Source organism: Delphinapterus leucas, chromosome 13, assembly GCF_059928025.1.
Source record: "Delphinapterus leucas isolate spDelLeu-1000000601 "Yukka" chromosome 13, BTC_Dleu_Yukka2, whole genome shotgun sequence".
Taxonomy (NCBI): Eukaryota; Metazoa; Chordata; class Mammalia; order Artiodactyla; family Monodontidae; genus Delphinapterus; species Delphinapterus leucas.
In genome coordinates, this window is record NC_143141.1 from 2,387,242 (window position 1) to 2,459,078 (window position 71,837).

The 71,837-nt window shown below is 47.7% G+C and overlaps 1 protein-coding gene across 1 annotated transcript; it reads left to right on the forward strand.

The window, feature by feature from the left end:
* Window positions 1–12,195: 12,195 nt before the first annotated feature.
* On the forward strand, window positions 12,196–40,719 carry ST6GAL2 (ST6 beta-galactoside alpha-2,6-sialyltransferase 2). Its single transcript, XM_022599145.3, has 5 exons — window positions 12,196–13,231; window positions 21,077–21,174; window positions 22,556–22,657; window positions 25,016–25,190; window positions 35,404–40,719. Exons 1-5 carry the CDS (start codon window positions 12,364–12,366, stop codon window positions 35,655–35,657), a joined length of 1,497 nt encoding a protein of 498 aa, XP_022454853.1. The 5' UTR covers window positions 12,196–12,363; the 3' UTR covers window positions 35,658–40,719.
* The last annotated feature ends 31,118 nt before the right edge of the window (window positions 40,720–71,837 follow it).

Consider the following 71,837-nt stretch of genomic DNA (forward strand, 5'->3'; position numbering starts at 1 on the left):
CTTGGGCATGGGAAGTCTTCTGTTTGTCCCTGTGAAGGGAGGAAGGTCAGGGGCAAAAGGGAAAGTGGAAACCATCAGTTAGGATGCACGGTGTCCTGCCAGACTTACTTATGTACTTGGTGTCTCTCTTTCCCAAATCACTTTAGGCTCAGTGAGGGGGGGTTTATTCTTTGATTTGCTCAGCATCGTATACCTGGAATCCAGCACGTAGCAGGTGTCCAGATATCTGTGGAATTTACGAATGAAGGAAGTAATGGAAGATCAGCGCTTTGCTCGTGGGCACACACGCACCAGATACAAAAACAATTGTCTGGCTCTTGACATGGGCACAGTGACCCGGTGACTGGCCGTGACCCGGGGTGGGTGACAATTAGGGGATGTTGTAACGAGTGGCCAGTCCTCAGAGTTAGAAACTTCAGAAATGATTTCATAACCTGGAAACTTTTTACTGGTCTTGAAAATGAAAACTGGAGAAGCAAGCTAGAGAGAAAACATCTGAACCATGTCTAGGCTGTCCTGATGTCCACTGAGTCCACCCTAGCCCCTCACACCTTTGAACAGGGGGCTCTGCGGATGGAGAACTTGGCTTTGAAGCTCACAGGGCGGAGTTGAAAGCTCCACACTGAGAACTGTCTTTGAAGTCTCATGTTTTATATTAAATCTTCGGGTTGGTTTTCTATTTGACTCCGTGATATGTGTGTATAGGTGTTTTAAAACACAAAAATTAATGTGTTTCTCCCAGCCCACTGTGAGCTCCGAGCTCTTTTATGCCTTCGTAAATCACTTTAGCTTTTAAGTTTTTCTTTTCCAGACTGATAACACTGTCACATGAAAGTTTTAACCCAAGCTGGCATCCGGCGTACAATGTTCGATTTCTATTTTGTGCTGATGTATTAGCAGGAATCATGACCTAAAGGGATTAGGAAATACAGACATAAATGTAAACACAATTAATGAGTTCTCTTTCTTGTTTTTACAACTTTCAGGACAAGTTTTATGTTGACAACTTTTGTTATGTTTAAAATCGTAAGGACTTCAAGCCTGCGTAAAATAGAGAAGCTAGTAAGAGAGTTTCTGGTACCCAGCTTGAATAGATGTGAATATTTTGCCATTTTCCTCCAGATCTTGTCTTGATGAGACAGAACATATTTGAGTGATAACTCAGGATCTGCCCCTCCTGTCACCCAAGCTATTTCCCTCCCTCCCCAGAGGAGCTTCTAGCTGTAGCTTGTATCGGGTTGTCAGATTTTACATAAACAGTAGGATGTGCTGTGTTTGTTTTTGCAGCTCCTGTTTTCCCGTCAACATTTCTCTGAGATTTATCTGCACTGGTCTTTGGAGATGAAGCTAGAGCAGTGAGCTTGGTTTTTTAAGAGGCGGCTTTTGCCCACATAAGACACTTTCCTTCTGACGGGATTCAAGTGCCACGTGGGGTGTTTGAAGTCTCCCGAGAGGGGGTCTCCGAAGCAGCCTCTCGTCTCTGGGCTCTTGTGAGATGCCCCAATTCCAGACTGCAGAGAGATTTTGGATTTTGAATCTTCAGTATACTTTTCGTTCCTTGGTCTGCTGCTCAAGAATTTAAGTCTAATGCTCCCCCAAGAATGTACTTTATTTCCTCAAGGGCAAAGAATCAGGTGATATCTATTCAATCTGACATTAGGTTTAATAAATATTTGTTGAATTACAGCTGCATAAATTAGAAGAAGCTTCTGAGCAGGACGAAGCCATTAGAAGATATGCTCATCAGGTATTCAGTCCATGATGGGCCTACTTTTTACGACCGAAACGTCAGGCAGGGGGTTCACTGGGGGGCTCACTTAGTGCTTATCCGCTTGATCGGGGCCAGGTGTTTATCTAAACCAGGGCACATCCATTTGGGGTCATTTAAGGGATGCCCACCAGTGAACCCTCGAGGGTAATATACATGGGACCAATAGTCACACAGTGAAATCCAGGCTTGGATTACTTTTACAGAGATCCAAAACCTGGACCGAAAAATACTATTTCCTGAGCTCTCACTGTGAGCCAGTCGCTGTGCTAAGTCTCGTAGACCAATGAGGACCAGGCTGCGTATGACACCCGCTGAATGCAGAAACTGAGGCTTAAAGGATTGTCCAAGGTGACAAGGAGGATGTGAACAGCCTGTCCCATCCCGGGGCCTTGTGGTCAGCCACACGCTGTAGAGGCATCCGTCTCACTGTCCAACGCGCAGAGTGTGGCCGGGGACGGTGGCCCTGAGCTGCCTCCTGGGTGGTGCCAGCACCCCTCCCCACTGCGTCGCACTCCCTGCCGGCCCACGGTGATGCTCTGGACGCCTCTCGGGCGAGAAGGGGAGGCCCGCTCTTCCTAAGGAAGGGGGCTTCTGCTGGTACAGAGGCCTCCTTGTAAGAACCGCCTGCCGGACACCTGCACCCCCACTGCGAAGCCCACTCACATTTGAGGGATCGGGGGGAAATTTTACATCTCAGTGGCAGGTGTGCAGTCTCCCATCCTGACTCTTCAGCGTGAGTGTGAAGCTAGTTTACTGCTGCAGCCGTGAGCCTTTTGGGCACGTGATTGGCACAAAGCGTAAATATTCCAACGATAATGATTGCAAAACAAACAGACCACTGTGTCTGCAACAGACGGCTGTGATTGAGGCAGCCAGAGACCCCAGCTGTCGGGCAGCTTGCGCACCTCTGCACAGCCAGAGACAGGCATCAGGAACGCCTCCCCCTGCCCTGCTAACCCCTGCCGCCTCCCTACAGAAAGCCCCGGAAGCTAAAAGCTGCCCAGAGCCGCTCGCCTGTGTGAGCCTTTGCCTTCTAAACCCTTTCCCATCTGCCCTGCCACCCAAGGACAGACCTTGGACTGCTGACCAATTGACCCAGAAAGACGGCCCCGGGGCCTCAACGAGAGGGCATCCTTGTCCGGCTGGAGATCCCGTCGCTGCTGGTCACCCGTCTGCTCACCAGGCAGCCCTGGCTCAGGCACTGCCCTGGCTGGAGGTGGCTACCCCCTCCCACAGCGCGCTGTCCCTCAGTGCCCGCCTCTGGTCCCCTCCTCTTTGACGCAGCCCAGGATGACTTCAGTCCTGGTCGCTCCTCTGTACACTCACCCACCTTGGGACAGAGGAGGCAGTCAGAGTCACCATTTGTCTTCCTACCAAGAGAGCAAATCCCCTGCGATCACGAGCCTTCACACCTGGAGCCTCTCTGGCAATGCCAGGCAGCCGGCCTCCCCTTCTGACTGGGCAAAAGCCGCGTGGTTGATGTGCCAGGCGAAGCTCTCTGCAGTGACCGCCAGCACGGAGCTGTGTGGTTCTGAAGCCCACCTGGGAGGATCGTGTATCCACTGAACGTAAAGAGGGATGTTAGGGAAAACGGGATTTTATTACCGACGCGCGGAGCTAGGCTGAAATGCAGCACGTGGTACTTTGTGGCAGCAGGGAAAAAATCGCATTAAAATTTTAAGCGTGGTGCACCTTCCCTGGCTTCAAGATATACTGCAAAAAGACAGGGTTTTGGAACGATGTACAGGGAAGGAACCACTCGGCCGAATGAGGATAATAATGTGTGTAAAGGAGTTTGTTATAAAGATTAAACTAAAAATGAAGAATTAAAATGAGACGGTGTAGATGGCCCTGGGTGCAGTGTCTGGCCCGTGGGGGCACCTGGTGACGGCAGGTCCACCACCCTGACAGCTACCGTTCATGATACCAACGCAGTCCGACCTGACCCGAGTGCACAACGCCAGTTACTCTTGCTGGGAGCCGCTCACACGGCTTCAAGCAGCTCGCACTTATCTGCACGGACATTGCCCCAGCATCCAAATCTTGAACTAAGGGAAAGCCTGGCACTACTTTTTGTACCTTATACCTTTGCCAAGCGACCTCCCTCAAGTGGTCCAGCCCTCGCGGCACCCTTCCCCCCATCCGGGACTGCTCCGTTCTTGCTGGGGCCTGGGGTCACGAGGAGACTGGCCAGAAACTACCAGCATTGTGGCTGCCCTTTCCTCCCCGAGGATGAGTTGCAGTCCTGCCGAGGCGGGAGGTGCAGAGAAGGGGCTACCCTCCCACCACCACTGAGCTCTGCTCCACCCTGCAGACTTTTCTTTCTGTTCTTGTAGACATTAGCTTAAGAATGGGCTGGGATGGAGAGGGAATGCACTAGGGAGTGGACCCTTAGTGGCCTTGAGGACTCCTTGCGTTTATAGAAAATGAAAAAAGAAAAGAAACTGGGCCCTTTGTGAAAGGACCCCCCTGAGGCGGTAAAGAGGCTGGGACGGCACCCTCCCCCGTGCTCTGCAGGCCGAGTGTGTTCTTGGACATGTGATGAGAGCTAATTTTAGAAAAGTGATTCTTGAAAGAAAATGACTCCTGAAGGCCATTAAGATCCATGAGTGCCTCACTATAGCTCACACACTAAATCTTTATTATTATTTCAGAGTTAAAACAAATACTTAGATTTAACGGAGACAACTTCTATACACAAAAAAAGGCACGAGTGTTTCTCCAACCAAGAGAAAAGCTGGCCAGACGGCAGTTGTAGCAGACGCATCAATCAATGTGTGTTAAAAAAAACAACTCTACATTCAAGAAAACCAGTGACCAAGCTTGTCAACCTCAGGGTGTAGGAAGGACGTCATTCAAACGGGGCAGCCCAGAAGTAACTTCTCCTAACCTTTGACGACATAAGAAGGTATTAATCCACAGCTGCATCGTACGTAATGTCTGTCTGTGGTGGTGCTCACAGTTCATAATTTCACTGGACAGCTTGTCATAAATTGTGACTTTTGGGGAATGTGATTTCTTTCTGAATGACTTGAAGAAACACTTAAGTACTCTCATGCTCCTCTAACATCCACGCAGCAGGGGGACGCATTTCTTTGAGAGTTAGTAGCTAAGATTTGGGCAGCGGAATTCCGGAGCAGGTAGAACCATCAAAATGATTTCTCACAGTGGGTCACTTTTTTGTTTTGTCTCTAATCATTGTCTCTGTGTTATCGTACAGGCTTCCTAGAGGCTTGGCTAGAAAGGCGACAGAAAGTGGGAGAAAGGTGGGATCAGAGAAAATTGGTTCAAATAGGCAGAGACCATCCACTTGAAATCTATGCCCTAGCACGGCCGGGTGGTAATGTTGGAATTGCTATGGGAGAGAAGAGAAAGCCACACGGCACAGACGATGCATCTAACCTTGCCAGTCCTCTTCCCGGGAACCTGGCAGGACCTCGGAAGCCTCAGTCACTGTCTTCATCCCCGACGAGGCTGCGTGAACCCGTGATCGGGGGCCCATTTTCATCGTCGCCTGGGGGCCTCTATTTGTGTGTCCCCCTGCGGATGACGGGATGGAGTGGCAAGTGTAACAGATGCTACCTGTTTGAGCTGTATCATTACAGTATTTCAGATGCACTAAGCTAGTGGGGAGAGGTGTGTCTTTTCTGTTGTTTATCCAACGTGTCTTCCTATTAGGCTGTTCGGTTATTTTAAGGAAAAGACTGGTCCACGGCGTGGACTTTGACGGCATCCTCCACCTCTCTGTGTCCTGGATTTTTGCAAAAATGCTGGTGACTGGGGCCATGATACATGTCATGATTCCTACAGCATTTTGCCAGCAGAGGATTTGCGCTGCCTTGAGATTTCATCATTTCGGAGGATGTTCCCTTAATTGACAGGAGAGGTTTGCAGTGACAGAGGGTGCAGGGAAGGCTGTGGATTATTAGCAGTTGACGCCTCACCCGGAGCGGGGGCTGCGAGCGCACGCCTTCCTGTTATTACCGAGCATCAGGCAGGTCTCACCTGACGAGAAGGCATCCTGTGCCTTGGTATGCTGTTCTTTCCTCAGCGTTCAAGGCCTCACAGACCCTGCCCTTTCCATCTCTCAGGGCACCAGGTGGAGGGGACCCCGTCTCCCCCCGAGTCCTGGCCCCTCACAGCCCCATCCGTCCTGCAGGGCTTTTCCTTTCCTCCCTCTGAGTCCCCGTACCTCCTCTCATTACTTCGCTCCCTTTCATGTCTCTCATCCCCCCACGAAGGAAACAGCTTCTCGAGCCTTCGGCTGGGAGCCAGGCGTTTCCGTATAAAGCAGGCTCTGTGTGTGATGCTCTGAGTCCTGCCCTGAGATGTGGCAGGTCCCCTCCCAGCCCAGTTCCCGTGGCCTCCTGACCCCACTGAATGGAGGCAGCTGGGGGTCGGCTGGCCTAGGGTGCGCTGGCCCCCAGCTCCTCCTGGCAGGTCAAGGCTTCCCCCACCGCAGCCCTGGGTACACGCCTCACTTTGAGATTTTAAAAATAGTCTCTCTGTTTCCTATTCTTTAGTGATCCACCAGGATGAGCCTCAGAGCTGTTCTCAGTGCAGGCAGCCGGGTAAGAAGGATTCCAGCCAGAAAAGACTGCCTTTTAAATTAGCTACTACAGCCTTGCTGTGGTGTAATGATTTGGTCTTTGTCCCAGTTCTAGGAATGGAGCTTCTAAAACCCTTGAATTTCCTGACTTACAAGAGTGTCTTTGTTATGCTAATGAGGTGACTCTTGGTGACCCCCAGGATGGGGGCCGATCACCGGAAAGACAAACCCTGTGATGAGGGGCTTTGGGCCAGCCTGACCTCTGGGGATGGGAGGGGGACTGGAGTGTGAATTCAGTCACATGGCCAACGATTGGCTCAGTGATGTGCACCTAATGAAACCCCAGCATAACTCGGGGGTCCACTGCTCAGGAGAGCTTTGTGGTTGGTGAACACATTCATGTCCCAAGAGGGTGACACTCCTTAACACCAAGGGTAGAGGACATGGAATCTCTGCCCTTGGGATGACCCCCACCCAGGCCTTGGACTCTGTGTATCCCTTCCCAAAAGACTGTGATTATTGGTTTAGCGCTTTCCTGAGTTCTGCGAGTCTCTTTAGCAAGTTTTCAAACCTGAGGGTGTCATGGGGAAGCCCCCAAATTGGTAGCCACACAGTCAGAATGTTACCAAGTCCGAGCTCACTCTGCTTATCGCATGACAGGCCCACGAAAGGGAGACGAGGTGCTGAGGCAAGGAATACGACTTTATTCAGAAAACGGGGCAGAGCGAGAAGATAGCAGACTAGTGTCTCAAAATAACAATCTTATCGGGGTTTGGATGCCAGTTTCTTCAATAGCACAGAGAGGGGGAGGAGATGAGGGAGTAAAGTAAAAAGGCCATAAGACTTGCAAATATCCCCTGGAATGGCCAGCCTCGGGGAGGCTGTGTTAATTTGTGTTCATTTCTTGTTCCTTGCCGCCATCCGCAGGTGGACAGGGTCCGGATGCTTCCCTGAACAAAGGCACTTTGGTTTAACCTTCAGGCAGAGGGGCGGGGTTCCCCAAGGCAGGCCACTGTGTACAGTCTCCTTTCAGTGAACAAAGGCAGCAGAAAGCGAAGGTGAAAGTAAAAGAAACAGAGCCAACATGGAGTCAGATTTGACTCTTCCCTGTTGCAAGAAGCGCAGATGGCCTGGGGACCCTGCTTCAGGCTGGTGTCGGAAGTGGGGGGGGCAGTCTCTTGGGACTGAGTCCTCTCCCCGTGGGGTGCCCGCTAGCTGCAGTGGTTGGTGTCAGAGCTGTATTGCACGGCGCTCAGCTGCGGGGGAAGCAGGATAACTGCTAGTAAGTGTAATTTTGTGATTTCTAATACAAATGTTGAAATCCTGGAAACAGCTTTTAGATCGTCAGGCTGGAGCATCACAGTTTGAAGCACTGGCTCCTCAATGGACAGGTTTAGGAAGATCATTTAGCAGATTCTGCTCAAAGTGTGGTCCCCAGGCAGTGCCCGCCTGCATACTGCTCATTGATGAGCTATGGACAGAACTTGGTGAGCCCTAAGAAGCTTTTCCAGCATGGGGACATTGCCGAGACGGTCAGGAATGGAAATGTGAAAGTATTCAGATTGCGACAATTTAGGGCAAGAATGATCCTTCCCCACAGACAGTTTAAGAAGGCGTATTTAGAATAGATGGCCTCATCTGGTACAGTCAGATGGAATCAGAACTTAGTGTTAAAAGTGTGAGCAGATGGGGCTTCCCTGGTGGCGCAGTGGTTGAGAGTCCGCCTGCCGATGCAGGGGATGCAGGTCTGTGCCCCGGTCCGGGAGGATCCCACACGCCGCGGAGCGGCTGGGCCTGTGAGCCATGGCCGCTGAGCCTGCGTGTCCAGAGTCTGTGCTCCGCAACGGGAGAGGCCACAACAGTGAGAGCCCCGCGTACCGCAAAAAAAAAAAAAAAAAAAAAAAAGTGTGAGCAGATGGGTTTTTAATGTGCTATCTGCTGCTTGTTATCTCTGTGGCTTTGGGCAAGTTACTTAACCTCTCTGGGCTTCAACCTCCTCATCTATAAAATGGACATCGCAGTATTTCCTACCTTACTAGGTGCTGGGAAGACCAAATGAGATAATCCAAAAAAAGTATTAAGTGAGCACAGGGTCTGGCACGGAGCAAGTAAACTGCTGGCATTCTTTCTTTCTTTTTTATTTATTTATTTATCTATCTATCTATTTATTTATTTTATTTTTGGCTGCATTGGGTTTTTGTTGCTGCGCGTGGGCTTTTCTCTAGTTGCAGCAAGCAGGGGCTACTCTTCATTGCGGTGCGTGGGCTTCTCATTGCGGTGGCTTCTCTTGTTGTGGAGCACGGGCTCCAGGCATGCTGGCTTCAGTAGCTGTGGCGCGCAGGCTTCAGTAGTTGTGACTCGCGGGCCCTAGAGCGCAGGCTCAGTAGTTGTGGCTCACGGGCTTAGTTGCTCCGCGGCATGTGGGATCTTGCCTGACCAGGGCTCGAACCCGTGTCCCCTGCATTGGCAGGTGGAATCTTAACCACTGCGCCACCAGGGAAGTCCCTGGCATTATTCCTTGTATGTTCTTTTTTTGGCATCATTGTTTCTGGCTTCGTGAGACCACGTTCTGTATATGGGTTTGATGTATGACTGCGAGGGAAATCTACAGGCTTGCTTTCACGTGACTACGGGGTAAAGCAAACACTTGTTAAGTAGCCACAACTGAAACAGGTCTCTGAATGTTGCTTTCACATAACCCCTCGGAGAGGCTGGGCTGTTGGATGCATTCTGGGTTCCTCTCATCTGGCATTGCTCCAGTCATCGTTTCTGATGCAGCAAATCAGCTCAGACTTAGTGGCTCAGAACAGCGACCTGTCACGATCACTCCTGGTCCTGTGGGTTAACTGGGCTCCGCTGGGTTCTCACTTGGGGTCTGCCGTGTGGCTGCAGCCAGAGGCTGGCCAGGGCTGAAGTCAGCTGAAAGCTCCACTGGGCTGGACTCCAAGGCAGTGAGAGGCTGGGGCAGCTGGGCAGCCCGGGCTTGGCTGGGCATCTCTCGGTCCACGTGGCCTTTCCCACGCAGCTAGCTCGGGCTTCCTCACTGCATGGTGGACTCGGGTGAGAGAGACGTCTGTCTTTGCTGGTGGCTACCTCCCCCATCGTGAGCGTTTTAAAGGCAGGACGTGGAAGCTGCTGGACCTGGGCCTGGTACCTGGTCAGAGCCCCTCCCCTGCTCAAGGCGGGGAGACACAGACTCACCTCTCCATGGGAAGAGGGCAAAGGACCCGTGTCCGTCTGTAACAGGCACGTGGGCTTCTCACTTTCGCACATCTTCTTCTCCACCAGAGACGGTGTATAGCGTCCCCAGGTGACTACAATGACCTAGGGATCACCCACTTTGATTTCAGTTCTTATGTGAGTAAAATCCCTGCCCTTGCATTACGGTCTTGTCCTCACCTGCCTCCTGGTTTTCCTGGAGGCCTGGAGGTGGGGGAGGAGTCCCCTCTGCGAGCCCCTCCCATCAGACGGGCTTCCGGAGTGTCTGCTTGCTGCTGAGGCCCCCCTTACCCCACTTCCTCCCTCCTTCCTCCCTGCCCCCCACTTCCCTGAAAGCCCCTGCCACCAGCACCTCACACAGCACGTGGCCCCGACTTGCCAGTAGGCCCCCATCCCCACCCCCAAGGCTGGAAGGGGCAGCTTCCCAGCCTGGTTTCCCCCCAAATTGTCTCCCCACTTCTTCCAACACCATCACCAACACACAGCTGTGCACACCTGCAGACACACAGCTCCCACCCTCAACGCGCACACACACACACACACACACACACACACACACACACACATCATTCTTTCAACCAGTACTTATTCAGGGCCGGCCTGTGCTGGGCTCTGGGCTGTCCAGCTTAAAGCTCCTGCAGCTCACTTAGTATTCCTTATGTTTGTCCTTTTCCAAGGCTTTGCTTGCACTACTATATATGTAGATCAATATATAATAGTTTGCATCTAATCACCCCAGACTCCTAGTCCTTCCCTCCCCGTACCGCCTTGACAACCGCAAATCTATTCTCTATGCCTGCAAGTCTGTTTCCGTTTCATAGATAAGTTCATTTGTGTCATATTTTAGATCCCACATATAAGTGATATCATATGGTATTTGTCTTTCTCTTTCTGACTTCTTCACTTAGTATGACAATCTCTAGGTCCATCCATGTTGCTGCAAATGGCATTATTTCGTTCTTTTTGATGGCTGAGTGATATTCCACTATATATATGTACCACATCTTCTTTAACCAGTCATCTGTTGATGGACACTGAGGTTGTTTCCGTGTCTTGGCTGTTGGGAATAGTGCTGCTGTGAACATAAGGGTGCATGGATCTTTTCAAATTAGAGTTTTTCCTGATACACGCCCAGGAGTGGAATTGCGGAATCATATGGCAACTCTATTTTTAGTTTCTTGAGGACCCTCCATACTGATAGGAGAGGCCCCCTGTGAAGACTGGCTCATATAGGGACGGGGGAAAGAGCAAGTGCAACTATGACGACTCCGTGATCTGCTCTCAGCCGCATTAGGTGCGTTTCTTATTGATATTTTGTCGTTTCCTTTAGCGCCAAGCACTGTGCTTGCTACCTGAGTAACAAAAAGGCGATCATCGTGGGCTGCGCCACTGAGTGGAGAAGAGGGTCCTTCTCTCTGACTCTGTATCTTGTCCTTTCATCTCAGCCTCCTTCCTCACCCTTTCCCAGCTGGAGGCTCGCCTAGCTCTCTCATCTCCTCCCTCGTTTAGAATTTTGACATCTGTTCCTTTTATTCCATCAGAGGCTCACGGTGAGGGCGATTATCCGGGGGCTGCTTTGAGGTTCACAGACACCTCGACATCACCTTCCCCTACAGCCTCAGTCCCTGGGTCATCGCTTACTGGGGCCCTTCTGGAAGTTTCCCGTGAAACGCAGAGCCCACCGTGCTGCTGTACGGTATCTGAGCTGTGAGCCTGTGGTGGCCTGATGAGAGGTGCGAGAGGGCGGACTCTGCTGAGCCCTCCTGCCTGCTTCACCAAACTGGAATCTGTAACCCAGCTGCAGGACGGGACCTTGCTGGGATGGGCCCGGGTTAAGCAGCCCTCGGTGGGGAGGTAGACACATCACTGAGGTGCCTCTGGAGGTTTACCAAGGTACACGCACCGCATCTCCCCTCTCCCAAGACCCTCAGCTGAGGTGGCGGTGATCTCGGCTGGCCTCGGCCGGCAGCGGCTTGAAGCAGGGTTTCGGTTCCCAGCCAGAGATCGAGGTCGGGCTGTGGCAGTGAGAGCATGGAATCCAAGCCACAAGACCCCGTGGTCAGTGACAAGGCCCTGGCGCTTCGGCTTTGCAGAAAAGAATTCCCACAAAGACAGAAAGTAGTGAAACAAGTAGAGTGTTTATTAGGAGGAAAAGGGTAAAGTACGCGTGGATAGACACACGGGCGGACTCAGAGAGAGAGTCGTGCCCTCGTGGCGGTTTGAATCACTTACATGGGGCATTTCTTCCGGCTTTCCTTTGGCCAGTCATCTTGCTTTGCCTGGTTCTGAGTCCGTATTTGGTTTATCTCAGGGTCCTCCCCGTGTGTGTGTGCGTCTCTTAGCCGAGATGGATTCTAGTGGAGAGGCCTATGGGTAGACTTGACATCACTCCCTTTTTGACCTCCAAGGAGCTTTCTAATCGGGGAGGTCTCCTGACTTCGAGAATGAGGAATCTGTGGTCTCTTCCCTTCTCTCTGGGCAGGGCCCAGCCTCCTGTCTTGATTGTCCTGCTATTCTCGTCCGGGAGTATCGGGCCCCAGGGGACAAATCTCCACTTGCTTACCTTGGGGGGGGGCATCTACGTCCTGCCTCAGTGGGACCCCTTGTCTTGCAGATATGAGGGTGGGGGGCGTGTGACCCCCGAATGTGGCCGAAGCTCCGGATGACCCTGGATTCTGATGCCCCTTCTAACCGTCCCGAGACCCTCTAAAGAGACTGTCCCCAGCGCTGTCCCGCGCGCCTCACCGTGACACCCGGCTGTTTTTCAGGTCCATCCCGCCTCCCGCCGCCTCGGGACGCCAGGTGCTGACCCCGCAGACCTGCCATGAAACCACACTTGAAGCAATGGAGACAAGGAATGCTCTGCGGGATATTCGCTTGGGGTCTCCTCTTTCTGGCGATCTTCCTGTACTTCACCGACAACAACCCTGCCCAGCCCGCGCCCAGCTCCTTCTCCTTCCTGGAGACCAGGAGGCTGCTGCCCGCGCAGGGAAGGCAGCGGGCCATCATGGGCGCCTCGGAGGGCCTGCCCGAGGGCGCGGACGCTCGCAGGGGGCTGCCCCGCAGACACCCGTATGGCCTCCTGCACGCGGGGCCGGGCGACCTGCGGGCGTGGGCCCCAGACGGCTTTGAAAACGAAGACGACTTCCTTCCGCCCCAGACGGGGAGAACATCGCAAAGCGCTTTGCCGCCGGAGGACGCCGCTCCGGGCACGTCGGGGGGCCCGGAGGGGGCTCTGTCTGCGCGCCGCGCCCGGGGGCGGTGGGCGAAGCGAGGGGCCCGGAGGCAGAGCCGGAGCGCGGCGCCCGGGGTGGGCGAGGACGGGCAGCGACTGTACTCGTCCACGTCCCGGGCGCTCCTGCGCCGGCTCTGGAAGGGCGACGCGTCGGTGCGGATGCTGCACCCGCGCCTGCAGAAGGCCATGGGCGCCTACCTGCGCGCCAACAAGCACGGCGTGAACTTCCGGGGGCGCCGGGCGGCCGGGCGGAGCCGCGCGGAGCTGCTGTGCGCCCTGCGGGGCCGCGTGCGGGTGCGCACCCTGGACGGCAGCGAGCCGCCCTTCTCGGCGCTCGGCTGGCGCGCGCTGGTCCCCGCCGTGCCGCTCGGCCGGCTGCTCCCGCACGGGCTCCGGACCTGCGCCGTGGTCACGTCGGCCGGTGCCATCCTCAACTCGTCCCTGGGCGAAGAGATAGGTGGGTCCCCGCGGCCCCCCGCCCCCAGGGTGGCCGCTCCTGCACTGTGTTTCCGGAAAGTCTTAGGTCTTCTTCCTTCCCTGGGACTGAATGACCCCCGGCGGGTGGAATCCCAGCAGAGGTCTCCTTTGCGGAGACTCAGAGCAGAGACAGGCATCCTCCGGGGAGCTGGGGGCCCGGGAAAGGGAAGCCCGTGGCCCTCTCACCGGCCCGGTCTCAGGACCCACCTCCTGCAGAGCCCACGTTGTGCACTGACAGCTCCCAGCCGAGCCTGCACCCCTGATGACCCCTTAATGTGGCAGGAGCAGGAAGGACAGCAGGGGAAACCCCACCGGGCGACGAGCCTTAGGGGGCAGCTCCAAACAGGAGTTTGCAGGATGATAATTGTCACTCGTTCAAGGACTAAATCCCTGTCCCTGGGCTCTGCGGAGAGCCCGACAGCTGGTGAGAGCATTGATCCGGTGGGCACCGTCACCTCCAAGGTTGGCACACACCCAGCCTCTGGGCCCCAGCTGCAGCCTGGGCTTCCATCTTCCCTTCTGTACTGTCTTCAAATCCATTCCTGAGCCCTGGAGAACACCCCTGTTAGTCTGGCCCCTCCAGGGAAACAGACCGGTGGGATACGTGTAGAGAGAAAGATTTATTTTAAGGCCTTGCCCCTGCCGTCCTAGCGGCTGGCGGATCTGAAGTCTGCAGGGCAGGAAGGTAGGCTGGCTGGAGACGCAGATGAGTTGATGTTGCTGCCTGAAGCCCCACATCTGCGGGGCTGGCAGCTCGGGAGGGCCCCTGCATCTGGAGGCAGAAGCCCTGCTTCCCCAGGAACCTGCGGTCTAGTCTAATGCCCCTGAGTCCCCTGAGTGCCCAGCCCACCCTGGTGCTGCCCCCGTGACCCCTCAGGCTCATTTAGCAAACACGCACGTAGCCTCTACCCCGTGCTGGCTACCGTACACTAGGTACCAAGAAAACAAGTGCGGATCAGACACAGTATCTGCCTTGAGTCCAGACGTAAAACAGCGCCGTTCTCGCAGGTGCATGGTGTTAGCTCGTCGCTGACCTGGACGTGACCTTCAGGGGGCACTGCCACTTGACAGAAAGGAATCGTTGTTTCTGGGGCCCACTCATTGTTCCGTGTCCTCGAGGAGTAGCTGACACTCCAGAGCCGTCTTGAGGTAGGGCGACACCCTTATCATGAGGTTGCACAGCCCAGACCTCCTCCCACTGGCTCTTGGGAATGAAAGTTGAAAAAACAAGGCCCAGGTCTGGACTTGCAGCCTGGGGTGTCAGTGTCCCCGAGCTGACATTAAGTAGACTCGTAATCACGCTGTCTGTGTGTCACATAAGCTTGCAGCCAAGCCGAGTCGAGCGGCTGCTACCAATTAGGAAGGAGCATTGGTTCAGAGGCCCCCCAGGGCCAAGTAAAGCCACACTTCTCCCTGGTTTTCGAAGACCATGGTTAATCATGGCAGAAGGAATTTAAGCAGCTTTAAAGCAGGTGGTGACTTGCTTTTGGATTTTTTTTTTTTTTTTTTTTTGCTTTGTTTGAAGCCCCACTGCATCATAGCTGCACATTTGCCTTGCGCTCACCTGCCTGGGAGAATTCCCTTGCTCTTTATTCTGGTGTAAATATCCCTGACCGGAGTCTCGTAAACTCCTCTATTCAGAATTTGGAAGAGAGTGTGAAAGAGACTGGGAGTTCCCCATTTCTGGGGAACATGACACGTCAGTTATATCTCTGTTAGTTTCTAGTATCCGCATTTAATTGATAGCGTCTGCACTTATACAAAGGTTCATGATTAGAATCGTAGAAAGGTAACTGACGAACAAACACACTCAGAAAATTTTTTAAATTCTCTATTGTTTTGCCTCAGTTCCTTTGAGTCCAATTTTATAGCCATCGCTACCTTTTTAAGAGTATGTAACGTAACACAGTTCAACTCGTAAAGACAAGAAGTCTCGCTTTTTTATAAGCTGGCATCTCTCAGCATCAGCCCTTGTGCCTGCCACGTGCTGACATTTCTCCTTCCGACTCTCCTGAACATACAGAGGCTTATCAACACACAGTTGTTAACACCTCTCCTAGTGAGAACAAATTCACACAGCAGAGTCCTTCAGGAAACTTGGAAGCGGGCATGCTGTGCTATTTAGCTAAATCTGTCTTCATCCCTAAGCATCTACTTGTGTGAATCGGCTAAGTGAAGATTAGAAGTCTTGCACGAGGTCGTGGTTTTATGAAAAACTGAGGGCAGAGCTAGAAAAGTTCCTGCGGGTGGCCCCCTGTCTGCCCCCCCTACCCTCCCTGCCTGAGGGCTCAGCCCCTGCCCCCCCCCTCCTGCCAGGGGACCAGGGAGGCGCCAGGGTTGCAAGTGGCTCTGCTGGCTGCTGCCTGGGCAGTGCCGTCCTGTTTCCCAGCTCTGTTAGACTGAGTCATACCTTGTAATTGTTTAAACACCTCCACTTTGAATATGTTATTGAAAAGCAAACTGAACTGTCTTGGAAACATGGAACATTCTTTTCTAGAGTGGTGAGGTGATCTTTTTTCAGCCATTCCTGTAAATAATAATAATTTGGTAGTGAGATCAGTAGCAGCAATCCCGTGGAAACACACTGCAGATGAGAAAAGTACTCTGAACTTACAGCTGTCACCTTGAATGGGAGGTCAGGATCTGTTACTTGAAACTAGGATTCTGGGAAGTGTGTGGGAAATGGGAGGGTAGGGAGGAGGCTGTGTAGGGAGGGGGCGTCTTCCCGTAGCGAGCTTGGGATTTGGCGTCCTGTTACCTTAAAAAAGCAAGAAAGCAGGTCATATAGTCATTCAACAAGCACGGGTCCCCAACTCTCCACCAGATACTGTGCTCGCCACTAGTGACAGAAAGATGGATGAGGCCCATCCCTAACCCTCAGATCCTCTGCTTGCTAGTGGGAAAGACAGACTGTAAACAGACAATTCCAATATCACGGTTAGAAGGACAGAAAGATGCACAGACAGACAGGGAAGACATGACCGCGGAATCCCGCCCCACCGCGAGGGCAGACGTCTGAGGAGGGGAATCCCGGCCAAAGGCCAGCAGAGCAGTTGGATGAGAAACAGCACGGTGTGGGGGTGATAAGGGCTGGGGACCACTATGGGCTGGGGGTAGAGAGCAGACAGGTAAGTTGGACGGGTGGGCAGGAGGTCAGCCACTTCATGCTCTTGGATGTCATTCCCCAGAAATTAGACTTCTCACAATGATTGTAATAATAGACAGCACTTAGAGGGTGTTTACTGCAGGGAAGTTCTCACCTCAGTGCTTTTATCTGTGAACAAGCCTTGTGATGCCAAGTGACAGACACGATTATTCCTGTTCTATGGGTAAGGAAACCAAGGTACCCAGAGACACAGAGGGTAGAGCCGGATTTGAACTCCAGTCTGGGTCCCCGAAACTCCAGCTCTGGCCCCTTGGCCTCGCGGTGCAGAGGTACTGAAATCTTTGAAGCAGAGGAGTGATGGGTCGGTGTTTCATTTTGGAAGGATTGCTCCAGAGCCTAGATTGGAGTAAGCACGTTGCAGGAGCCCCAGTGAGGTGAGACAGACGAGGGCGGTGGGTTTGGGGGAGAGGAGAATCATCTCTTGGGCAGGCCATTCCCCGTTCCCCAAAGACAAGGCGCTGGCTGCCCTTGCAGATTCCTGAGCTCGGGAAGGGAAGGGAGCGGTGGGGATGCAGTGCCCAGGGCTGGGCAGGGATTTCGTGATGCTATGCCTTCTGGCTGGCTGCTCCTTGCAGGGTTTTCATCTTTCCTCAATGATGCTCTTAGCCTGGCTCTGCTCTCAAGGTCAACGTGAAATGGCTCTAGCGTGGAGATGCCGTCTCCAAAAATGACGCTTTGCTTTCTTCCCCTGTGCTGGCTGTGTGATCATTCCTCCCTCTCTAAATGTGAACGGACAGCTTAGTTTTGCAGGTGGTTATCTGGGAGAAGCACACCCAGGTGCGCATTTACGAATGTGTCCACGTGACGGGCTCTTTCAGCTCATCGTCCCCACACGCCCCCTCCCATCCTGGTCCATCCTTCTCCCGGCCAGCTGGGGGAAGTTCAGTCTCATCCACGGCAGCCCCGTCCCTACCTGCCTCTCTGTGTCCTCCATGAAACTGACCTTTTAACTCTTCAGCCTCATATGACTTCCAAAGGAGTGAACCTAGATTACCTTTCTGCGCCCTGTCCTTTGTCAAGTTGTTCTAAGGCTTAAAACACACCTCAGTGTAGAACACCAGCTTTTAAAGGCTGGGACATTGTCCGGGGTGATACGATTCGTTAGGAATTTCTGCGTAATCAATTAGAAATGCACCCACTACTTGGCAACCTCAGTTTGTTCACCTTACCTCTAGACGAAGGCTGTACTAAGGGTGGCGTGGATCAGTGGGAGCCCTGGTCCAGGAGTGCCAGCATCCTGCTTCCTGCCCTGGTGCCATCCTGGTTACCTCTGAGTGCCTGGAGGCCACCCCACTGTCTGGGCCCCCCCTCACTCCCTGCCTATGGGAGAGTTGCCCCAGGTGAGCAGGTCACATAGTGTCTGGCCTTGCACTTGGAGCCCCCATGATCCTTTCAGGGGCTCAGAAGGTGACAACAATTTTCATCATAGTACTCGGAGGTCTTTTTAACTGTTGACATCGGAACGGATGATGCAGGAGCAGTAGTGGATAAAACTGCTCCTTAGCACAGATCGAGGCAGTGGTACCCACTATACTAGTCCTCACGGGATGTTTTCCTGCCAAGCTTAGCAGTGAAAGCAAAGCATGCCAGCTCCACGTATGGATGTCCTTAATGAAGCAGTAAAAATGGTTAGTTTGATTAGAGTTCAGTCTTTGAAGTACATGTGTTTTTAAGACCAAATGGGAAATAACATGAAAGCATTTCTGCCAACCAACCCCCGACGGAAGGGCACCGATGTGATTGAGCTGTGAGCGGTACTAGCCACTTTTGTCACAAAACACAACTAGACTTGCAACAGATGACTGATGGACGTACTTAATTTAGACTTGGACATTTGGCAGGTATTTTCTCAAAAAGTAAGTAAGCCTTGACTTTTAGGAAAATAACTGACAGTGTTTGTTGCCAGTGATAAAATTAAAGCTTTCAACCCTGAGCTTGGAGGCTTCCCAAACTTAAAAAGTGATGAGATCCGTGGTGACATTAATGATATTTGATACTTTATAATGAAATGCTTCAGTATTTGAAAGATCTGCATTACTTATTGAACAGATAGCTTCCAAGTGAACGCTGCACCGTGTTACAAAATACACATGGATGAATCATCCTTTATGTTTTTAATTGAAATATATTGGGTTGGCCAAAAAGTTCGTTCGGGTTTTTCCATACCATCTCACGGAATTTTTTGGCCAACGCAATAGTTGATTTACAGTGTTGTGTTAGTTTCAGGTGTACAGCAAAGTGAATCAGTTATACATACATATATATATATTATTTTCCAGATGCTTTTCCATTATAGGTTATTACAAGATATTGAATATAGTTCCCTGTGCTATGCAGTAGGTCCTTGTTGGTTACCTATTTTATATATAGTAGTGTGTATATGTTCATCCCAAGCTCCTAATTTATCCCTCCCCCACCCGTTCCCCCTTTGGTAACCATAAATTTGTTTTCTGTCTGTGGGTCTATTCCTGTTTTGTAAGTTAATTTGTATCATTTTTAAAGATTCCACATATAAGCGATATCACATATTTGTCTTTCTCTGACTTACTTAATGTGACAATCTCTAGGTCCATCCATGTTGCTGCAAATGGCATCGTTTCACTCTTTTTATGGCTGAGTGGTATTCCATTGTATATGTGCGCCACATCTTCTTTATCCATTCATCTGTCGATGGACAGTTAGGTTACTTCCATGTCTTGGCTGTTGTGAATAGCGCTGCTGTGAACATTGGGGTGCGTGTGTCTTTTTGAATTAGAGTTCTGTCTTTTCCAAATAAATGGCCAGGAGTGGGATTGCTGGATTATACGGCAACTCTAGTTTTAGTTTCTTAAGGAACCTGCATACTGTCCTCCACAGTGGCTGCGCCGACTTAACATTCCCACCAAACAGTGTAGGAGGGCTCCCTTTTCTCCACACCCTCTCAGCATTTATTACTTGTAAACTTTTCTTTTTTTAACTTTTGGCCGTGCCGCACCGTGCAGCACGCGGGATCTTAGCTCCCTGACCAGGCATCGAACCCACACCCCCTGCAGTGGAAGCACAGAGTCTTAACCACTGGACCACCAGGGAAGTTCCTATTTGTAGACGTTTGCATAATGGCCATTCTGGCCAGTATGAGTGGTACCTCATTGTAGTTTTGATTTGCATTTCTCCATTAGCAACTGTTGAGCATCTTTTCATGTGCCTGTTGGCCATCTGTATGTCTTCTTTAGAGAAATGTCTGTTTAGATCTTCTGCCCATTTTTTGACTGGGTCGTTTGTTTTTTTGTTTGTTTGTTTTTTTGATGAATCATCCATTTTAAGAGCAAGATTAACTAATGGATTTTAATGTAACAGCACAAAAATTGATACTGTTTCACATTCCACACTGCCACTAACCTTTCAGAAACTAGCTCTTGTGGAGTTACGATGAAGTGTCAGAGGAGAATATTCCTAGTCATCTGGAAAGACTCTTGAAATACTCCCACCATTTTCAACGATATATCTTTTTTTTTTTTTTTAACATCTTTATTGGGGTATAATTGCTTTACAATGGTGTGTTAGTTTCTGCTTTATAACAAAGTGAATCTGTTATACATATACATATGTTCCCATATGTCTTCCCTCTTGCGTCTCCCTCCCTCCCACTCTCCCTATCCCACCCCTCCAGGCTGGCACAAAGCACCGAGCTAATATCCCTGTGCCATGCGGCTGCTTCCCACTAGCTATCTACCTTACTACGTTTGTTAGTGTGTGTATGTCCATGACTCTCTCTCGCCCTGTCAAAGCTCACCCTTCCCCCTCCCCATATCAACAATATATCTTGAGTCTTCATATACTTCAACTAAAGCAATATACTGCAGCAGATTGAATAGAGAGACAGGTATATGAAACCAACTGTCTTCTAAAAAGCCAGGCGTTAAAGAGATTTGCACACATTTAAAACAGCGCCCTTCTCACTATTTTTCGAAATGTTATTTCTCATAAAAATGTATTTTACAGATAAATTAATAAATAAACATTTACAAGTTTTCTATTTTACTCACTAATGTGATATATTCTGAAATCTGTAATCCAGATAAACAAAAGGTCTCTGGGTTGTCAGTAATTTTCAAGAGTGTAAAGGCGTCCGGAGACCAAAAAGTGAGAACCGCTGCTTTGGGTGTTTGACGAATCAGAGATACGTGATCTCACTTCTCACTCTCTCACAGATGGGCTTTGTTGTTTGCTCCAAGTTAAATTAGGAACGTGCATGGGGTTTTTGAAGCTGAAGAAATCGCATAGAAATTCCCCATCGCTGATTAACTCTGCTTTCAGCCCTTTTTCTGGGAAACACATTAGACTCCACAAAGCAGTCTAGATACACACATATGTCTCGAAATTTCCTGTGTAAAGCATGTCTTTAAAGACCGTGAACACATACCAAGTATCTAACTATAACTTAGAGGACAGAGGGCCACTTGTAATGGATTGATGTGTTTTTATGTTTATTTGCCCCCAGCCAGGATCTCATCCTAAGTAAATAGGATGCCAAACAGTGCGTGTGTGGGTATCTGAATTTTATTGGGGTCTAGTTAGCTTCAGGTATTGAAAGGTTTGCTTTAAGATATTTTCCTAAATTATGCTGATTTTTATGCAGAGGGAAAAAAAGAAGTAAGTTTGTCATTTATGTGCCCTCAGATTCCCACGATGCAGTTTTGAGATTTAACTCTGCTCCTACACGTGGCTACGAGAAGGATGTTGGAAATAAAACCACCGTCCGCATCATTAACTCCCAGGTAAGATGGGTGGACTGTTTTATAGGTAAATAGCTTAACTGGGTGAATGAAGAGAAATCACCCAGTTATCCATGACCACGACCTTGCTTATTTCTAAAAGTCTTGTAATTATAAAGAATTAGTGAGGAAAAGTGCAGAGAAATGGGAATTCGTGTGTGCTGTGAGTAGGAAAAAAGAGTAAATAAGATCAAAAGGAAAAATCAGAGTAGAGGTACAAATATATATATGTAGCATATTGCATTTTGTGAACTGAGGAAAAGAAAGGTAAACGGAGTAAATCATGGGGATGGAGGGGAGAAAAGCAAAGGAACAGAATTCAAGGGTCAGAAGAACAGCTCAGAAACTTTACTTTGTTATTGAACATTTTAAAAAGGAAAATATCTCTTTTTTGTATGTTCTCAATGTTTTCCAAAATTCATAGCAAAATTAGCCTCAGAACAAACCACAACAATTTCTAGAGTTTCAAACGGTATAAAAAAAATGGGCTGATGAGCGATTTATGGTGAGTTTGTTGCAGAACCAAAGATCAGCTTTCTTCGTCGGGCTCTGGGCTCACAGCCTACAGAGGTGAGAAACAGGCCCCGGTTTCCTGAATTCAGAGACGCCACTGATTGAAGATTCCTCATGTGTCTGATGACAGCTTTTAAGAGAGGAGGAGATAAGCCCCAGCAAATTAAAATACAGCTCCCTTGTGAGATACTCCCTAACTTCAGAGAGATTAAAATGTGAAGCAGAAGAGGGCATCTTAAAACCTGTGGGAAAATTCCATGTTAAAAATGAAGCAAGTCAAATGCATCCTTTTTCCCCCAGACTATAGTTGACAAAAGCTGATTGGCAGGTGAGACTGAAGGACTCACTCAGGACCAGAGAGGGCCCCAGAGCGGGGACAGTCATACCGGGTGGATTCACGTCTCCTGGCCTCTGGGCCCAGTTTGTCCTGAGTTTGGCACTCGGTAGGCCTTCTAGGCCTGCAGCTGTCGTTGCCGGGGGTTTACTCAGCCAGGAGTTGCATCAGGAGCTGGTGCCTCTAGATGACTCCAGGGCTGCTTTTTTTTTTGGTGGCGCCGCATGGCTTGCGAGATCTTAATTCCCCGACCAGGGATTGAACCCAGGCCCTCGGCAGTGAAGGCCCAGAATCGTAACCACTGGACCGCCAGGGAAATCCCTGGTTCTTTTCTTAAAAAAGAAAGCCCTCCTTTGTCTAAATATTTCCTGAGTGCCTTAGCGTGTAAAGCCTGCCTCTCTCCCTCCCCCAGAAAGTCTGAGGAACATTTGTTTTTTCTTGCTCCAAAACTCCTTTTTAAAATTTTTGCCTCTTTTTAAAATGTAATTGTGAAGGCCCAAAGCCTTGTTTTGAAATGACTCTGCTACGTATTTGCAGATTCTGACCAACCCCAGGCATCACTTCACTGACAGTTCGTTGTATAAAGATGTCATCTTGGTGGCCTGGGACCCAGCTCCGTATTCTGCAAATCTTCACCTGGTGAGTATTTCCTTGGTGCCCCCACCCTTGAGGGTCAGACAGCGCCTTTGACCGATACATAATGGGAGTAAGTCAGGGATTAAACTTTGACGGGCAGAATGAAACCAATTGTGGGTGCGAATTAAATTCACATATGTTCACACGGTTTGAGTCCCGGTTGCAGTAGCGCCCTTGCTGAGCGAAGTCCCTCTGATGCTAAAGTGTTTTTCTGGAGGATTTAAAAAACAAAAACAAATGTACAATGTCTAGATGTGCAGAAAGTCCTAGCGACACCAGAGCTTGGGCTGCTTAAACTCCGAATTTTTCCATTGTGAGATGGTTACATCACCTTTCAAGTAGTTACAAGACCTTTTGAAATACATGGGAAGTTCTTGGCAAGAAAGGCTAACCTTTGTGAATCCTTATTATTGAAATGGAACGTGTCACAGGCTTTTCCTGAGTGTGCCACTCTCGGCTTCTGCCTCCAAATCTTTTTAATCTTATACGATACGGTGTAAACGAGGTTATTACTAGCCATCAAAATATAAGCAAGTTATCGATACATTCACAGCCTCTCTACTTTTGGTGAAACCTGGCATGGAGAGCCAGCGCACTTGTTCTGAAAGGGGGCTGGGAAGATCGGTTACAGTTTAGCCCCGTGAGCGAGGCTGTCAGCTGTGCCAGTGTCTGTGGACTCGTTCTGCCGTGACCTGAGAGGATGCCAGCTTCCTAAGACGAATGTGGGAACAGAGCTCACCCCACCAGGGGGTAACTATCCAGGAGAGCTTCCCACAGTCGATGGTCCCTCTGGAAGGGGCATTCTGTCACCACGCATCCTAAGACAGAGGCTGGACACATACCTGGCGTGATTATAACTATGCTCAACCAGGGGTTCACGTCAGCATCATCTGGAGCATCACTGTTCAGAGTATCCGTCAGAGACCATTTCCCAGGAATCCGGGCATATCCAGCCTCCACGTGTGGGATTTTTTGTTTTTTTTTAAATATTTATTCATTTGGTTGCACTGGGTCTTTGTTGTGGCAGGTGGGCTCCTTAGTTGTGGGATGCGAACTCTTAGTTGCGGCATGCATGTGGGCTCTAGTTCCCCGACCAGGGATCAAACCCGGGGCCTCTGCATTGGGAGCACGGAGTCTTCACCACTGCACCACCAGGGAAGGCCCCCACGTGTGTTTCCAAGAATGCTCTCTGGTTGATTCTCCTACACACCGTCTACTGAGAACCGGCATCAAGTGGGTGTTTGCACTTGTCAGCTTCCTTCCAGCCTGAGGTTCTGTGGTTTTAAGTTCTGACAGCTTTCTTGCTGTTGGTGGACCCATGAGAGGCTGTGGCTGTTGGCCCCTGCTTTCCCTCTCCCTGCCCCAGGGTTTGGGGGCACAGTTCACTAAAGATGATCTGGCCCGTCCTTGTCAAAATTTTTAAAGCCACAGACCCCATTCAACCAGGGACTATGCCTTGGGATCTTCATCCAAGCCCATCTTTGCCCGAGGTGTCTGTTTGAAAGGACTGTCAGAGCCCTATGAGCTGAGCCTCTCCCCCAACACCTCCAAATCCCATTTCTCGGTGGCACCTGAGACACTTCTGAAGCCTTGTTTTTTAAATCAACCTTATTGTTTATTTTTTCCTTACAGTAATTTTTGTGTAGCCGACCTAAGTGCACATTTTGATGGGTAGTGGCAAGTGTATACAGTCCTGTGTCCAGCACCACAATTAAGGAACAGAAGCTTTCCGCTGCTGCAGAGCCCCCTGTGCCCGCCCATCTGTCTCCCAGACCCGACCCGAGACCCAGGCAATTACTGACATCTTTCTGCGCTAGGGATTAGATTGGGAAAACGTATTTCTGAAATACAGGGATTGAAACTACGGCCATGGGCCATCCGGCCATGTTTTTTTGCTTTTGTTTCTTTTTTTTCTTCCTTTTTTTCTTTTTGTTTTCTTCTTTTTTGGGGGGGGTGTGCCCCTGTTTTTGTAAATAAAGTTTTATTGGAACACAGCCTCGCCCATTCATCTTGTACCCTCGGTGGCTGCTTTCCAAGTAAATACACAGCAGAGCCCAGTAGTAGCAGCAGAGACTCTATGGCCCTAAAACCCTGATGTGTTTACTATCTGGCCCTTTCCAGAAAAGTCCAGTGACCCCGCCCTAGCCCTTCTCCCTCATTTTACTAAAGAATAAGGCACTAGTCCCCCAGGCTAGACCTCAGCTCTGTACTCACCCCCTCATCCAGTGTGGAAATGCCTGCAGAAGAGGGGTTCCGCATCCCCTCCCAGCCCGGCCCCTCAGCCTCTAAATACCCCGCAATGCGGGCGCTGCCCGGCTTCCCATGGCGTGGTCCTCTGACTGTGTTATTTTTTCGTCTTAGTGGTACAAGAAGCCGGATTACAACCTGTTCACTCCGTATGTTCAGCACCGTCAGAGAAACCCAAACCAACCGTTTTACATTCTCCACCCCAAGTTTATCTGGCAGCTTTGGGACATCATCCAGGAGAACACGAAGGAGAAGATCCAGCCGAACCCGCCGTCCTCGGGCTTCCTTGGTAGGTGGATGCCAGAAGGTGGGATGGCTGGGCAGCGGGGTGAGGCTTAGGGTTTAACAAGTATACATTCATGTTAGATGACAAGAGCGCCTAGAAGGTGGCTTTACAGGGAAAATAGATGAACTGAAAACAGCGCAAAGACGCTGTCCCAGTTCCCAGTGGGCGTGTAACACGCCCCCCGGCCCAACATTTCCAAGGGTGAAACGAGGACTGCTTTACCTTCCCACGTGACGGGTGGGTCAGGATGGGCCCGGCTGGGTGACCCCTTCGTTCCACAGGCCTCGTGGGGTCACTTGCAGGTATTCACCTGTGTCATGGGGTGGCCTCACTCCCCTGCCTGGCTCCTTGGCGGGGACAGCTGGGAGGCCGGCTCAGCTGGACTGGTGACCGTGTGCCTGCAGGCGGTGGCCTCGCGGGAATTGGACCCTTGACGGGAGCTCAGGGCTCCTGGCAAGTGTTCCAACGACAGGAAATCGAAGCTGCGGTTTCTCAGGGCTGGAGGCCTGGGGACTCTCTGTGGGTCACCGAGAGACTCAAGGGCCGGAGACCCCAGGGCCACCTGGGACCTACCACCCGCTCGCGTGCACATTGCTGATGTGGGACCAGATGAAGGATGCGAGTTTGTGGCCAGAGGACCACACCCGAGACGTTGCAAGTTTCCTGGTAGGTCTGGGCTTTGAGTAGCCGGATTCTAGAGCCATGTCCCACTGTCTCCAGCAGACCCGCCAGCTGCAGTCTGAGAATGGACTTCCTGTAACGAGGGCATCACAGTTGGCTCTTGTGTATTTTTCTGTAGCCAGGCTCCGATCCACAAGTTTGTGGTCTTAACCCACTTCTCTTCCTGTGTTTCAGCCTCTTGCCCCAACATTTCCTTGGTTTTACCTGAATAGGGTAATACTAAGGGAGGTCTTTGATCCCCTTGGCCATAAGAAAGCTACAGTGGAACCAGAGGATAGTAACTTTGTCCATAAACCACTGCTAATGTTCTCCACCCTAACTTCGATGAATTTACACCCTGCACCTTAACTCGGGTGCACAGTCGGTCCCCATGACTAAAGGAGCGTTTGTGGAGGTGACACAGGGTGGTGAGGGGTGCAGGGCGCCGGAGTATCCGAAGCGAGGCTTGCGGGTTTTGAAGCGGGCTCGAGGTACTATAATAATGTGAAATATTTTACGCAGAATTCAAGACAGATTAACGACGCTGCGTGCTGTTTTCCTCAAGCATAGCTCCTCCCACCCATTTTATGTCGTGCCATCAAGATGCTTTGTTTCCAAGTCACTTTGCGAAATCCTAAGTGCTGTATCTTTTTTTGTGTGTGTGTGGTACGCGGGCCTCTCACTGCTGTGGCCTCTCCCGTTGCGGAGCACAGGCTCCGGACGCGCAGGCTCAGCGGCCACGGCTCACGGGCCCAGCCGCTCCGCGGCATGTGGGATCTTCCCGGACCGGGGCACGAACCCGTGTCCCCTGCATCGGCAGGCGGACTCTCAACCACTGCGCCACCAGGGAAGCCCAAGTGCTGTATCTTTTGTGCGGTTTCACGGACTCCTGCGGACTTTGGGAAGAGCGTGTAACGGGGTGGAATGAGGCTGAGACAGCATAACAGGACGCGGCCACCTGATCAAGCCGTTTTGCCATCCGTGCCTCCCCGTGAATTCCTGTGGCCGATATTTGATTACAGCAAGAGCTCGGGAGACCAGTGAGGGCTGTCAGGTACCCTTACTGTCGACGCGCAGTTTGCAAGTTTCCACTGACATAGTCGTAGCTGGAGAACACTATTTCCTCATGTGTTGAAAGAAATCCTGCCACCTGTGGACAGCTTCCTTTCACAGCTATTTGCTGAGTGTTTGTTTGGAGTTTTCAGGGGCTGCTGCTTGCCTGGGTGGCATCTTTTCCGGGATGAAGGGGACTGCGGTCGGATGTCACTGCAGGGGTGGTGGCTGGGCTGAGCGACAGTCCTTCTCTGCTGTCTCTGGGTTTCCAACCATGGGCGAGTCACTTACTCGTGTGAAAGTCCCTGTGCTCCTGGGAGAAAAGGGAGTCATAACAACATCTTTCTATCAGGCCGTTCGCAATCGTTATTATTTTCTAGCACCATCCTGTCCAGTATAGCGGCTACTAGCCACAGGTGGCTGCTCAGATTTAAGTTAATTAGGATTAAATAAAAGGAAAACTTCTCTTCCTTGGTGCACGAGCCCCATTTCAAACTCTCAAAGCTATGTGCTCCTGGTGGCTCAGTCCTAGGCAGTGTAGACGGAGACCGTCTCCACCACAGGGAAGGTTGTAAAGGACAGCACCGCTACATCCTGCTGACCACAAAAGGATGAAAGGGAGCTCATGGAGAAGGTATCAGGGTCCCACTGGACACTGTGCCCTGTGGGTGGGGACACACGTGATAGAAGATGTTTGCTATTATCAATCAGATTTCCGGAAGATAAATTCCCTGGAGTATGAGTGCTGAGCAAAGGGTATGGCGTGTCGATCATTGTTGGGAAGCGCCGACTTACCGCTTTTTCTTTGAATTCTGACCAGAGGCCATATTTGTCCTTCTGTGTCACAGAAGGACAGCCTTACAATAGTAAGTGCATCAGAGACGTATGCCGTGAACCATCCGCTTCTCCGGAGCAGCAGTGAAGGGATTCTTACCCCTCTGGCACTGCACATGTATTTTTTAAATTAGAAGGAAGTAGCGCGGATCCAGGCGATTTAGATGCTCCGTGGGACCGGTTTCTCTGGAGCAACTCCTTCACTTTGTTAGGACCCTTCCCCTCAGCCCGCTGGGAGCTGCTTGTTCACACATGAGGGACATTTCTCTTTCATCCCCAGTTGGATACTGGAAGTTTTCTCTCGTTCTTTGGTACTAGAAGGTGGGTTTCGACCGCACCGTGGCCTGGCTGAGGACAGGGAATCGTTTCCTTGGAATCCCATTGTTGCGGTGTAGCTCTCATACAGACGGATGTTGTCCTAGAAGGTCCGTGAGCTCGTGTCTGGGGTCCTGCAGCCTGGCCGGATGGTTTTGCCACCTGAAGTGGTGGGGCCTCCAGCCAAGCAGGAGGCCCAGCTTCACCCCCCGGGGCTCGGGGCTGAGCATCCTCAGGCAGACGGGCCTGGTGCACCGGCCCGACCAGCAGCATAGAGAAGGGAGTCCTCTAGCCTACAGGTGACAAGGCCTTTATTGTACAAACCACCAACGCCCCGTCCTGCCTCTACTGATTATATCATAAGTGATGTTTCTAGAATTCACGGATGCAAACGCTATAATTTCAGCCTAGTTAATACATGCACAAGAATAATATGCTTAAAAGCCAGTCATAACTTCCTTTCCTTTCCATTTTATTTTGAGTTTGGGGTTCTAATTTTCCAATATATCATCCAAACTCAGATGTTAACACAAAATAATAACACATTAACCCAAACTAATAAGCCACTTAACATCCATATTTATGAGTGTATAAAATCGATCACATTATGTTGATCAGGGACAGTTTATTACATTTACATTTTTTACATTTTACATTTAAATTCACTATTTATTCACATTAAATAGTGAATCCTGATCAAATAATACAATATAAATGAGCTAAAAACTTGGCTTTCAAGTATTATTTATGCATTATATGATTTTACTTAATAGAGTAGATGCTTCTTATTTTATTTCATGAAATGCAAATTTCCAGACCATCTTTTAATTACAGCTATTTTCTGGAATTATCACTTCAAATGTCATTTGTGCTCCTTCAATAATCTTAAATATAGTTCTCTTGATTTTCCATCTTATGATGGATTTATGGGGAAACCACAGAATACCTGCTAGATTTCCATTAGGTCAGCATATTCAATACACTTGAACTTTCACCCTCACCCCTCGCTCAGAAGCATATTTTGCAGAGTTTTATGGACATTCTCAGAAATTTCTGGTTTGCCTCACATGTGATTATGTTCAAGTGTTACCTGGAATGGATGAAAGCCAGTATTCTTCCCGTCACTTGCATTAGGTTCTGTTTATATCCATAGCTTATTTTGCTCCACATTAAAAGGATCCGTTCATCAAGGGAAAAAATTCTATTACTGTGAACGATTTGGGGTGCTGTTACTTTAACTATTTTGCCAGGTGCAAAGTAAGACAATTTTCGTTTGAGCACAATTAAGGTAAAGGCTCAATGATTAAACTCTGCTGGACTCTGACACATATCAAAGGCATCTATATATATGCAAAGTAGAGTTTTATAGGGGAACCTCATTCATTCAGGATCTGTGATCATCTGAACATGGGTGGAAGTTTGCTTTTTATCCAGGTTTTGGACAAATAAATGAGTGTACATACTGCTTGTTATGCTGAGTCATATCATGTGACATTTTATTAAGACCAGTGGAAATGCTTTTTAATTGGTTTGATAATTATATTGAATTATACAATATTTTAAAACCCATAATTTGGCAAATGAATGCCTCTTGGGTCATAATTGCCCAGGAAAATTTGCACTTTTTTTCCTTCAAATGAATCCCTCCTCATTTGTAAAAACTTAACATTAATTGAATTATGAATTATGTTCAAAGATTTTTAAGAACTGGCTGCACACCCATTTTGATTGGCTTCGAAAAATACATTAAAAAGTGTCTCAGTATTGATCCGCCCATCAAAAAGTCTGGCTCCACATTGAAAGCAGTAAAATTTTATTAGTGATGGAAGCAGTTACTTTTTGGTAGTCCATAAACAAAATTATGTAACATAAAAGTTCCTTAAGTGATGGTTTAAAAAAATTCTTTACTGAATAGCACAGGCTTAGGTGGTTTGTATTCGTTTCGCTTTTTGGGTAATCCTGAGCAGTCCTAAGAAAGGAAATGAAAAACACACACAAAAAAACATTTTTAGCATAACCAGCTGTGAATTCCCCGTGTCGGCTTGGCATGGGGAAATGATTAGGAGCTAACGTGATACTGTGAATTTCCAGGTATATACGGCATCCGTGCAGAAAAGAACCACCATGGCAGGCCTGACAGCCGATGGCTGGGAGCCCTGCTTGCAGGGTTGGCCCTTGGCTGGCATCTGGGAGCCTGGGTTTGGGGAGGCCCCCTTAAGTGCCAGGGTGGGTCACTGTGCCCAGATGCTTATGCGGCAGCGGGTCCACGCCCAGCACCTGCTTCCTTCCAGAGTCTGGAATGCTGGTGTGTGCTAGGCACAGCAGGCCTATAATAAATCATTGGCTATGTGCTGCATCTGGTGGGTCCTCCTAGCGAATCATCAAACCCAGAAGCGAGCTGGGGCCTCCCAGCACGGTACCTTGTCAGTGTACCTCAGAGAGCATCTGAGGACCACGTGTTGGTGTTGACGTCACTTGTGGATGACAGGGCCCAGCATCACAGCACGACAGACATTGTTCTCAGCACAGTAGTTAAGACGCTTTCTTCAAGTTGTCCTAAGAACTGTAGGCTGTGAGCTTGCCACCTATTGTGAAACTTAAAGTTTCATTCTTTAGTTGGATTTACTTATTTTTTTTCTTAAAGAAACTTTCTCCAAATCCCCAGTTTTCAGCACTGTGCCCAGTTGAATACACGTGTGAGTTTAACTGAAGAGGCTTCTAACCGTGCCTGACAGCTCTGGTCTCTCCCGGTCTGGTCCCAACCCTATAGGTCCCGCGGTCTCTCCTCCCCACACACATGCCCCGAGCTGTGCCAGGACTGTTACACCCCTCCTGACATTGAGGTCCGCCTAGGTCCCCTTTGCAATACATGAAGAAGTTTCATCTTCAGGGTTTTGTGTGTGACTAAGTACTCTTAACTCCTAGGAAAAGTGATGTGCAGATATAACCACATTTAATAATGATTTTCAGTATTTATTATACGGCAGAGTCTGAATCTAAACTCAAGTTTATGTGTGACGTCGGCCTTAATAAATTAATAAGCAGAGCATGCGTATGCCAGATGCAATGACCACGCCGCCTACAGAAATGTAAATAAGAAAAAATGTCCTCCACCTTTGCGTCCATAAACCTTGTCCACCTTTCACACGTACCAATGAGTTATAAACTGATTTCCCCTCCCTTTGAAGGTGCTGCCATACCGATTCTGGTATCAGTACTACAGCTGGCTGTCACTTGATCACTTAGAGCAGATTCGGCTCTAACTTAAATTTTAGGATGCTCTGGACCAAGGCTAATGGTTATAGGAGCCCACAAGTTCATATGGAAGCACAAAATGAGATGCAAAAGCCAGGAGGATGCACACAGATGACTCAAAATAAGACACTTCTGAACCTCTGTCGGCCTTCAGTTTGGACGGCCGTGAACTACCTAGCAAATGTCAGTATTTCTGAAGCTCTAGAAGTCACTTTAAAATATAAAGTATATATGAAAATGCAAAAATATACCTATTTACTTAGTGAAACCATAACTTTTTGCCCAGTCATGTGACGAAATCTATCTTGTCTATTTAATAAATACGTGATTTAAAATGTATTGATAGTAGTTCACTAGCAGTAAGAGGAAACGTTGTCTCTGGAAAACTTTCCAGAAAACAGTAACCAGATTCGAGCACTTAGTAGACCTTTGAGGCCAAGTAGTTGGCAAGGACACCTAGAGAAATTACTCAGACTTCTTCTTCTTGGGTGGGAGTAGCAGTTCAACTCCAGGTTAGTTGTCTAACATGCAGAATGGTCAGCTACTAAGGAGACACTTCCGGGATCCTTACAGCAGAGTTTTTCAAAGAATACGTGTGTGACACCATCCCGGTCCTCCAAGCACGGTAAGCAGACCAGCACTGGTCCAGGAACGTTTATTATTAGTCTACGACTAGATCAGTGTAGAAACTGAAAGTACTTGGAAGGTTTTATAGCAATTTGACATAGCATGGCAACCTAATATGTGATCATTTTTCTAGTAGTTCATTGTTCGTGTATTTTACAGAAGTATTGGTCTGTGATGGATAGGAATTTTTTTAATGGCCCTTCACCACAGGTTGTGTTGTTTAGGAATGCTTGTTAAAAATTCCGTTTCTGGGGCTTCCCTGGTGGCACAGTTCGTGCCCCGGTCCGGGAAGATCTGACGTGCTGCGGAGCGGCTGGGCCCGTGAGCCATGGCCGCTGAGCCTGCGCGTCCAGAGCCTGTGCCCCGCAACGGGAGAGGCCACAACAGTGAGAGGCCTGCGTACCACAAAAAAAAATTCCGTTTCCTTGGGAGTTCCCTGGTGGTCCAGTGGTTAAGACTCCGCCCTTGCAATGCAGGGGGCATGGGTTCGATCCCTGGTCTGGTCGGGGGAACTAAGATCCCACATGCCACGTGGCATGGCCAAAAAAAAAAAATCCATTTCCTGGACCCCAACATACACCAGGGAACCCAGGTCTCTAGGGACGGGGACAAGCCCGGGAATCTGCATTTTAACAAGCTGCCAGGTCGTCCTTTCACGCTGAAGGCTGAGAACTGCTTTCGAGGGAGGACAACAGCGTCTCTCAGGAATGACAGTGGCTTCTCCCACTTGGAGACCAGAGTTGCAAAGGCGACGGCTAGTGCACGCAGGTCGCAGCCCCCGTGGATGAGGCTGTGTTCTGGGCTGACAGTAATGGGAGTGTGGTTTCCAGACACAGTTCCACGCTCATTTATCAGAAGCTTTTGTGCAAAAGACACCCTTGAAGGAGACTTCCCTGGTGGCGCAGTGATTAAGAATCCGCCTGCCAATGCAGGGGACACGGGTTCGAGCCCTTGTCCGGGAAGATCCCACATGCCACGGAGCAACTAAGCCCGCGAACCACAGCTACTGAGCCCACGTGCCACAACTACTGAAGCCAGCGCACCTAGAGCCTGTGCACTGCAACGAAGGGTAGCCCCCACTCTTCACAACTAGAGAAAGCCTGTGCACAGCAATGAAGACCCAACGCGGCCAAAAATAAATAAATAAATAAATTTATTAAAAAAAGAAAAAAAAAAGATACCCTTGAAGCCCCTTCACTGCGCTGCAGGAAAACCGTTGTAATAAATATACGGAGGGAGGATATTCAGGGATGAATCCTTCATGAAGGATTCTGGGATGCTTTGATGTGGTTCCTTGGGCACAGCTGGCCACACGCCACGCCCAGGGAAGGGAAGGGAGGGCGGGCGGCCAGCGCGAGCCCTGATGGGCAAACACGGAAGCGTCCTCAGCTCCACAGACACAGGCCTGTGACTCTCACCCAGAGACACACACGGCAGAGGCGGCCTTGCTCATCAAAGGTTTAAAGTCACAGGAATAAACGAATGTAATTCTCCGGGCACGTGGCTTTCTCACCCACTGTGTCAATTCCTCATGGGTGATTTTGTGATGATGAAGAGAAACGTACACAGAGCAGAGATACCAGGGGGGAAGGAGGGGGCAGGATAGTTCGGGGGTTTGGGATTGACGGCTACACACTGCTATATTTAAAAGAGATAACCAGTAAGGACCGACTGTAGAGCACAGGGAACTCTACTCAGTATCCTGTAATAACCTAAGTGGGAAAAGAATTTGAAAAAGAATTTAAAAAAACAAAAGAGGCAGAGATCTTATCGCCTGTGCGAGGCTGGGCTGGTGCCCACCCCCTCGGTGACTTGAAGCAGGCGCTGGTCCTCGGTTCTCTCTTGGCTTCACCTGGATCACCGTCACGGTGGGCGGGGCCCACGGACGCGGGAGGGGGGAAGGGAGCCCGCAGAGCTGGGGGGAAGAGGGGGACTGAGCAGGGACTTGAAGTTTCGACGCAGTTGTTGGGAACAGCGTCACTTCCTAGACCTTGACCTGAAGAATCTGTCTCTCGTTAGGGGCGTGGTTTACTCTCAGCCACAGCAGCTTCGTGGCCCGCAAGGCGCATCCTAACGTCTTCTCAGCAGGACCCCAGGGTCCCCTCTGTCGTCCTTTCTGCTTCCCATCCTCTTCTTCCCCCCACCCCGCCCCGCCCAACATGGTACCTGCGGCTTCAGGCCTCACCTCCCTGGGGACCTTTCTGGGTCCCCAGGCAAAACCAGGCCCTTCCCACTGCTCCCCTGGGCCCCTCGTGCCGTACTTTCTCCAGTTGTGGGGATTTTCATGATGCACGCACAGTTGATTAATTAGAAATACAGTCGTCCTCTGCAGAGAAACCTTGTCTGTAACAGGAGCTAACTGTGTGACTTCATGTGTTTTTCACAACAAGGGATATCCTTTCATAAAAGGGCTAAGCATTATTTTTTTCTTTTCTTTTCCTCTTCGGGTGTTTTTTTTTTTTTTCCTTTGGCTGCACCACGCGGCATGTGGGATCTTAGTTCCCCACCCAGCGATCAAACCCACACCCCTTTCACTGGAAGCGTGGAGTCTTAACCACTGGATCTCCGGGGAAGTCCATATGTTTTTTAAGTTTAAAGAATGTTAACAAAGATGATGGTGGAGCTAGGAAAAGAAAGCTCTTTAGTATAGATCCAGAACGAGATCTGCTCAATGGTCATATGGTTTTATAGCTATCTTGAACATTAAAAAAAAAAGAAAAGAAAGCAACTTTAATATTGACAGTTCCAGTGAGAAAAATAATTTTAATATTAATTTTGAACACTGTATCTCCATCTCTTTCCGTTGAAGCAACTATTTTAGCATCTGTTTTTTTATAACATGTGTTTCTTTGTTATATCACAGTCCTGCTGCACATTAGCTGGACCTGCATGTCGAAGGTGGTACATGATATTCTGACTTGGGGATGCAGATCTGGCGCTGACTGTCCTTTCCTTAAGTTTGATCACTTTGTCTTTTCTTCTCACATTCCTGGGCCCCCAGCGATCAAGTGGACGAGTGAATGTTTCATAGCATCACATCTTAACACGCCCCCAGCCCCCAAACCGCACGCACGCCCCTCACTGGAAGTTAGAGCCACAAAGTGAAGCCGACAAGGAGGGGGGCACGGAGCAGGAATCTCCTGCACCAGCCGTGCCCCTCCACCCCCGCCCCTTCAAAGACGTCCCCCACCTCGTTACCTTTAAAAAAGCAAGAAAGCAGGTCGTATAGTCATTCAACAAGCACGGGCCCCCAACTCTCCACCAGATAACTGTGCTCGCCACTAGTGACAGAAAGATGGATGAGGCCCAGCCCTAACCCTCAGATCCTCTGCTGTCTGGTGGGAAAGACAGACTGTAAACAGACAATTCCAGTGTCACGGTCAGAAGGACAGAGAGATGCGTAGACAGACAGGGAAGACACGAGCGCGGAATCCGGATCCCGCGTTGCTCACGGCTCCGGTCTCTCCTGCAGGCATCCTGCTTATGATGAGCCTGTGCGGCGAGGTGCATGTGTACGAGTACATCCCGTCCGTGAGGCAGACGGACCTGTGCCACTACCACGAGCCCTACTACGACGCGGCCTGCACGCTGGGCGCCTACCACCCGCTGCTCTACGAGAAGCTGCTAGTGCAGCGGCTCAACACGGGCGCCCAGGGCGACCTGCACCGCAAGGGCAAGGTCGTGCTGCCCGGGCTGCGGGCCGTGCGCTGCCCGCCGGGAGCCTGAGGGGCTGGCCGGGCTCCGAGTCCTGGAGATGCTGGAAGGTGCCCTGGAGGGGGCGCGGCCTTCGGTCGCCAGCTGTGACTTCGTAGTGGCCACGGGGGTCCTTCCCTTTCTAAGCCATTGAGCATTTACGACTGCTTTGAATATAGAAATGGAACTCAAAGAAATAAACTCGAGAAAGTTGCAAAAAACTTTTGTAAAGAATAGCTAGGAAAAAAGCAAATGTATAACAAATGGGTAAATAGCTCCAAAATGTTAGTCTTCTCTTTACTAGGGCTGGTTTCAGGTGTCAGGGATACACCTGATAGATGACACAGTTTGTACCTGGAAGCACCCATGCTGAGGGACAGTACATGTCCCATCAACTGTGCCACTTGCACGTGCACTTGTCACGAAAGAGCCTAGAGTTGATGACGAACGTCTGGATTAGCGCCCAGGCATGTTTACACTAACAGCAGAATCCGCGGTATATCCTTTGAGGGGTTTCTAGCCCTCGGCATCCCCATCTCTGCTCCCAGCTGCCACCGAAGGCTTTGCTCTTTGTGTATCAGACACACTTCCAAAACCATAAAGCCTTCCTCCTGAGCAGTCCAAGAAAAAGCCAACCCTGAAGAGCAGCACAGGGGCAGCACTTTGTTTTCCTGCAATATTTCCTTACTTGACTAGGAACGCCCCCAGGCAGACAGGAACATCCCCGGCAGGTAAATGCAAAATCGGGGGCTGCAGGTAGCCCAGGGCAGGACGGCCCCGGGCCGCCGCTTTTCTGGCCGCCTCACCTGCCAGCCCTCCCCATAGCCTTCTAACCACAGGCGCTGACGGTTAGGACAGCCCCAGGGGATGTGGGGGGTGGCTTCCAGCCTCTAGCTTCACCCTGTGCTTCTGGGGATGCACACCCGTCTCTCTCATGCTCTTTTCTTGCAGGTTGATATCAGCTATTGGGATCTGATGGTGACACACTGATTTTTCACTAATTCTTCCTACAGACAGCTGTTTAGGAATCCCACCCTCGTTTTCACCTACCTGTTTCATGTCAGCAACATAACAAAGCCATGTAATTAAATACAGTTGTGTGAAAGCATCGCTCTTTAACAAATAGGAAAGTAAGTATTAATACACGCTTCAGAGGGAGAGGCAGGGAGAGGGAAGAGTGTCATCCCAGTGTTAGCTGGATCAGTTGCTTTTGTTGTGATCTCAACTTTTGTCACTGATACATCAAAAAAAAAATTTTTTTTTTTTGGCTGTAAATGTAGTGAAACAGAAACACTTTGGAATATCTTTTAGTTAAACATGCGATTTCAATCTATAACTAAAACCCATCTCAGTGGTACAGTTAAGACTTCTTGGCCATGACAAGAGCAGCTTAATTAAATCTGTTGTCTTTCGCAGTTGTGTGAACGTCAGGAGAGTTTACTGCGCAGGGTTTTTTGTTCCAGGATCGGTTTTTTTCCTGAGCAACAGTGGCTGACAGAAACCAGACGCTGTGTTTGGTTGGCGGGCTCAGCAGAAATCGGGTTGGGTCCCAAGCATCTCCTACAGCTCACTGTTACAGTGAAGGAGGGCATCACTGAAAAACTTCAACCATGACTATATCCACTAAAAGCCCACTTTGCGAGCTTTGCTTCTGGATCTGGGAGGAGGGATGGTAATTCTGTTCAGCACATTGGCTTACGTCTGAGATGTGGCCAGGCCACTTTTCTTCCTGGTTTCCTGAAAGAGCGTGCTCCTGTCCAGTGTCCGGTGAGTAACATTTCAGTGACTCTGGGCACTGGGAGGTGGCTGATGCGGGGTGAGCAGTCCAGCCACCCTTGTTCCCCCCCCAGACCCTCCAGGCTCTGCCTTCAGAGGCCCATGACGCTGAAGTTTCTGTAATAATCTTCCTACTGGATTTCCCTACCGGCCTCCTTATGTCCAGGGCAGCCCCCTCTGGTGGCGTGAGATCATGGGTAGAAGAAAATTTACTGGGGGTCAATGTAAATATTCAAGTTCAAAGGCCCCAGGAAACACTGCAAAGATCTTTAAGCACTGATACCCTTTACTGTGACACATGTACTTTTAAAACGTACTTTCAGTGTCACCAAGGTTACAAGGTTGAAGAGAGTAAAGAAAATTTTATTAAAAGTTTTGGATGTATTATGGCCTTAAAGACCCTTGGGAACCAAGGTCTGCTAAACATTGAGAAAATGGGGTACACGTATTAATACAACGCGGGCTGGGCATTCTTCTATTTAAAAGTTTAAATTGTTTAACTCCTTAAAAGTATTAGGAGGTTTTAGTTGATGTGCCGGCTGCTTCTAGTATGAATGAAATCGGCCCTAAGAGGCAGTGTTTTCCCAGACATTGATGAAGCCCTCAAATGCCACGGACGGCAATAAACGCCCGGCCTTCCGCGGACCAGTTACAGGGAACGGCGCCCGGCTGCATTTCTTCCAGGCTTCGCCTCTTCCAAGACCCTTCACCCTCTGCTGAGGAGGGATGTTTGATAAGCCGAAGCCGTTAGGTGGCCCTTCACTCTCAGGACTGAAGGAGGTCACGTTGCTTCACATCTCGAGGCAACTTCACTTGATCTTTTGTTGCTGCTATTGTCACAATGAAACAAACATGGACCAAGAATAACTCGCCTGCATCCAGGTCCTTCCCCAGGTACAAGCGGAAGGTCTAACAGATGTGGCACCCTCACTGTCCCCAGGGACACGAGTGCTGGTCCTGTGTGTCACCTTACAGGGCACAGGGCCCGCGGGTTGGCAGGTAGGAGTCGCAAGGAAGCATCCTCTCCCCTCAGGGCCCGCGCGGGGCTTAGGCTCATCTTTCGGTCCCGGGGTCTACCCTCGTCTGCGGGACGCAGGGCTCAAGGAACCTCGGCCCCCTCCTCCCCACGTGTCCCTCGCCCTCGGCCGGCAGCCCGACCTTTAATCCCCCCCTGGGCTCCCCAGTAATCCTCTGTCATGGTAGCCGTAGCATCTACACAAGGCAATGCTGAAATGAGCGTTAGCCTTTTCCAAATCGGGAAATGAAGTCAAGGGTTTAAAGCCGCCCCGGGTTACTCTGTTACAGGATCATGAGCCGGTTCGTTCGGTGGAACAGATAAATACCTGATGTTGTGGGTTGACCCTTCCGGGCAGGACCACTTACAATCACTGAATTAATTAGGTCCCATCTGGCTGCGGAAGTGGGATCGGGCCCACGTGAGTAATGGTAGGTGACGGAGGGATTTCGTGTGCACAAATGACATAATGAAAGCTCTCTCTCTCCAGCCTTTCTCTTAGAGATCAAGGCACCGTGCGTGGCTGAGACTGGTAGCCAAAGTGACCTGGTCTCATTGCTGCTTAGCTGTGGGAAGAAACGGAGCCGGGAGGTGGGGTGACTATGGAGGAACACGTGGCTGAATGCACAGGCCAGATAGGGTCTGAGTACGTTCACTCAGGCTGTCTGTGTCGACTTCTCGCTTTCTGATCCTTTAGGACTCTTGCCCAGTGGTTCCACAGCTCATGAGGGCAGCTGAATGTAGAAATTCAGTGCTTAGGGAAAGCGTACCTGAGTTCAGGCTCGTGCTTTGTACTCCAGATATTTCCTTTGTGAAATTATTCTGCATGTTTCTATCTCTCGGGCATTATTTTGCACAATTGGTAAATTATTTTACACAATTGGTAAATGAAAGGTATTTATCTTTCAAGGAAATAAACTGTAAGTTCTGATTCTTGCTTTATTAAGTGAATGAAGCCTTTTTAGTAAGAAGAAATCCAACAAATTTCTCTACAGGCTTTGGGCTAATGGAATTTAAAGAATTAAAGACATGGATAGAGTTCCTACTCTTGTTATAAAAAGTGTGCATGTAGATATAGTTATATAATTGTATATATACATATCTACACACATGGTTGCTTTTATATCTTTTTTCATCAAACTTTATTTCTGAAACGTTTACAATAAATTTTGTTTTAATTATGCAAACACCAATTTTTTAAGAGAAGTAAGCAAATGTTACATGTCCTTCTGTCAAACAGAAATCCAGTCTTCCCACACACTCGTATTTCACACATTCCAGCTACATTTAAAGGTCTGGCAGAAATATTTAAAAGGTGCTGAGGGTAGAACTATGACCTGAAGGTTGTATCATTGCCAGAAGTCTAGTTGAACTCTGACCTTTGATGGGTAATTGATGTAGAGTTCATGGCTTTTGCAAGATTAGGGGAAGAAACACTTATTTGGTTCTATGGAAAATAGTCTTCTTACTTGGTAGGTTTCACGCAAATTAACTGCATCGGAACTGTTAAAACCTAACATTTATGATACCACACAGCCTGTTTTACTCTAGATAAAATCCTTATGAAGCTTTTCCGGTGGAAACCAGTGAACTTTTTTAACAGCTTAGGGAACTTTTTTGTATAATTTTTAAAATTGAGATGTGTACTCTTCAAACGAATTAAGGCTTGAGGTTTTCCAGGAGTCACCTTTTAAAAGTGTTTGTACACATTTTAACACTTTGATATTTTCTAGTTTGGTTTTGTATATTTTTACGTGTACAGACTTTTTTCTTGTCAATAAAACGTTTTCATTTGTCTAGAAGTTTCTGTTTTAATTTGTAGAAGTTGCACAAAATAATGAGCCACCCCTAGAAAAAAAATGGCACAAAGTTGAGACCTAATTGGAAGACTGTAAAAAAGAGTAACACCAGGGCTTCCCTGGTGGCACAGTGGTTGGGAGTCCGCCTGCCGATGCAGGGGATGCGGGTTCGTGCCCCGGTCCGGGAGGATCCCACATGCCGCGGAGTGGCTGGGCCCGTGAGCCATGGCCGCTGAGCCTGCGCGTTCGGAGCCTGTGCTCCGCAACGGGAGAGGCCGCAACAGTGAGAGGCCCGCGTACCGCAAGAAAATAAAAAGTAACACCAGCAGGCCTTCAAACACTGAGTGTGGACACAGCCCTTCCTGAAACAGAGGTTGGGTCAGTGTTCCTCACCCAAGGGTTCAATGCCAGACCAGGAGAAAGGCCACAGCGAAATCCAGCAGAAAAGGCAAAGTTAGGCTAACAGGTCCTGAAGTTGACTTAGTAGGCCAGCATTCTGAGTAACTTATCGCCTTGAGGGACGCTGCCAGCGAGGCAGAGCTCTTAGTCTTAGAGAGTATAAGTAAGTTATTAGAGGGAAGGCTCACCCACTACCATGTCACATTAGCCCTGGTATTTTCACACTTGCCACGTGAAGGGAAATCAGTTAATTAGGCTCCTAGAAGGGAATTCCCAGAGGCTTGTTGTTTCCGGTTAGAATGTGAAGAATCCTTGAAGGGGAGCATCCAGGGTTCTGTGTGAGGAAGGATGTGAGCAGCTGGGGAGCCGGGGGCCCCAAACCCCCTCTGCAGGACGTGCTGGCTCAGAGGGGACACCCACACCTTGGCTTGCCATCATTTTTCTTTCCCCGCAAGACGCAAGATGCCTGCTTCCAGGTAATTAAGATGCAGGCCGGATTCACAAGGACCGAAGATGGGGCCCTGGAAGGATGCCGGGATGCAGCAGCCCAGGACTGAGGTGTGTGCACAGGAGATGTGGCAGCAAACAGAGGAGCAGGGGGGCTGAGTACCTCTGCCTCAGGCTGGCGACGCATCGGGGTGATGGCCCTGGGCGCTCCGTGCTGTGCTCACGAAACCCCAGGTGCACAGAATCCAGCAGGAAGGCCCTCCGGCAGCAAACCTCCGCTGACCCCTCATCCAAGCGGGGGTTGGCAAACTGTGGCCACAGCCTCCTTCTGTCAATAAAGTTTTATTGGGCTGCAGCCATGCTCATGTGTTGACATCCTGGCCACGGCTGTGCCATACAAAGAGTCGGGCAGTTGCAACAGAGACCGTGTAGCAGCAAAGCCTAAAATATTTATTATCTGGTCCTTTACAGAAAGGATCTGCGAGCCCCGATTGTAAATACAGTATATGAGGCTAGTTAGGCGAGGCTTGTGGTAGATGGCCGGTAGGTGGTCCTCACAAACCACCTTCTAAGGTAGGTATAATGTTAGCTTCAGGAAAGCTGGGGTCAGCGAGGTTAATTCATCAGCCTACAATCCCACAGCCAGGAAATGACAGAGCCCGGCTTGCAGTCCCCGTCTGACTCAAGGCCCCTGCTTGGAACCCTTATGTCAGGCTTTTTAAAATTATTTTATTTTATTTTTATTTTATGCTAGAGTATAGTGGATTTACAATGCTGTGTTTGTCTCAGGTGTACAGCAAAGAGACTCGGTTATAAATGTACGTCTATCCATTCTCATCCGGATTCTTTTCCCGTATAGGTCACTACAGAGTTTTGATTAGCACTCCCTGTGCTCTCCAGTAGGTCCTTGTGGGCGGGCTCCTTAAAGCAGCCTCTCCCTGAGGTACTGCTCTGCTTCTCAGATACCCCACGGACTCCAAGGGCTCAGCTCTGGGAGGCTCATTATACTTTGAATATTTTGAGAAATTGTGCTTTGAAATTTATGGAGCAAATTGTGCTTTGAAATTTATGGAGCAAAATGGAGTTCTCTAAATCCCCAGGACACTAACAGGTATCTGAGCAGCACGTGTCAAGGGCAATTTCTATCTTGTGGTCAGAAGCCAGTCTCTGTGTTTGTCACAGCCCAGTGGAAGGAGGAGGTCTGCTGTGCACAGAGAAAAAGCCAGCACAGGGGACTGGCATCCATAAACTCCGCTCCCAGCTCCTGTCCTAACTACACGGTGTCACGCTGGAGAAGCAGACTTGGAAAATGAGACACTAGGTGTGAAATGATCACAAAAGTCAAAGGGACAGAAAAATCAATGACTTTGAAAATACATCCTCTTCTGTCCCGGCTGCCTTGCTGGCACACAGGAGGGTGGAGGAAAAAGGATTAGAAGAGCAGCGTGGCCCTCGTCTGCTTTAACGTGATGCTGACACGAAGGGGTGGGGGATTGTTCTCATCTACAAAGCCTGTTTGAAGGAGCCCAGCAGGGCACTGGCAAACCCGGAGGAAATATTCGGAAGCCTTGGCGGCCACGCTGGACCCCAGGAGAAGAAAAGCCAGCAGAGATGGTACAGCCGCCGCCTCTCTGTAGGGACCAGAGAGGCTGACTCGGAGCTCATCCGGAATAACGGGCAGGCAGGGGGATCTGGACAGCTGTCATCTAACTACACTCCAGGTAGGTAGAAGAAATGTGACTCGGGAGGGGAGGGGAGAGATCAGCTAGGAGTTTGGGATTAACAGATACACACTACTATATGTAAAACAGATAACCAGCAAGGACCTGCTGGAGAGCACAGGGAACTCTACTCAATACCTTGTAATAACCTATAATGGAAAAGCATCGGAAAAAGAATATATACATATAACTGAATCACTGTGCTCTACACCTGGAACTAACACAACATTGCAAACTAACTATTCTTCCCATTTAAAAATGGTTACCAAAAAAAGAAAAGTAACTTTATTTTCTCCGTAACTAATTCCTGTCTTGAATCCCCTTCTCAACACAAGGTGAAAACTACCATTTTTCATCCAATCTAAGACATCATTCGGCATGAGCTGCACCTGTCTTTTGTGAACCACTACAAACAAAAATGCTTTCATCAGGGCTTCCCTGGTGGCGCAGTGGTTCAGAGTCCGCCTGCCGATGCAGGGGACACGGGTTCGTGCCCTGGTCCGGGAAGATCCCACATGCCGCGGAGCGGCTGGGCCCGTGAGCCATGGCCGCTGAGCCTGCGCGTCCGGAGCCTGTGCTCCGCAACGGGAGAGGCCACAACGGTGAGAGGCCCGCGTACCGGTTAAAAAAAAAAAAAACAAAAAAATGCTGTCATTAAACTAGTGACCCTTTGATGTGTACTGTGAACACAGCAGCCACAAGCCTCAGCAGGGTACCGAACAGCTGAGCCGCCTCAGAACTGAGACGTGGAGTGTAACATACACCCTGGATTTCTAAGACTTAGCGTGAAAAGATGAACGTAAAATATCTCAGTAATTTTGTTATATTGATACGTTGAAATGAAATTTGAGATAGAAGGGGTATTCGTGGTTCCGAGAGACTGGAAGACAGGATAGCTTAGTAAGAATTAGAAAGCTGGTCCGTGACAGGAGCGCGATCTAATCCAAGCAGCGGGTTCCACAGCCCTCGCTCATGTTGCTGCGATGCTTCTGTGTCACTGGCTTCTTGAAGGAGGCCACTAGGACACCACTGAGCTGCCAGGCCCCCCGGACCACCATACTTAACGGTCGTCATGAGACACATAATCAGACTCTGAAAACCAGCCACCCTCACCCTTCCCCAAGGAAAAAGAAATCTGGAAAAAGGAATCAGCACTGAAGCTGGCGCTGAGCACCCGTTGTGTAGCAGATTCTGGGCCAATGTGATCCCATGGATCCTCAACAACACCCTTGGGAGGGATCCTCACCCCGACTTGATACACAAGGAAACTGAGGCCCCAGGAGACTCTGACTGGACGAAGCGCGTCGCGACAGAGCAGGGTTTGAGTTCAGGTCCTCTCAACCCAAAGTCTGTAATTGTTTCACCTAACCTTTCTGTCTGAGGAACAAAATGAATTGCAAGGAAAAACACTGGGGCTTGCCCTATGCAGAAGACATGGGGACATCCACCGTGAATTCATAGTATTTCCAAGGAAATGTCCTTCACTCTTCTACAACCCAACTTTGCTGACACACCACCGAGTACAAAGCCTCAGGGAATTCCACACGGCTATGAAAACCATGGCTAAAAAGACAAGTAATAAGATTGGAGAAAGTTCACGGTATAATGTTAAGGTCAACAAATAGGATACAAACTGTATAATTAAAATCTCTTTCTTATGTATGTACACACACATACGCATATATTACTTACACATTTATATACATATGCACATATATGAGCCATACGTAAATACATAGATGACTTAAAAATATTTTAATATGCCAAAATAATTAGAACAAGCGATTATCTCTGCATGGTGGGAAAATGGGTGGTTTATATCTTATCTTAATTGTACTTAATTTTACACATTTTTTAAAAATCTATTGAATATAATTACAAAAAGCAAATTTTAAAAATATTTAGGAGGTCTTGTGCTCTAGTGGGAAGAGATGGGCTTTGACAGAGTGGCTGGGCAGAGAAGAAATCCATGTCCTGCTTTGTGTTTATTCATTTATGTGATCCAGGTATGACAGGGGATCAGAGCCCCCCAGATATTCGCAGCAGTACAGGCTGGCTCATCACCCAGCACCCTGCAATGTCACCACCAGCCGCCATCAAGCCCTGTGGCAAGCACCTGGGGTCACATTACTCATTAGAAAAAGGCTGTTTTGAAACTACCATCAGCTATTTCGAAGCTGATGACATATGTCAATATTTTAATGTCCCGTAAGTGGATAAAAGAACAGAAGGGAGAAAGACCTTTACTAATAAAGTTACAAGGGCTGCTACAAGCTGCTCCCCCCTCCCCCTGGATTCAACTTCCCACAGACACCTGGCTGTATATCCCAGAAGAATTTAGCAGAATGAGTGTGAAAAGCACATATGTGACGTTTGAGATGTTGGCAAAATGACTGGGGTTCAAAACCAGATCAGTTTGACTAAAAAAAAAAAAAAAGCCCAATGACGAAACAAAACACACACACACACAACTCGGGACCTTTTTAACCATAACATATACAAAGTTACTTCTATTCATGTTATTTAATAGCTTTAAGTATCTCAAATTCAATTTTGCAAACATAAACTGAATTTTTTCCAATATTCAAGTTCTGACCTTTGATTCCTCAGCCCAATAAGACCTTTTGCAGGAGCTCCCTTGTCCTTGAGCCACACTGGCTAGAAGTGCCCTCAGGAGACAAGTCAGACAAATGTGATTTTCTTCTTTCAAGGGTCCTATTCTCTCTGATTTGGGGGGGGGGGGCGGGAGAAGAATGCGTGTGGAAAGGAAAGCTCTATTAAGTGAGAAATGCTATTCCTAAAATGAAAAATAAAGAAAAACTTATTCTTGTATGGAGAATAACTGATTTAGAAGAGAATTTGCAGATATGATCATTCCAGAAGCTGAGGTAGCAGAATTACTCACTGTTGCCTAAAATCAAAGTCAGCTGACATTGTCAACTTCATCCTTTAGGGATAATGAATTTTTAGAAACCACATTTCTATATGTTACCGAATAAAATCCGAGGTGCCTCAAAACCCACTAAAAAGTTATCTTCACACAATAGGAACCGCGTAGAGACGCAGAAGGAAACGCGATACCAGAAGAAGGTCATCGTCCTTCCTGTGGGCTTTTTTAACCAGAAGGAAAATTTCCAGGTGGACTTGAAGAACGTCTAGGCCGTTGTCTTTGTTACCTTTTTCTCGGACCCTTTCCAGCTGTGATGGAATAAGCGGGTGGAGATGGAGGGAGAGAGACAGAAAGACAGTTTTCAGTTTTGAGCTGACACCATGGTCCCCACTACTCTGTCTTTCTCCAAGAAGTTGTGAAACGGGCATCAAGTAGAGGAATGGCAAGTCCTTTCCCCAGTACATTCTAGATTTTCATTAGCTCTCTCTGCTCATGTAGAGCACTAATCACAGTTCCAGCCTGCCTGGGCCAGTGGGGGGAAGGTGACAGTGTCGTGTCTTCAGAAGGAAACTTCCACTGAGGGACGCTGTCCAGAGCCACTGCCTGGAATGTCAACGGGGATGGAAAAGTCTTTTTCTCTCAAGTCCAGCCTCCATCTTGTTCTTGTCCCTAATCCATCCCTCTTCTCCTGGGCCCACAACTGCACACACTGATAGACTCAGTATTGACGCGTGATGGGAGGTCACCTGCCGGTGAGCAGAGAGGAAAGTGGATCCAGACAGGGGAGGAATGACACAGGTGAGTCAGCCAGGGGTCATCGAGAAGACGCTTCAAACAGAGGCACTGAACTCTGTGAATCAGTTACGCGGGCAGTAAAAGAGCTGAGGACCCAAAGCGCGGGTGGCCAGGCAAACCAGGCGGTTTGTCCCTCCTTGGGCCAGAGGGATGACGGATGGGGTCCAGGATCCAGAGGCCAGAACTGCAGCCGGCCAGCAGGTGAGAGCTGAGCCCACAGAGCCAGGGCCTTCCCGGGGCGCCCAGGCCCATCGAGGGGACTTGGTCCCGCCAGGAACGCCACAAAGCCGAGGGGAGGAGGGAAAACACCCCGGCATCACGCCCAGCCCCCCACCTGCCCTCCAGTCTCGGGCAGGTGCCTCCCACTGGCTGAACCCGCATAAATGCCAGAGGCAGGGAGACCTGGGGAACATGATTCCCTGGGATGCAGAGCAGAGCAGGGGGAGGCCCAGTCCCAGGGCGAGCAGGCAGAGGGCCAGCACCTCTGCATTTGATGGGAAAGTTGGATGCCATGAGTTTGGACCAACGTAGTGAAGACAAAGATGTGTTTGTGTCACTTTTCATCTTCTGTGCCAATTCTGACCAATTAGTAGGGGCTGCCTGGAGACACGTGTTTCAAAGGACTTTGAGGCTAAGGCTGTGCTCAGCGGAAAGAGCTCCGTGATCTCTTAGCGCCGTTTGGACTTGGTGCGGGCTGTGGTAGCGGGTGTACCCTACACTTGCCATTCATCGTCTGTGCGTTAACGCCTGCACTTCCTGCATCTTCTGCCATCCCTGCTCCTATTCTCAGGCCCCCAGCTGGGATCTCCAGAACCCCGCGTCAAGGGTGACTAGCCATCAACAAGCCCCTGGATTCCCCTGATCCTCAACCTCTCCTTTCCTGCCCCTGTTCCCTGCCTCACATGGGCCAGGTCTTCGGGAAAGACCAGCAGGTGAATACGGAACTGTTTCCCCTTACGTTTCTCCCTTACGTCCTTTACCTACGTTAAATTCTGCATTTGCATTTTCTCCCACAAACCTCTGCAATCTAGTGCTCTTCATTCACCCTGACTTTGAGGGCTTTTTCTCTGTTTGAATGTTTGTCACAGCGAATCCCTAGAATTCTTATCTGAGCATATGAAGAAACGGTCCCATTAATTTAGGTGGGAAGCTTCAACTGAATTGGTTGTAAAAACATCTCAGAGCAATACTGAAATTTTCACTTTATTTCCCCTTTAATGATCAACAGAAGTTTCTAAATATTTTCTTTTCTCTATTTTTTCTTTTCTTTTTTTTTTGCCACTCTGGGCAGCTTGTGGGATTTTAGTTCAAACCCGTGCCCCCTGCATTGGAAGCATGGAATCCTAACCGCTGGACCTCCAGGGAAGTCCCTCAACGATTTACTTTTACTGTAATTGCTAGTTTAAACTCACAATCTTCATAGTTTCTAGTTTCTCCTAATTATGGAACAAGCAGTTGATCTGATTAGTGTACTTCCCTAAATATATTCCATGATATCCTCGTGGAACCCTTTCACATCTGCAAAGGCCCTTTTCACTCCCGCCAGGAGAGGGCTGAGGCCTGCAGGTGTGAACCCACTACCTTTGGCTTCCGGTCCTGCAGACACTTCCCCAAGGCCATTGTCCTGGTGAGTAACTTTTTCTGTCCAGATCTTGGTTTTTATAAGATTTTCTTTGTGATTCAGGATTTTCCAAAGAAGTTCATCCTACTGGGAGCTGATAAGCCCTTTCCACACGCCGCCCCAAGTCCTTCTTTTCTCTTCTGCAACACTCAAATTCTAGCCAGTTCTTTTGAGTGACGTGAACATCCTCTCCTGCATTTTATGAAATAAATCCTTTAAAAATCATGTGTCTTAGCTCGAGAAACCTCTGTTCTGACCTAATCAAACCCCCTGAATTGCTCCTGGTCCTTCTTGTTGCCCGAAAGCTGTAACTTCTTTACCGGCTAAATTTCAGTGGCAGCCCTCTCCCCGCCCAAGCGCTTCACTCAGCCTCCCCCCTCTGATGGCCACATCTGCTGGTGAGGGTTTTGTGCTTTTGCTTTTTGTTTCCCTCTTGCCTGCGTTTGGCTCTGTGAGTTCTTTTTTTTTTTGGTTAGACACTGCTAGTTGCCTTCCCTGTGTCCGCCTCGTTTTGTTGGGGGCACTGGTGTGTGCCCCCAAGGCACCAAGTTTCCCAGCCTGCCTCAGGAGGGAAGGCGCAGTCCTGGCCGGTGGGTGAGAGTGGGAGTGCTGGGTGGACAAGATCGCTGGCAGGTGCTGGCTCCCTACTCTTCCTACCAGCAGGAATGGTACCCGATGCTGCAGGCAGAGAAGCCACATTCTAAGCACAGGGGAAAAGCCCGTCACCTGCTCTGCGCAGGTCACCAGAGCAACGGAAAGAGCCTGAGTCTCTGATGACATCGTGAATCTCTGGACTAGCTTTGGGATGCTGCCTCTGGTCGTCTCGTTACAGGGGAAATGTAACCCCTAATTGGTTTAAGCCACCCTAGATCAGATTTCTGTTACTCACAGCTGGATGTAGCCCTGAATTAATAGTCTCGGCTGTTACCATCTCTCAAGAAACCAGCCAGTGTTGGGAGGCCAGGCGATTTCCACTCTACGAGCCGCAGTGGACAAGCCGTCCCATAGGCAAGCAGTTGCCCCAAGTTGTGGGCCTCCAAGGAAGCGTCTCGGTGTCCAGTTCTCCTGTGATGTAAGTACCAGCCCCGACCAGCCCGATACACCGACATAACAAAGTACCATAGGCTCGCACAGGGAGGGGTCTGGAGATGGAGGGAGCCTTAGGGATGAGCACTCAGGCCGCCATCCACATCTAAAGCTGCGCTTCTCAGATCCAGTGGCCTTGATGGTCCAGCTGTTTTTGCTATTTAGAGTCACTCACAGCACAACTGAATTAGATCTCCTTCTGAAAAATTCTCTGTATTGAAAAGTCCTGAATTCCTTAAGATTTCCCTGCTTCACATCAAAGCCACAGGCCCATCCTAATGAACTGCCTGGTCCTTTCAGAGACGGAAGGGAACGAGCTACTTGATGTTTGATGTTCTTCCAAAAGCATAAATTACCAGCTCAGCCCACCTCTAGCACCCGAGTCAAACAGACTCAGGGAAAATGAAATGAAAGCAGACAAAAACCTCATCTCCTGACCCTCCACCAAACACTTGGAAAGTGGAGCAGGAAAAAGGCTTTGTCTGTAGGGCCACGGTTTGAAGAATTCATGTAATTTCTTCCTCTTCTCCTCTGTTTTCTGAAGCCTTTTTTCCACTTCCTCGGTCAATAAAGAAACGCTGAGTGACAGCTGTTTCGTATCTCGCTCCTATAAATTGGAAATGGATTTTTAGTAACTCAGCAGAATTCTGTACCACAAAAATCGGTAAACCCCGCAGACTGGGGGAGGGATTTGACCTGTTTAAGGGAAGTGCTAAAGGATTAATGAAATACAGGGGCGCGCCCTAGTACTGGGCATGCGTCTCTGGCTTGGCCCTCTCCACCTGCCCGTCCTGTGCAGGGACCCAGGTGGGGCCGCCTCTCTCTGTGCGGGCACGCGCGGGGCTGAGCTCGAATAGCTTTCACACCAGCCCCGCCCCCCATTCCCTGCATCTGTGCAGCGCTGTCCCCGCCTGAGCATCCCTCCCTCCACGGAGCCCCTCCCCCTCGGCATCTGGGTGCAGTGGGTGAACCTTTCCCGTGACACAGGGCTGCACTCGTTCCTCACCACCTGTCCTATGCCTCCACTCCTGGGGTCCTTGAGGATGGAGATGACACCCCCATGGGAGCGGTTCTGAACTTATCACTTGAGTTCATCAGGATTGGCTGGGACAAGCACGCAGCCCTCTACTCACCTCCACACTTTATCCGTCTTGTTCCACATCTACAACACCTTCCCTCTGTTGTCTCCAGCTGCTCCAATACTAACCATCCGTTAAGAACAAGCTCAATTCCCAGCTCCTCCGTAAAGCCCTCCAGGACTACCCTCTGTTGATTCTTTTCCCTCTGAGATCCTAGAGCACGCTATACCAACCAGTTTTCAGAGGAAAATTCTTTGCCTCTCCTCCTGTGTGTTCATCTTTTCTCTCCAACTCGACTATAGGGTTCTTGAACAGAAATCAGTATTACTGAGTGACTGAATATACTTTTCACAAGTAAGAAAAATCAACTTATGGGCTTCCCTGGTGGCGCAGTGGTTGAGAGTCCGCCTGCCGATGCAGGGGACACGGGTTCGTGCCCCGGTCCGGGAAGATCCTACATGCCGCGGAGCGGCTGGGCCCGTGAGCCATGGCCGCTGAGCCTGCGCATCCGGAGCCTGTGCCCCGCAACGGGAGAGGCCACAACAGTGAGAGGCCCGCGTACCGCAAAAAATAACTAAATAAATAAATTCCAAATTGAAAGCAAAAAAAATTTTTAATGATTTTTCTGACTGAAAATGAACAAAAAAGTTTATTTTTCTGAAAATTATGACAGTACTTCTCAGTTCAAGGCAAACGGTAAATTTTGTGGAGGATGAATTTGCAGGATCCGGATTCCTAGTTTCAGATGCACAGCATAATGATTTGATATTTGTATATATTACAGAATGGTCACGACAACAGACCCAGTTAACAGCTGTCACTATAAATAGTTAGACATTTGTTTCCTGTGATGGGAACTTTCAAAAACTTATTCTCTTAGCATATCAAATATGTAAGATGGTATTAACTATAGTCACTATGTACATGAAATCCCCATGACTTATTTATTTTGTAAATGGAATTTTGTACCTTTTTTGTGTGTGTGTGGTACGCGGGCCTCTCACTGTTGTGGCCTCTCCCGTTGCGGAGCACAGGCTCCGGACGCGCAGGCTCAGCGGCCATGGCTCACGGGCCCAGCTGCTCCGCGGCACGTGCGATCTTCCCGGACCGGGGCACGAACCCGCGTTCCCTGCATCGGCAGGCGGACTCTCAACCACTGCACCACCAGGGAAGCCCCCGGAATTTTGTACCTTTTGACTCCCTTCCCCCAGCCCCTGCCTCTGGCGACCACCAATCTCAGTGTCTATGAACTCTTTCTTTCTTTCTTTTTTATTCCACATATAAGTGAGATCATACAGTATTTGCCTTTCTCTCTGACTTACTTCACTTAGCCTAATTCCCTCAAGTTCCATTCATGTTGTCACAAATGGCAAGATTTTTTTCCTTTTTATAGTTGAATAATATTCATATATATAAAGAAAATGTTATATATCTATCTATATATGTGTGTGTGTGTTTTCAGCCACTGGTAGACACTTAGATTGTTTCTGCATTTTGACTATTATGAATCACGCTGCAATGAACACGGGGGCAGAGAGGTCTTTTCGAGCTAGTGCTTTTGTTTATTTCAGATGCAAACCCAGAAGTGGAAATGCTTGATCACGTGGTAATTCTATTTTTAATTTTTCGAGGAACCTCCATACTGTTTTCTACAGCGGCTGAGGAGTCAATTCAAGAGCAGAATGTGCAATACATGAAAGAGAGCCTCCTTCAGAGTAATCTGGTTGGCGGAAAATGAGAAGTTCACATACGCACACATATACTGACATAAGACTTTGAGGGAAAATTATTTCTTTGAAGTAGTAAATGCCAAACCCTTTCTATAACTAGGACCGTCTTACAAACAAACGAGGAGCTTACCACAGTTTTACAGATGATGCAAGAAGACACAAACTCCTGGGTCCAAGACAAACGATTTTATCACTGAGAGCACAGCAGGCAACATCAACATTGGCCTACTCGCCTTTGTTCCCCGAAGCCCGAAGCCCGATTCTCACAGGGCCAGGGGAAGAGGCTCAAGTAATACCTGCATTCATCACGGGGTGCATTTCAGGAGCCCAGGTATTTTATGATGGGCATGACGCCTGCCTGAGCTTTGTCCCAGAGGGAGACATTACCTTCTGTAGTGGACACTGGACAGATCTGTCCTTGGCTCAGAGGAAAATGCTGCACCTTGCAAAGCTCTTCACTACTCAGTTCAGAGCAAAGGCAGCCAATGCCTCTGCCTGCAGACATGAGACATTTGAGAGAGCCGTAAAGAGCTGTCTCCCAACAGCTACTTCAATCTTTCTCATCGCTTAGAAAACCCACTCCCCGACCCCCTTCCCCCTTCAGTCACCACCCCTCACTCTCCTTCCCCCCCAGGTGACTGTCTCTGAGAGTTTCCCCTTGTCCACCATTCAGGCACTTCCCAGGACATTGCATCTTGGCTTTCACGGCGGCTCCTGAATGCTGGGGACCCTCTGCCATTCTCAGCCTGGACCCTCAGCAGCCTTCACACTGAGGATGCCTCTTTCCCACTGGAAGCTCGCTCTTCCCTGACTTTCCTGAAATCACACACCTGCACCCTTCTTCCTGACTCTGGTCGCCCCCCCGCCCCCCGCCACCCACCAGTCTTCTGGCTGATTCTCCTCTGGCCCATATGAAACTCTGGATTTCCTCCAATGCTGGACCTCTCCTGTGACTCTACACTCTGCCCCTGGGTGGTGTCATCCACTACCACATCAGCGTCGTTGTCTAGGCGATATTTCTTCCTATATCTTCATCTCTAACCGAATTTGAGTTGAATATATTCAATTGTCCTCTTGACTTTGCCACTGCACAATTTTAACAGATCAAAATTGAACCCGGGCTTCCCTGGTGGCGCAGTGGTTAAGAATCCGCCTGCCAATGCAGGGGACACGGGTTTGAGCCCTGGTCCGGGAAGATCCCACATGCCGCAGAGCAACTAAGCCCGTGCGCCACAACTACTGAGCCTGCGCTCTAGAGCCCACGAGCCACAACTACTGAGTCCGCGCTCCACAACTACTGAAGCCCGCGCGCCTAGAGTCCGTGCTCCACAACAAGAGAAGCCACCGCAATGAGAAGTCTGCGCACCGCAACGAAGAGTAGCCCTCGCTCGCCACAACTAAAGAAAGCCCGCGTGCAGCGACGAAGACCCAATACAGCCAAAAATAAATAAAATTTATTTTAAAAAAATTGAACCCAAGAACTTTCTTTTTTTCCAAAATTGTTCTGCCTCCAGTGAGCCTCACCTTGATGACCAGAATCATCCCCTTAGTTGCACAGATTTAAAAAGAGGTGCCCCTTGCATGAGACACTTTACTCCCACAATTGGAAACTTCCCATGATATATTAATTTTATTAGGATAAAACACTACCTCCACCGGCTGGAAAACTCTTGTTATAAAAATAGGAAAATCCACGCTGTCAGCGGTATAAACAGCCTCCTTTAGAAGCAACACCATTACTCACTAAAGCACACCTGGTCACCTGAGGGACTGAAAGACAGGTGACATCCCTGTGAAAATGCTCTGCGGCATGTTAGCCAGGCGTTGGTCCTGCATGTTCACTTGACAGAATGAAATAGTTAACCCGGCTACGTTCATGTTTATAAAAAAAGGAAAAGACAATAAGAAAAACGAGACCTTGTTAAAATCACACTCTTGAAAGCGTCCAGAAGTGAAAAGGAGCAGTGCCCAACATCCTTGTCACTGAAATTCGTCGCAAAGAAAATGAGGTCGTTTATCCATTCTCTATGTAATGGATAGAGTGTTTGCATCTGCTAACCCCTAACCATCCCAGTCCGTCCCTCCCCCACCTCCCCTCCCCCTTGGCAACAAGGTCCTACTGTAGAGCACAGGGAACTATATTCAGTAGCCTGAAATAAACCATAGTGGAAAAGAATACAAAAAAGAATATACATACATATATATATAACTGAATCATTCTGCTGTACAACAGAAATTAACACGACGTTGTAAATCAACTACACTTCAATTAAAAAAAAGAGGGGTCTCTGGAAAGGGGGTTTTTATCTTCTCTCCTTTCCCTGCCTGTCTCTTTCAAATGTAAATCTTGACACTGCAAACACAAAGCTGACTCTGAAAAACAAAATAAAAAGAGAGAGACGGCCTGAAACGTCCCAGCTTGAAAGAGCAACAGACAAATAGCTATGATGATGCAGCTGCACAGACCGTGATTAAAAAGGCAACTGGAGAGAGCGCAGCGATGTTCAAAGCAATTACTAACACTGAAGGCCTAAGGACCATCGGATAAAGCAGAGCTCGAATGAAAGTCTCTTCCTGCAAATTCTAGCTGGATGTACTTGAACCTTCAGGAAATATTAAAATGCAAATCTCAGCAGGCTTTTCTAGCATCTGCGTCTCAGAAACTGCGGGACCTATTTCGAGTAACACGGAGTATATCGATGAAGTGACGCCATCTTTGGAACTTTTTATTAACCCACCTTGTCACCGCCCCAGAAATTACATTCATATTCCATCCCTTTCAAATTCGAATACATCATTGGTTTTTGTCTATATTAACATTAGGCATGCAATAGTACTTTATGAACATGTACGATGTCATTTAAATAATAATAGTATTATATATTATGAAACACAACTATCAAAGAGGAAATAGGATATATTGTAGCTCATCTGCAGAACTTTGCCGATTTACACTTGGTTATGCTAAACCGCCACGTTCAAACTGGCCCTCTGCAAACACAGGAAATTGTTTGAGGTTGTCCAAGATCATTCACGACAGCCATGCTCAGACATGTCCATTCCGAAAATGCACCTACCTTCCTAACTGACCATGAAGAAATAACCATGCAGTAAAGGCAGTGGTGGGCACCACAATTAAAATTTCAACAACACATCTACAAGGAATTTAACTATGGAATAAAAAGTGGGAAATAAGCTAAGAAAAAAGAAGCTGCACCAAGCACCCTGTGGTCATCTCAGAGTTTTTAAAGAATGAAATAAGAGTTATACACAAGGAACCAAAGCTTCTAACGAGGACCAGTGGGACCTGACTTCAAGATGTACTGTAAAGCTACATAATCAAAGCAGTTAGGTGTTCGTGAACGGAACAGATGGACAGGACAGGATAGAGAGCCTGGACACAGACCCAGTGACAAGCAGTAGTCAACTGACCCTTGAGAAGAAGCAAAGGCAGCAGAACAAGAAGGGGGGGGTGGGGTGTCTTCTCGACAAATGTACCAGAACAACCGGATATCCACGGACCAAACAACTATTAAAAAGAATCTAGACACTGCCCTCACACCTTCCACGAAATTTAGTGCAAAGTGGGTCACAGACCTACATAAAAATGCAAAGTTGGGCTTCCCTGGTGGCGCAGTGGTTGAGAGTCCGCCTGCCGATGCAGGGGACACGGGTTCATGCCCCGGCCCGGGAAGATCCCACATGCCGCGGAGCAGCTGGGCCCGTGAGCCATGGCCGCTGAGCCTGCGCGTCCGGAGTCTGTGCTCCGCAACGGGAGAGGCCACAACAGTGAGAGGCCCGCGTACCGCAAACAAACAAACAAACAAACAAACAAAACAAAACCCAGACTACGCAGTAATAAAAGAAATCTGCACCAAAGTGGAAGAGGAATCACTATCTCCTGAGGCCTCACTAGGTCTTCACTGGAAAGACTTAGACGTGGGCATCAGAGCCCCGTGCCTGTCATTCATTGGTTGGATGTTACGGCTCTTGGACGGGGAGACACTGGATTCAGCTCCTCCTCTCCGGCAGCCTCAGCCGAGCATCCCTGCTCTTCTCCTGAAGCGTTTCCCTTTGTGTGATGGGTGGACACGTGGAACAAACACGACCCCCTAAAACCGCCTTCCAATCCCCTTCACATGCAAAGGGCCTCGTGAAAGGAAGCCCCCCGCAACCACCTCCCCGCACCAAGGGGAACCCCTGGGGTCCTTTCTGCCTTCTCCCTGGAGCCAGCTCCCGCTCACTGGCCCAGCTGTGGGAACCGCACCAGGGGCCAAGGTGTGCCTCTCTGCTGAGCCCCCTTTCAGCTCGGTTCTCACCTTTGCCGTGAGACGCTCTTCTCAGACCTCACGTTCCCGAGTCCAAGCTCATACTGCTCGCCGGACGACAGGCCAATAAATCGAGAGACAAGTTATTGGGGAAAGGAGTAGTGACTTTATCCAGAAAGCCAGCAGACCAAGAAGATGGCGGACTCGTACCCCCAAAGAACCATCTTGCTGAGTTAGACTCAGGCTCCTTTTATACTAAAAGGGGCGGGACTAAAGCCAAGTACTTCCTGGTTCCCCAGCCTCCGGAGGGGAGGTGTTAATTTCTCCCTCCTGCTGTCATTCACAGGTGGGCCTGCTCAGGAGGTTTCCTGGGAGCTAAACACAGGTATTTTAGCTGAATGCTCATTACCTGGGAGGCAGGGGTCCCAGAGATGGGCCGTTATGGAGAATTTAAGCTCATAGGCAGCCTCGCCTTAGTGATTAACTGGTAACAGGATACAGAGGTTCTTCCCGATTACCGTTACCCACCGTCAACGTCCAGTCCACAGTCTTGTGGGAAGAGGCACAAAGGCTGCCCGGGCTATTTCCTACTGAACGGGGGCGATGGCTATTCTTTAGAATCTTTAGTTGGTAGTAAACATTCCCCATTTTGGGAGACAGAAATTCAAGATAAAACAGAAACAGCACATACAAGTGCTAGCCTTCAGAGAAGCAAACGAACCAGTTCACAAATCGGGTCAAAGTCCAACAACTCTTTCCTCTCTCCAACAGGGTACACCCCACTCCAATACGAAACAAACTGGCTTATTCCAGAGAAAAAGCCCCAAACGGAGAGGAATAAAGTTCCCGGCTGTACACACCGGAGCCACTTACCCTACCGTACGGAGACTGTCGGCTCCCAGATGATTCCTTCCTTCCACTGCCAAGCGCTGGGGCGGCCGGTGCTGCTTCAGAGAACTTTGAAGGCAGATCCTCAGGACAAGGGGTCCTGGCAGCTGCTAGGGTCTTACCCCAGAATTCCCCAGCCAGGGCTGGCAGGCCACGAGCAGCAAGGCTCCTGGGTGGCTTCATCAAAATTTGTTACCAAGTCCAAGCTTGTACTGCTCTCCACACAACAGGCTAATAAATTGAGAGCCGAGCTGCTGGGGCAAAGAAGAGTGACTTTACCTGGGAAGCCAGCAGAGCAAGACGGGGGGCCGAACGCCCAAAGAACCGTCTTGCTGAGTCAGCATTCAGGCTCCTTTTATACTAAAAGGGGCGGGACTAAAGCCAAGCACTTCCTGGTTCCCGTCAGCCTCCGTGGGGGAGGTGTTAATTTCTCCCTCCTGCTGTCATTCACAGGTGTGCCTGCTCAGGAGGTTTCCTGGGAGCTAAACACAGGTATTTTAGCTGAATGCTCATTACCTGGGAGGCAGGGGTCCCAGAGATGGGCCGTTATGGAGAATTTAAGCTTATAGGCAGCATCCCTTTAGTGATTAACTGGTAATAGGATACAAAGGTTCTTCACTTTACACTCAGAGCAGGACGGACACCGGCACCACTGTCCCATCAAGCCGCCCAGCAGCGAACTCCAGCCAGACCCACACCCTGTTACAGGAGGGGGAATCATGGGAGCAACATGTCTTAAAGAACACTGGCTTGACAAAGAAGCTCATTCCTGATGGGAAGGTGTACACTTCTCCCGCCCTCACTCAACTCCTGCATTCGTTTGTTAAAAGGACGTGCAAGTACTCATGGACCCTCCTCAGAGTTCAGAAGCAACAGACAAAACAGTGAACAACACCAGCAAAATCTTGAAATAAACAAAAAGGAAGAGCCCTCCCTTTTTTAGCACCTAATGTCCTGATAAGAACTCTTGTCAGAAATGATTCTCAGGTGACCTTCTTTCCTGAAAAAGCCTTTATCCTGATAGTCAAATTCTGAGGCGCCTAAGCCTGTGGCTTTTTTGTTCTATTTGAAACATGGTAGGTTCCTTCCAGTTGAGAAATTGGGCTACTTTCAACTATATAAAAATGTTTGTATTATTTTTTTGGAAAAAATATATTTTCCTCCTTTTTGCTGTTCTCTTTCCAGAAATCCTATCACACTTTTGATCTTTGGTGTTGATGTCTTATCTTCTTTCTCTGATTTTGTACCTTCTCATCTTCTGGTCTGAGAGAGTTCCTTAAATCTACCTTCCAGGCTCCTACTGAATTTGGTTATTTGACCATTATATTTTTAAGTTCTATGAGTTTTCTCTTGTCCTTTCTTTCTATAGCGCTCAGTGCTTACTGAATGGACGTAATATCTTTTGGAATTTCCCTCACTCATTAATCATTTCCTTAAGTTCTTACTAGTTTTCTGCTTTTCTCTTTCTGTTCGCTTTTCTCTCATTTTGCAGACCTCCGCCTATGTCTGGTGACCCTTGCTGTCTGTTCAGACATAAGAATGACCTAATCCGAAGAACACAGAGTAAGTAGACTGAAAAAACTGAACAAAGCCTCAGAGACCTGCAGATTGATAACAGAAAGTCTCATATTCATGTCATTGACGTCCCAGAAGAAGAGGAGAAATAGGTTGGGGCTGAAAAGCATTTAAAAAATAATTGCTGAAATTTTTTCAAATGTAATAAAAGCCAAAATCCTATAGATTCAAGAAGCCTAGCAATTACCAAGCAAGATAAACTAAGAGAAATCCACACAAGACACATCATAGTCAAACTTCTGAAAACTAAAGATAAAGGAAACAGTGAGAGAGAAAGGACCCCTGACCTATAGAAGAAAAGCTATTAAAATGACAGCAAATTTCCTGTTGGAAGCAACAGAGGCCAGAGGAAGAGGCAAGTTTTTGGAAAGAATGACTTCCCCAAAATGAAATAATTTGAAGAGCCTTATTAAGAAAATTGAATTCATAATTTAAGATACTAAAAAAGAAATTTCCTGGTCCAGATGGCTTCAATGAAGAATTCTACAAAATGTTTAAAGAAGAATTAACACCACTTTTACATGATGTATTCCAGCAAACAGAAGAAAAGGGAACACTTCCCAATTCATTCTGTGACGTGAGTATGACCCTGATACCAAAACAAGACAAAGCAAGGGTGTCTGCTCTCCCACCCACACGCAACATAGGTCTGGAAACATGGCGAAAACATAAAACAAAGGTGTACAGATAAGAGATATCCATTTGCAGATGCCATCATGATCTGTGTAGAAAAGCCCAAGAAATCTACAAAAACTCATAGAACTAGTAAGTGCGTTCATCAAGGTCTTGCAGAAGATCAGCATATGCAAAACTCAACTGTATTTCTACATGTTAGCAATGAACATGTGGGATTTTAAAATACAACACACCTTATTATTGCTCAGAAATACTTAAAATACTTAAAAATACTTACCCAAACACATACAGTATTTGCATGCTGAAAGCTGTAAGGTACTAATGAAAGAAATCCATTAGTAATTTAGAAATCCAAATCTAAATAATTGGAAAGACCAGCCATGTTCGTGGATTGGAAAATTCAATGTAGTAAGGAGGGTAATTCTCCCCAAGATGATATAGAGGTTTGATGAAATTCCTATCAGAATCTCAGCAAAACTTTCTGCAGATATAGACAAAATTATTCTAAAATTTGTATGGAAAGGCAAAGGAACTAGAATAACTAAATCAATTTTGATCTAAGAAGAAAGTATCCTCAATTTCATGACTTCCTCTAAGCTATAGTCATCAAGACTGTGTGACATTAGTGAAGGGTATAGACACACAGATCAAAGGTACAGAAGAGAGAACCCAGAAATAGCCCCACACAAGTATGGTCAACTGAGTTTTGACAGATGTGCAAACACAGTTCAACAGAGGAAGGATAGTCTTTTCAACAAATGGTGCCAGAGTAATTCCATCAGCACCAAAATGAACTTCAATACATTTTAGTCTTTATATAGAAATTAACTCAAAATGGATCATAGGTTAAAATACGAAATATCAACCTATAAAACTAAAAAATTCCTATAACATGGGAGAAAAGCTTTGGGACCTAGGGCTTAGTGAAGAATTCTCAGACATGATACAAAAAGAATGCTCCATTTAAAAATTCTGAATTGATCTTCATCAAAATTAAAATCTTTTGCTATGTCAAGACCCTGTTAAGAAGGTGAAAGAAGTATTTTCAAACCACATATCTGACAAAGGACTTGCGTCTAGAATACGTAAAGAAATCTGGAAATTCAATAGTAAAAACCAAATATACAAACAAGTTGGAAAACGTGCAAAAGACATTAAAAGACATTTCACCAGGGGTACGTACAGATAGCAAATGAACCGTGTGAAAAGATGTTTAACATCTGGCCCTTAGTGGAATGCAAATAGAGAGCATGACAAGCTATCCTACACACCCACTGAGTAGCTGAAATTAAAAACAGTGAAGGTGCCTACCGCTGGCAATGATGTGGAGAAACCGGACCTCTCACACCTTGCCGTTGAGACCGTAAAATGGTACAGCGACACTGGAAAATAGTTTGGCAGCTTCTTTAGTGATTAAATGTACACTTAGCACGCAACTCAGCAATCCTATTCCTTGACGTTTATCCTGGAGAACTGAAACATTAGGCTCCCACAAAATCCTTACCAGAATGTTCACCACAGCTTTATTTGTAATTGCCCCAAAACTGGAAACAACTAAAACATCCTACAAAAGGTTAGGCGCAGTGTAGGACATGCATACCATGACCCTCAGGAATAAAAAGAAACTTTTGTAGAAGCAACAACTTGAACGAATCTCAAGGATAGTATGCTGAGTGAACAGCCAATATGGGAGGCCGCGCAGTCAGCCTCCATTTCTGTAACATTCTCGAGATCAGAGTCACAGAGACGGAGAACAGATTAGTTGGTCGTCAGGGTGCAGTGGGGACCACACACGGCTAACACAATAGAGTCTTGTGGTGATGGAATAGCTTTAATATAGTATAATGTGTAATCTAGTACAATAGTTGATTATAGCAACTACGTGAAACTCGACATGGGATGAAATGACACATTGTGCTAATGTCAACTTCCTGGTTGTGATGCTGTAACTGTCAATATTTGATACTGTTCTATAAGATGTAACCATTGGGGGCATCTGGGTGAAGGGTACATAGGACATCTCTGTCCTGTCTTTGAAACTTCCTGTGAATCTGTAATGATTCCAAACTAAGGTTTTTGGGGGAGTCCCTTTTGCTTTTTGTTTTATTGGCTATGCCACGCAGCATGTGGGATCTTAGTTCCCTGACCAGGGATTGAACCCATGCCCCCTGCAGTGGGAGCATGGAGTCTTAACCATTGGACCACCAGGGAAGTCCCTAAAACTAAGGTTTTTAAAAGTAAAACAGGCAAACAAATAATGAAGACACAAAGCATGCATATTACATACCCTTGGATTTCGGTGCACTGCATTGAGTGTGTGTCAACTTTGCTGCGGTCCAGAGAGCTTGTGTGCAACCACTGAGTTGTTTGTTACACAATAATTGAGTTTTGCTTCATTTTTTTCGTACAGTAAGGATAACTGCTGGGAAAATAATGAGTTGAATTTGCTCACATTAATGGAACCCATTAAGTGTTCTGAATAATTAACTGTCATATATATATATCTCTTTATAGTAATTCTGCTTGCAATGCAAGTCACCACTATTTGACAATTTAATTTTGTATTTAAATCTTTCAAAAGTATGACCACTTAAAATTGCTGTTTACTAAATAACAAAGTAGAAGAAACAGATATAAAATGTGTCATACGATTGATTTTATGATTACTTATTAACGGGAATTTACTAGAACAAAGTTTCCTATAATGAAGTAGAGCAAAGAGCGATGGACCCCGGTGTTTTAAATCTATTTTACACAATTTTTCTGATTTCTTTTAACTTAGTAAATATTTGTTGAAGACATTCTCACAGACTCTGTCTGGATCCGTGCTCAGAAAGCTTTTCTAAGTAGGCTCTGCCCCAGTGATATTTAATAGAACTTTCCTTGACGATGGAAATCTTTCTCATCCGTGGTGTCCGACACAGTAGCTACCTGTTGCTACTGATACTTGAAATATGACCTGTTACAACTAAGACGCTGGATTGTAACTTTTATTTAATTTTAATTAATCTAAATTTAATTTTTGACAGTTATATGTGTCTATGGCTACCATATTGGACAGTGTAGTACATATTACCAAATAGACCAGAAGACAAGACGGCACAAAATTTGAGAAGACAGATAAGACACAGAGGATGAACACCAAAGATCAAACATGTAATAGGATTTCCAGAAAGAGAACAGCAAAAAGGGGGAAAACATATTTTTTCCCAAAAAAGTACAAAAAATTTTATAGAGTTGAAGTTATCCTTACTAATGTGTAAGTATGAAAAAAAGGAAGTAAAACTCAATTATTGCATAACAGTAAACTCAGCGGTTCCACACAGCTCTCTGGACTGCAGCAAAGTTGACACACACTCAATGCAGTGCACCCCAAGTCCAAAGGTGTGTAATATGCAAACTCATCTGTGAACTTCAGGCCCATTTGTGTTCATAAGCAGGAAGGCCCCGAGTCAGGCTATTTCCAATGTCCACTCCTCCCTGCGGGCATCAGTGTGTGATATCAAGTCCAAACTGCCCCAGCCACCCTTGCACTTAGGACACTGGCCAAGAGCACAGGAAAGAGAGTCTCGTGGTGGATTTCTGAGGCAATCTTTTCCTCCCTGATAAAAGGAATTATAGTGAAGAGAAGGTCTTTTTCCTCTTTTTGATTCAGGGAGCTGCTGCAGCCCTCCTGTCACTGGCAGCCCTCTTGTCACCATGAGGGAACAGTGAAAAGGAAGAAGCGTAACCCTGACATCATCAAGCAGCTGAATTCAACCCTGGGTCCACCAACCTATGGGGCTTTTATTTTGTGAGAAAAACAAATCCCAATTGTGGAAGCCACGTTTCATTGGTATCCTGTTGCTTACAATCCTGTTTCCAAACTGAATGAGACCCTTAGAGCACCTGCTGGTGGACAAGACTGTAGTGTGAGAAACAAGGGAGATAGGGAGCAGAGAGGAGGACGGAGGAGAGACGGGAGGTGCTTTAAAGAAAGACCAACAGTCTCCCAGCTCTTCCAGAGGGGAACTTGGGGGCTTGAGGCATGACAGAGCTCCAAGCAGGAGTGGAAGGAACTCAAAGTGTGGCTAGAGGAGAAGGGGGAAGGAGATGGAAGACTGGAGAGATAAGCAGAGGTCTACCGCAGACGGCCTGAAGGGACAGACTCAGGATTCTGAACCGATTCCTAACGGGCCATAGGGAACCACCGGCTTTAGGGAAGGAAGGGTGTGGATGGGGCAACACGGGAGGCTGACGGATCAGAGAGCACATCCTATTAGGAGGTTATGACGTCAGTACAAGTCAGTACCCATCACCTCAAATTAGAATGCTGTTGTCAGGTGTGTCCATGTTGAAAGATACGACACACAGGGTTCTTCGTGGAACTTGCCAGGTTAATGCTAGCAGTTATAATAAAATTGCAAAATATGCCATGTCCTCCCTCAGACCAAGAGGGAGAACAAGATCAGAGAACTTGCCAAATACCAAGATGTATTAAAGCAATAGTTAAAATGGTGTCATGTCAGCTTAGAGACAGAAAAATGGATCAGCGGCACGTAACGGGCACCAGAAACAAACTTACCCGTAACTAGAAACTTGAGAAATAAAGGGTGGCAGAAGAAAGTACTAATCAGGGACTTCCCTGGTGGCGCAGTGGTTAAATATCCTCCTGCCAATGCAGGGAACACGGGTTTGAGCCCTGGTGCGGGAAGATCCCACATGCCGCGGAGCAACTAAGCCCGTGCGCCACAACTGCTGAGCCTGCGTTCTAGAGCCCGTGAGCCGCAACTACTGAGCCCGCGTGCCGCAACTACTGAGCCTGCGTGCCACAACTACTGAGGCCTGTGCACCTAAAGCCCGAGCTCCGCAACAAGAGAAGCCACCGCAATGAGAAGGCCACGCACCGCAACGAAGAGCAGCCCCCACTTGCCGCAACTAGAGAAAGCCCGCGTGAAGCAACGAAGACCCAACGCAGCCAGAAATAAATAGATAAATTTATTAAAAAAATAAATAACGGAGCAACTAAGCCCATCGTCCTGTGCTGCTGCCGAAAGCCAAGCATTTATACTGAAAAGCCATTTTCCTCCTAGTTCCATCCTGAGGGACTCTTGAACGGCTGCCAAAGTTTTCATGTATAGGAATGTTCATAGCAAAATTATTTGTAATGGAAAAAAGCCCTGCAAATAATCCAAATGTCCCTGGACAGGAGAATAAAATTGTATTGTAGTCATAAAATGTAATCTGCACAGAAGAATTTATTTCAGTGAAAACAAATCAACAACAACTGTATACATTGTAGATGAAGTTGAGAGAAAAACGTAAGAAGCAAATGTAAACACACAGGGTGGGATGAATTGGGAGATGGGGATTTACATATATACACTATTGATACTATGTATAAAATAGATGACTAATGAGAACCTACTGTAGAGCACAGGGAACTCTACTCAGTGCTCTGTGGTGACCTAAATGGGAAGGAAATTCAAAAAGAGGGGATATATGTATACATATAGCTGATTCACTTTGCTGTACAGTAGAAACTAAACAACATTGTAAAGCAACTATACAATAAAAATTAATAGAATCCAATAAAAATTAATTTAAATAAAGGTAAACACACAGTATCACATCATTGATAGGGAGTTGAAATAAATTTGAAATGTAATGAGATAAAGATACGACAAAGATAATATTCAAAATAGTGGTTGTCACGGCTGCCAATTCTTCAACCTAAGAGGAGCCGGGGCCAGTACTTTGCTGGCATGTTCACAGCTGCAGGGCTCATAATGGCCAAAAGATGGAAACCAGGCCAGTGTGCACCCACAAGAGAACCACTGAGTTGCAGTAAAGGCACAGAATGGAACGATATCGAATAATACAATTTAATGAACCACAGCTACATGCAATACAATAATGCAATGATGGGTGAAACCTGCAAATAAAACTTTAAAAGGAGCGAGATATACAAAATACATCTAGCATGAGTCCGCTTACAGAAAGTTCCAAAATAAACTATTTGGTTTCAGATTTATACATAGCTTATCCAGTTGTAAGCAAGAAAAGATTGCCATGAAATTCAGGACAGCAGTCACATCTAGAGGAGTGGGTGGGTGTGGTGACTAGTGAAAAGCACGTGGTGGAAGGTGGGTGGATTGGGGGGGGCTGGAGAGATTCTATTTATTGACTTGAATGTATGCCTTCCCCCCACCCCAAGAAAAAGGGGTATGTAATCCTTTGGGCTTCTAACTCAGGCCACAATTTAAATTTTAAACAAAAATATATATTAAACATTTAATATGTCACAAAGAAATATGGTGGCAATTTAACAGATAAAAAATAAATCTTTCACCCTTGGTGTAACGGGATACGCATAATTCAATGGCCCCGGCCAGAGACACAGCCCTAACACAAATACACACTCTTTCATCTTGTACCTGAGGAATGTTCTTCCTCTAAAGCCTTAGCACAGGGACTTGCCTGGTGGCGCAGTGGTTAAGAATCCGCCTGCCAATGCAGGGCACACGGGTTCAAGCCCTGGTCCGGGAAGATCCCACATGCTGCGGAGCAACTAAGCCCGTGTGCCCCAACTACGGAGCCTGAGCTCTAGAGCCCACAAGCCACAACTACTGAGCCCGTGTGCCACAACTAATGAAGCCCGCACCTAGAGCCTGTGCTCCGTGACAAGAGAAGCCACTGCAATGAGAAGCCCGCGCACCACAACGAAGAGCAGCCCCCACTCGGGGCAACTAGAGAAAGCCCGCGTGCAGCAACGAAGACCCAACGCAGCCAAAAATAAATAGATAAAATAAGTTTATTTTAAAAAAATAAATAAATAAAGCCTTAGCACAATTAGAGCCCTGTTAAACATGAAGGGAACTCAAATACAGAAGAAATTGAGAAAATTCCTACATTAACAAGGTAGATTCTGTATTCAGAGCCGACTAAATTATTGTTTCAAGTGTCTATCTCACACACACACACGCACACAAAATGTCGAAATAAGAATGCTTAGGAAAAAGAATGTAAAAGCAAACTAGAAGTACTATTTGGTAAATAAACAGGACTCGTTTATCTACTAGTTGCAAGTTTGTTGAAAATAAGTCCTGAAGGGCTCACACAGCATAGTGATTACAGGCAACAATACTGTATTTAGAGTTAAAGTTGCTAAGCGACTATATTAACTATTATCACCACAAAAAGGAAATAACAGTTAGGTAACCCCATAAAGGTGCCAGCTGACACTAAGATGTTAATCATATTGCAATATATAATTGGATCAAATTAGTGCATTGTACACCTTAAACCCACATAATGTTATACGTCAATTTTTAAAAAATTAAAAGAAAAGAACAAGCTATAACACCAGGGACTCCATTTTGTTTCAAGGTCTTAGAGGTGACTAAATTATAACCAATTCCCCATCCACCCACAAGATTACAAAAGAAAAGAACATACGCACAGCCAAACATGGCAATAAATAATCAAATAGTCAACGTATCAAAGGATGGAAGGTCTATAACAACATGCTTTGTCAAGAGTCAATAAAATTTTTACAATTCTAGAAACTTGAGAGAAAATGTACCATACAGTCTTCCACAACTGTCTGCTGAAAATATAAAATGATATTGTCGTTTGATTGTCATTTATTTTCACTTTTATCAGATTCTTGGGCTCTTGTGGATAATTACAGTAGGGTGCAGCACGGCTGTTCACACACATACGGCTTCCCGTCATTAAGCCAATATAGTCACCACAAAAAGTTGCTAATCATCCAGAAATGAATTCACTTCGTTATTCTGCTGGAGAGCCAAATCAACTATGTGTTTGGTCCTGTAAGACCAAGCCTAAAAGAAGTGGAGTCTCCAAACACCTTGGAATTGGCGACTATTTGTGTGCGCTCTGGAAAGAGGCATCTAAAATACACTTAGAGAAGCCTATGGTTTGATAAGACTTTACACAGTGCCTAGAAACCAACAATTACAACCGCCAATAATCTCAAACTGATTTAATAAGATTTAATTACTCTACAGTTGTGCATTCTAAAATAGAAATGGTGATGCAGCTACAAAATTCTGTTCATAAAACCAGGCAACTCCGGGACCGAACAGCGTATTCTGCGCGACAGGAGCTTTTCACTGGCAATCTCTACCACCTCATAAGGAAAGGAATAGTTGCTTCCAGAAAGCCGCTCCATATCTTTTACTCCTCATACTTCATATTTTGAGCCACTTCACTGCTTTTCAATTCTTTTGGTGTTTCTTTTCTTTTTCTTTCTTTTTTTTTTCAGAAGGATATTTATTTATTTTTGGCTGCATTGGGTCTTCGTTGCTGCGCGTGGGCTTTCTCTAGTTGCGGCCACAGGGGGCTACTCTTTGTTGCGGTGCGTAGACTTCTCATTGCAGTGTCTTCTCTTGTTGTGGAGCATGGGCTCTAGGTGTACGGGCCTCAGTAGTTGTGGCACGCAGGCTCAGAAGTTGTGGCTTGAGGGCTCTGGAGTGCAGGCTCAGTAGTTGTGGCTCACGGGCTTAGTTGTTCCAGGGCATGTGGGATCTTCCCGGACCAGGGCTCGAACCCATGTCCCCTGCATTGGCAGGCAGATTCTTAACCATTGCACCACCAGGGAAGTCCTCTTTTGGTGTTTCTTATTTCACGGTTCTCACCACAGCTTTATTCTACTTGGTCACTCCTGTAATGAGAAATTACCACTTGGACCGTGAGATGTACTTCTTTCTTAGCCCAGCTGCCAGAGTCCCAGCCCTCTCCCACATTGAGAATGTCTTATTATTTCCTTCCAAAGCAAGAAAATACACCCCAAAGGATCGTCTCTGCCTTTCATCAGGAAACAAATAAGAAGGAAGATGTGTCAGCAGAAATCAATTTCTGGTCCCCGCAGGAATCTAAAGCACTGTTGTGGGACTTCCCTGGTTGTCCAGTGGTAAAGAATCCGCCTTGCAATGCAGGGGACGCAGGTTTGATCCCTGGTCAGGGAACTAGGAACCCACATGCCGCATGGGGCAACTAAGCCCGCGCACCACAATGACTGAGCTCGCGCACCTCAACTAGAGAGAGAAAACCCCCGCACCACAACTAGAGAGAAGCTCGCGTGCCACAACGAAGAACCCATGTGCCGCAACTAAGACCCAACGCAGCCAAATAAATAAATATTAAAAATAAATTGTTGTGAAGGGTAATTCGGTTTTAGTACTTCCAATTCTATAGTCCATTCTAGTCTGGTTTAATAAGTCTTTACTCTAGTTCCCAAAACTTAACAACTTAATTAGTGTCTTTGAGTTAGCTGGGGAACCCAACAGCTTTTTATAACATTTTTGTTTTGGAAAAATACATGCTAAATTTTAAACAAGTGATTTACAGACCATGTTTGGAATGTACCAGGTGTACCTATTCCAGCTTCTTTTTCATTATTAGATCTGTAGCTTCAAATTCTTTACGTACACAGTAAAGATATATTCCTCCCAACTCATATAAAAGGCCCTCAAGAAAATGTATATACTGTACAGGTATACAATTATATACTATATTATAAAGGTATGTGTTTATTATTAATAATAATGCATTAATAGTTATTAATGCTGCCTGCAAGAGTCTCACTTCAGGGTTGAAGACACACGAAGCCTGAAAGTGAGGGATGGAAAAAGGTATTTCACGAAAATGGAAACAACAAGAAAGCAGGAGTAGCAATACTCATATCAGACAAAACAGGCTTTAAAATAAAGGCCATAAAGAAAGACAAAGAAGGGCATTATATAATGATAAAGGGATCAATACAATAAAAGGATATTACACGTGTTAACACATATGCACCCATTACAGGAGCACCTAAATATATAAATAAAGCAAATACTAACAGACATAAGAGAGAACTTGACAATAAGACAATAATAGTAGGGTAATAGTAGGGGACTTTAACACACTACCGAAATCAAAGATCTTCCAGACAGAAAATCTAGGCAACAGTGGCCTTAAATGACACAGTAGGCTGGTTGGATTTAATATAAGTCTACAGGACATTACAACCAAAAACAGCAGAATACACATTCTTTTCAAGTCACATGGAATGCTCTCCAGGATAGATCACATGCTGGACCACAAACAAGCCTCAACAGATTTAAGAGGACAGAAGTAATATCAAGCATTTTTTTTTTTAACCACAATGGTATGGCACTAGAAGTCAGCCACAGAACGAAAAATGGGGGAAAGAACAGACCTGTGGAGACTAATTAACATGCTACCAAAAAACCAAGGAGTCAAAGATGAAATCAAAGAGGAAATCAGAAAATACCTTGAGACAAATGAAAATGGAAACAGAACTTTCCAAAATCTATAGGATGTAGCAAAACAACTTGAAGAGAGAAGTTTATAACGATACTGGCTTTCCTCAAGAAACAAGAAAAATCTCGGGCTTCCCTGGTGGCGCAGTGGTTGAGAGTCCGCCTGCCGATGCAGGGGACACGGGTTCGTGCCCCGGTCCGGGAAGATCCCACATGCCGTGGAGCGGCTGGGCCTGTGAGCCACGGCTGCTGAGCCTGCGCATCCGGAGCCTGTGCTCCGCAACGGGAGAGGCCACAGCGGTGAGAGGCCCGCGTACCCAAAAAAAAAAAAAAAGAAAAAAGAAAAATCTCAAATGAACAACCTAACCTACCACCTAAAGAAGTTAGAAAAAGAAGAAGAAACAAAGCCCAAAGTCAGCAGAAGGATGGAAATAATAAAGGTCAGAGAGGAAATAAAATCAATATCTCTATTGTCTTCCCAAACAGGACAAAAAGGTTAGTAATAATTTCCCTCCATACTTCCCACACTCCTGAACCCCAACTCACATGATTTGTATTTTGTTATTTGTTTCTACATGGTGATACCATGGCCGGGTCCTGCACGGGCACAATGCGGAGGGTGCTGGCTGGGATGGTGGTTTGGGAAATCCACATTCCACGTTGGAAATTTACAAGAACTAAGTAAGAGGATTTGTTGCTCAAACCCAAGGAGCCTCTGGTTTCCCCCTTCTTGAGACAGAGGCTGTCTGGGGGAAGGGAACCTGCCCTGCTGTGTCCAGGGAAAGTCACAGGGAACGTGCCCGCCACAGCCGGACCCTTCCAGGCTCTCCTCTTCCGCTGTTCATGTGTCCTCCAGCATTGAGTTTCCTGTCCTCCAGCATTGAGTTTCCTGCCTTAGTGCCCACCCGGGCTTCTGCTTTTCATCTAAACCCTGGATTTTTGCTTTTGGATCACTTGCCCCAACTCAGACGTCGCTCCCTCTTCAGGACGCTGCGTTTAGAATTTGCGCGTTGGTTCCAAACATCAACCAGTTAAGAAGCCACTTCACTCACACCCAGGATATTATAGGCGAGGTCTCTCCATCATCTGACCAAAGCCTGTTTGGGGAGAGACACTGGATATCACTTATATAATGGGAATAAGAACAATAAAATGATTTCCTTCATCTATTCTCCATTCTGCAAGCAGAGTGATTTTTTTTTTAAAAAAAGAAAATCAATTATGACACGCTTCCAATTAAATTAATGCTTCTTCCTGCTTTATGATAAAGATCGCCAGTCCTAGCAGGGCCTGCCCCTCTGCTCCCCAGCTCTACCTTCCAGCTGCTCCCCGCCCCCCCAGCCACACTGGTCCTTCCTGACCTGCGCTTTCGTCTGTCTCCACCCAAAATCTCTCCACCTTCTGCTCCTGGAGACCAGTGTTCTCTCCGTCACAGCACCTGGCTCGCTGCAACTTTATGCAGATCAAGGCTTTTGAGTCAAGGGTGTCTTTGCGCTGAGACTCCTAGTTCTCCTAAGTCAGCGAGTGCATCTTTTCACCCACCAGCATGTCCCCGGAGCCTGCGAAGTAGCACATCCTCCGCTGAACGTTGGTTTTAAAAAACACTTCTCTTTTGTTTGATGGGCAGGAGAACACTATCTCTAACGGGCTCACTCGGAATGACAGCTCATGTTAGGTTAGTCATATAACATTAGTAGCACACACTGTTTCATCTGTGCAATTTTCTTAAAAAGATCGTTGATGCCTTCTAAAACAGCCCTAAAAAAGCCTTTAAAAGCTATGAGCTTTCATATCTTGGAGACACACTAATAAAAAGAGCAAAGAGTGAAAAACTGTATCTTTTCATTACAGGGATCCTAGAGGGCTTACCTGGGGCCCAGATGTCTTTTATTACCTCACAATCTTAACCCACACAATGGGGGCCAGCGCCCCACAGTAGGGCCAGGGTTCCTGACTGCAGCATGAGAGACACTTGGGCTGGAAAGTTCTTTTTCTTGGGGGCTGCCCTGTACGTTGTGGGTGTTTAGCATCATCCCTGACTTCTATCCACTAGACATCAGCAGTGCCCCTCCCCCAGAAACAAACAAAAATGTTTCTAGACATTGTCACATGTCACACGGAGGAAAGAGTTGGGACTGTCCCCAGTTGAGAAACACTGTGCTGACCAAGGAACACTGATGTAGACCTGATGTCAGGCACAGGCTAGGGGCACAGTAA

Bases quoted from the DNA above. Each gene is read 5' to 3' on its own strand.
- ST6GAL2 (XM_022599145.3), top strand. From the start codon at position 12,364: ATGAAACCACACTTGAAGCAATGGAGACAAGGAATGCTCTGCGGGATA. The intron at 13,232-21,076 runs GTGGGTCCCCGC...ATGTGCCCTCAG, and splicing joins GTCCCTGGGCGAAGAGATAG to ATTCCCACGATGCAGTTTTG. The intron at 22,658-25,015 runs GTGAGTATTTCC...TTTTCGTCTTAG, and splicing joins ATTCTGCAAATCTTCACCTG to TGGTACAAGAAGCCGGATTA.